This window comes from Phoenix dactylifera, chromosome 2 (genome assembly GCF_051530095.1).
Source record: "Phoenix dactylifera cultivar Ajwa chromosome 2, Ajwa_hap1_PhDact_Kaust_v1.1, whole genome shotgun sequence".
In the NCBI taxonomy this organism is placed as follows: domain Eukaryota; kingdom Viridiplantae; phylum Streptophyta; class Magnoliopsida; order Arecales; family Arecaceae; genus Phoenix; species Phoenix dactylifera.
Genome location: NC_143191.1, coordinates 50947067 through 51014851, shown reverse-complemented (window position 1 = coordinate 51014851; position 67785 = coordinate 50947067). Strand labels below are relative to the sequence as shown.

The 67785-nt window shown below is 37.7% G+C and overlaps 3 protein-coding genes, 1 non-coding gene and 1 pseudogene across 31 annotated transcripts; 3 read left to right on the top strand and 2 right to left on the bottom strand.

Moving 5' to 3' along the window:
• Positions 1 to 826: 826 nt before the first annotated feature.
• Positions 827 to 7800, bottom strand: LOC103724305 (Pentatricopeptide repeat (PPR) superfamily protein). 23 transcript variants are annotated; one of them, XM_089929153.1, is made up of 6 exons: positions 7559 to 7800; positions 3982 to 5356; positions 3065 to 3311; positions 2924 to 2948; positions 2717 to 2812; positions 827 to 1073 (listed from the first exon to the last, which is right to left on the bottom strand). In XM_089929153.1, exons 1-2 carry the CDS (start codon positions 7721 to 7723, stop codon positions 4205 to 4207), a joined length of 1317 nt encoding a protein of 438 aa, XP_089785279.1. In that variant the 5' UTR covers positions 7724 to 7800; the 3' UTR covers positions 827 to 1073; positions 2717 to 2812; positions 2924 to 2948; positions 3065 to 3311; positions 3982 to 4204. The 23 variants fall into 23 exon arrangements, 22 of the variants coding, with proteins under 22 accessions (XP_089785279.1, XP_089785277.1, XP_089785276.1 ...); XM_089929151.1 differs by having other exon boundaries at positions 2522 to 2948; positions 3065 to 3131; positions 3226 to 3311; XM_089929150.1 differs by having other exon boundaries at positions 827 to 1174; positions 2924 to 3311.
• Positions 7801 to 9782: 1982 nt separating this feature from the next.
• On the bottom strand, positions 9783 to 9915 carry LOC148714892 (small nucleolar RNA Z247). The gene has a single exon (XR_015975963.1). It is a non-coding gene; the product is annotated as a small nucleolar RNA Z247 (small nucleolar RNA).
• Positions 9916 to 15850: 5935 nt separating this feature from the next.
• Positions 15851 to 26309, top strand: LOC103724300 (auxin response factor 23-like). Of its 4 annotated transcripts, none has more exons than XM_088716821.2 (15): positions 16142 to 16322; positions 16407 to 16504; positions 16991 to 17103; positions 17245 to 17340; positions 17499 to 17555; positions 17676 to 17834; positions 18119 to 18203; positions 21719 to 21809; positions 22241 to 22405; positions 22729 to 22845; positions 22996 to 23071; positions 23947 to 24112; positions 24482 to 25269; positions 25374 to 25564; positions 25957 to 26309. In XM_088716821.2, exons 2-15 carry the CDS (start codon positions 16429 to 16431, stop codon positions 26099 to 26101), a joined length of 2325 nt encoding a protein of 774 aa, XP_088572947.1. In that variant the 5' UTR covers positions 16142 to 16322; positions 16407 to 16428; the 3' UTR covers positions 26102 to 26309. The 4 variants fall into 4 exon arrangements, with proteins under 4 accessions (XP_008813739.3, XP_008813740.3, XP_088572947.1 ...); XM_088716822.2 differs by having other exon boundaries at positions 16145 to 16322; positions 17682 to 17834; XM_008815517.6 differs by having other exon boundaries at positions 15851 to 16504.
• Positions 26310 to 31289: 4980 nt separating this feature from the next.
• On the top strand, positions 31290 to 43785 carry LOC103724303 (bifunctional 3-dehydroquinate dehydratase/shikimate dehydrogenase, chloroplastic-like; annotated as a pseudogene). Its single transcript, XR_016399541.1, has 11 exons — positions 31290 to 31538; positions 35175 to 35277; positions 37370 to 37588; positions 38702 to 39048; positions 40201 to 40264; positions 40395 to 40503; positions 40615 to 40755; positions 41319 to 41467; positions 42132 to 42294; positions 42376 to 42431; positions 42831 to 43785. The product of XR_016399541.1 is annotated as a bifunctional 3-dehydroquinate dehydratase/shikimate dehydrogenase, chloroplastic-like (transcript).
• A 7890-nt stretch (positions 43786 to 51675) lies between these two features.
• On the top strand, positions 51676 to 62048 carry LOC103724301 (bifunctional 3-dehydroquinate dehydratase/shikimate dehydrogenase, chloroplastic). Of its 2 annotated transcripts, none has more exons than XM_008815520.6 (11): positions 51676 to 52047; positions 53967 to 54072; positions 56150 to 56368; positions 57491 to 57837; positions 59072 to 59135; positions 59266 to 59374; positions 59485 to 59625; positions 60163 to 60311; positions 60988 to 61150; positions 61233 to 61288; positions 61666 to 62048. In XM_008815520.6, exons 1-10 carry the CDS (start codon positions 51845 to 51847, stop codon positions 61271 to 61273), a joined length of 1542 nt encoding a protein of 513 aa, XP_008813742.1. In that variant the 5' UTR covers positions 51676 to 51844; the 3' UTR covers positions 61274 to 61288; positions 61666 to 62048. The 2 variants fall into 2 exon arrangements, with proteins under 2 accessions (XP_008813742.1, XP_008813741.1); XM_008815519.6 differs by having other exon boundaries at positions 51743 to 52047; positions 57482 to 57837.
• The last annotated feature ends 5737 nt before the right edge of the window (positions 62049 to 67785 follow it).

The window sequence follows — 67785 nt, the reverse complement described above, 5'->3', positions numbered from 1 at the left end:
ACCTTAATAAGTCATTGAACTCCGACTAAATCACAGAGCATTTTATTGGTTATAATATTAAAACTAGCCACAATTTTATCTCAAATTGTACCATGAGATCACAAGTTCAACCAGTGGGGCTATTTACTTCTTCTTTTTTCCTCTAGTGGAACCCAGAGCCTGCCTTTCCCACAAAAAAAGGTGAAATGTTAAGTCGTCAAAAAATTAGAAGGGAAGAGATCTCCACTAATGGAAAAATAAATCAAAGCCTTCGTGGACTTATTAGCTGCATCCAATTCCGCTTATGCTTGCGCACTCAAAATTTTGGAAAGAACGATGTCAAAGCCAAGGTGAAACGTTCACTTCACGGCCCGGCCAAAAAAAAGAAAGAGCTTCGCTCGGTTGGCCCTCGTCAAGTCCGCATGGCCCTTATGGGCTGGGCCACACACGTGCAGCTAACCGGGAGGAAGCTCTTCTCATTTTCAGTTCCATGTTTGATCAGTTTGGACTCACCTTATCAATGTAATATGATGCGGACTGGAGCATTATATCATCTTGTAAGGTCAGCTACTTCATGCCCATAGAAGACCATCATATACGATTTCCAGATTTGATATGGGGCTTTCCACGACATCTAGATTTGGTACTTGGTTATCTTCTGAGAAGCCTATGTATGGCTCCAACAAATCAGACAATCTTTCACATGAAATTCCATAGTCCTTCAGAGTACAGGATGAGGCGGCAGCGGCGGCAGCCTCTCTCTCCAAAACAGCAAGAAAAAATTGTCTTCGAATTCTTGCACCGAGTACTTGTCTCCACAAGCTATCCAAGTCTCAAACATTGAGAATTTAAGAATGTAAAAGGTGCAAATACTAAAACAAAACCTTCTAATATGTCACATGGTGGCACTCACAGTCAACAAGATGACCGAGATGTCGGATATTCCTTATTTGAGTTCCATTAAACTTCAAAACTTGTAGCGATCAATAGTTTACTCGTATTACAATAGATCATACGATAATTGATCAGTAGTGCAGCAAATGTGTTTGCTTGTTGCTTGCCGATATCTTCATATTCAATATTCACCTCATTGGCTGAGACCTCGAACATAGGAGGAAAGAAGAATAATCAAAAATCATGTAGTGATGACTGGAATTAGACCTAAAAATTTTTTAGCAAGCAAGAAACACCATCCCTGCAAAGAAGATAAAAGATTTCAGACTGTACTATTAGGCGATTATAAGCACGTACATTTTGGTAAGGATGACTAGATATGAGATCCAGCATATGCTTAAAAAATAGAAAAGAACATGAAAGTGAATACACGCATACTAAGACAAGCCTAGATCCTCTGGCCATCACCATTTGGCCTTCTCCGTGTGCACACCATGATAGTCCTGCATGGTAAGGGGACTTTGTAGTAACCTACTTTAGGCCCAGCAGGGTCCCTTCCGCACCCTGTAGCCTCACCCTACAGGTCAGCTACAACAGGGGCACAAGGGAGAAAGACCACATGATGGTGACTAACATTGTTGTTAATTATCTTACAATTCACAATCCAAATAATAAAAATGGCCCTAAACATTCTGGATCCCATCCACAGATCAGGATCAGTATAGAATTACAAGATTTAGATCCATATCACAGACTACACATTATGATCTAACTTGATTACATCAATTACATACTAAATCATAGGCACATCCATTTTCTATATGCAAAATTGTGGCTGTTAGATTACCTCCCAACAGTAATTCTCAGGTAGTAAAATGAGCAAGCCTGTTATTGAAGTTCATAGAGTTCAAAACAAAATGCAATTCTTTTTTTACATTTTTATGGCCATATATTAAAGTATGGTCTTTTCTTTCCTAAAATCTATCTAAAGCAGTAATTAAATTGAAAGATAGTTTATGAATTCCTTCAATAACCAACAAAGATAGTTTATGAATTCCTTCAATAACCAACAAAATATTTGTTTCATTAGACATGCTATATATGGCCTATGTTGGTGAAAATTAAGACGATTTTTATATATAGCTTTCTATTTGCTATTCATCTACTTTAAAGTTGACTTGTATCTCAATTTTCCCATCTTTTATATTTAAAAAGTTTTAAAAGAAATCATTAAAACAAAACTTATGAATTATGACCGTTCCACAATCAATCCGACCCATTCTACAATTTACGACTTGCTCCTAATCTTAACAATATGGTGACTACAGAGTATCTGCACTTTACTAAGAAGGGATCCCCTAGTCTTTGCAGTCCAATTAAAGTATGTTCATTTTTCGCATCCTCTCAATCTGACTCAGGTACCGGCGCTCTGGCCAGAGTACTGATAGTGCTGTGGCTGCTGCAGCAGTGGTGCTATGATACATAAGCAAGTGAAGCTTGAGGCAGGCAGGGATTGTTTAAGTCCTTCGATTACAGAGAATTAGGTTGGCTTAAGGTGGAAACCTGTTCAGCAGGATGACATACTGTATTTTCTGTTTCTCAATTATAATAATCACTAGGTTTAATATAAATGAACAAGAAATCTAACCATCAATAAGATCATCAAGGTTCTGTTTTTCTTGGAAAAATATCTATAAATGGAAAAAAGCTGAGACATCCTCCATGACATAGAACTTTCCTTTCCAACTCTTGCTCCAGCTTCCATTCAGGTTTTCTAAGGTACTCCAACATCAACATGCTATGCACCAACAGAAGATTGTCATCTGAAAAAGCATTAGCTAACCTGTGATAAAATTACCATCTCTTCTCCTTTTAACCTGGCTAAAGAGTAGCGTGCCTTAACCAGTAGTTTTAGCTGACCGACCATGGAAAAACACCTCTGGTCGCAGGACATGGTCGTATAAAAGGTGCTTGATCAAAATCATTAATTTTCAAATGTCAGAAGCATAACAAACAGAACATGAGAAAATAAATTTACATTCTAACTTACCCCGATCGAATCTTCATGCTCCTCACTATAAAATATAGCACGCATTAAATGATTCTTTGTGTATCGAGGTTTACAAGCAGATCACCACATAAAAACAATTATTTACTAGCAACCAAGGATTTTGGTAATTCAACTACTTACTCTATTAATGGTCCTGACAGTGGAGGGCACACAAGACCTGCAATTATCAGATAGGAAGGCTGCCCCCCTTCAATGCGATATGGCAATTTATAAGGAAAAAACAGATGTCAATAACAGATGTCAGTTTGGAGGTACGGCAAAGTAAGACTCCAGCTACTTACTTGATGCGCGTGTGGTTGCAAAACAGATAACTTTCATGTAGAATCCTTCTTGGATGATGCCAAGCTCCGCAACGTCACCAGAAAACCTGATGATCCAAAATATTAATATGCTTAAGAGCCTGAGCAACCCACACCTGAACGCATATACAAGGATTCCAGATTTTCAAATCAAGAAGTCCAGAAACACACATTTTATCATAGAGTTGTATGGTGCCCAACTGAAGCATTTAAAATAAGGGTTTAAATATCAGCAGCATGCCTTGCTTCTGGAACTGTATGGTACTAGGTCAGGACATACTAAAACAGCTAGTAACAAAAAAAAGAAAAAAAAGAAAAAACTGTCTCCATGTCTGTCCCAATCTATCCCGACTGTCATGGTGCATCCCGAATGTCAGGACACAACTAGGAAGTTCAGGACATCCTGCCCCAACAGAACAGGTATCCCGCCAGTGTCCCTGGTCCCAGTTTCACCATCCTATTCCAGAGGATTTGAATCTTTGGTTTAAACCACTCTAGAGTATATTCTGTACAATTATCTTAAATTATATTAAAATAAACCTATTTTACTTCCACAAGCAATGCACATGCTCTGTATGCTTGTATTAAGAAAAATAGAAATTCTTCATTAGGTCTGCACATTTCACCAACAATTAATATTAAAAAAGATATAGTACAACCAAAATGAGTGTAGCAACTGAAAATGGCTATGTAAAAGTACCCCTTATTATGATGGTACATGTGTGGAATGAGAAATACCTATCGTTACAGGAGTTCAAGAAAGCTCTTCATGCTCTGTCACTGAGAATGCAAAACACAAAGGCCACTTCCCCGGTCAGATCATGGAGTCTTAGAAACCTAGGTGTTCGTTGTAATGCACACAATATCAAATTAGCCATCACAAGAATCATGCATGTTCCTTTTTTCAGCATTATTGTTCTTTTCTCTCCCCATGCTAAAGTCTGTGAAGACATGCAAATAATCAGTAATTCCAAAAGATTTGGTTGCTCCTATATTGTTTTCTCAGGTATATCGATACTAGCTTTGAATAAGTCCACCCCCTCTGCCTTGTGGACTCTAGCAGGGTCTCTGAGCTTGACTGGAAATCCCCCTTCCCAATGGCCTCAAACACCAGCGGATCAGTTAACATCACTGGAGCACTCTCAGCATTCATTTTGTCTAAAGCGAAAGATAGGTTCCTTCCAAACCTTCTCTCCAAGTAGGCATCAACAAGGCAACCATAAGTCACAAGATCCGGGATGACACCCTCATGCATCATGTGTTCAATGCTTAGATGGAGATCCCAGAACATGCACATCCTTGAATATGCCAAAGATCGTATATTGAAGGTAGTGAGATCAGGTGAGAAGCCAGCACCCACCATGCTTATAAATTCTCGCTGCAGGCTTTTCATTTTGAAATTGGCAGCATAAGACAACAAGAGTAGATTCCAGAGAAGATTGCCCACGTTACGCCTGCCAAGACCCACATCCCTCAAAAACTCACCTAATTTGTAGAACTTCCTCCCGCTTATATAAGCAGATGCCATCGCCCGTATCGCTTCTTTCTCTATAAGAATTCTTGATTTCTTCATGCGCCCATATGCGGCTTCCATCTCTTCTATCGAACCAAACAAACTATAGTACTTGACAAAAGCATTCCCGGTCATGGAATCAACCTTAAAACCTCTCAAAACCATTTCTTTTACCATGTCCTCCATCAATTCAAGTTGTCCGACTTTCCCAAAGCAAGAGACTGCTGATGAATAAACCTCGCAGGAGAAGCCAAAATCTTGCCGGGAGGCAATCTCATGGACAATTGTTGATATCTCATCAAACTGCCCCATCATAGCGTAGGCATCCATTAGACCTGAAAGAACCTCAATGCTGGGCAGGAATGAGCTATTTATGATCTCACTCCACAAGGCCTTAGCTTGTTGAAAGAGGCCATTATTTGCATAACAAAGCACCAAAGCTGAAAGGGTGGCACAGCCAGGCATGAAACCTTTGGACTTCAAATCAATGAGGAGTTTCAGAGCAACTTCAGGCATCTTATCTTGGCTCAGTGCTTGTATTAACGCCGCAACCCCCTCATCATCAGTCCTTTTCTCTTTCCTTCTCCAATTTTGGACCATCTGCTCACAATCATAAGGGGAAAAGACAAATTCATTAAGTCTTGAAGTACTAAGATTATGTTAACACTTCAAGATTAGTTTTTGACAGAAGAATTGCTCAAGGAGTGAAACAAAAAAACAAAAAAAATCTTTTCCCTCTTTATTTTGTGTTCTGGTGTGTATTGGGATCAGCACCAAGTTATTTAGCTAATGCGGAGCTATTTAGCCAAAGAGCATAATTGTCATCTATAATAGAACTTGATGGGTCTAACTAGACCTTGGTAATTGGCATCCGAGGCTCCGATTTGGAGCCTAAAAAAGAGATTGCATGGTGGGTCCATGGGTCTCCTACCTATGTGAGGAACCGTGCAAACATGTGTTTAGTCCCACATCAGTTATTCACCAAGGAAGATCTTGGGTACTTATATAGGACTAAGGAACCCAAAAAAATACCTTCCGGTTAGACTTTTTAAGTGAGGTCCTGAGTTGTTACAAATGGCATCAAAGTGAATCCGGCTCACAGCCGATATGGACTAGAGGATACTACAGCATGGGCTTATTGAGCATAATCACATGCCGGTTATGGTGCTTGTGATTAGATTTGAATAAATTTTGACCCTTAGCCTGACAAGGACATCAAGCCTTAAAAAGAAAAGTTTGTGAGGACCCGTGCAGGAGTGTGTTTAGTCTCACATCGGTTATTCGCCGGAGAGATCTTGGGCACTTATACAGGACTAAGAAACCCAAAAAAATACCTTCTAACTAGTCTTTTTGGGTGAAATCCTGAGTTGCTACAACCTACCATCCCACTTACGATTCTAGAAGGTCAAAAGTATTCTAAAATGCAAAGAGAAGATTGACGAAGAGAAGAAGGAATAGGAGAAGGATAGAGGAGAGAAGCATGCCTTCTAATTTGCAGCTTACCATTAGAGGGAAACCGTAAAATGAAATCTGGAATGGATGGACAAGGGAGAAGAATTGAAGGGAGAGGGGAATAGAAGAGGGGACCTATGATTAGGGTTAGGGTTTCCATGGGCGGTGATTGCCGGGAAAGAGATAGGGCAAAGAATGGGTGAGTTTGAATCTGATGCTTGCTATATGCATCATGTAGGATAATGGGTTTGAATCATGCCGGAGGGAAATTGTTGTCCCTCGGTAGCTTTGGACTCATGACAAGGGAGGCCAAAATTTCACTTTGGACCATGACTAACCGAAAGATGAACTGAATAGAACCCCTTTTGGCTTTATTCATATCAAAATTTCTCTTTTTTTGAGAGAGAGAAGGGATATATCAAAAATTTTCCAACACTAAAATGAAGCTGTTTGTCAAAAAAAACGAATTTATTACAAGAAAAAAAGAAATAACAAAGTTACGAGTCACTATTAGTCACCCATTCTTCTTAATTAGGTTGAAACTATTTAGTTAAATGATCAAACAATTTTATTATATATTTTCTGGTTCAGAACTGGCAAAAAATTCATTGTTATTGTTGAATATTTAAGCAGACAATATAAGAGGGTGAAATTTCTTCACTCTCCAATTGGAAGTAAAACCTAACTTGCCAATCTCACAGCTTAAGATGATGCCAACAAGAAGCAATCCTCTACAATTCCCCTAGACATCAGATAAGTCTAGTTGCCAGGGTAGAAGAATAAGTATTGATACATGAAATAACATCCATCTATAAAGCATAAAGTACGAACCCAAGAACCTTAATTCATAAATGCATGCAACTATAAAATATAAGAGATCATTTTCATCACAGTAAGAAGTAAATTAAGAAAAGGAAACAAAATGTAGTGGTCCTCCGCAATACCATTAATTTCATGGAGAGTCCGATACTGAAGATGCTGTTGGATAAATCAGACATTCAAAGTAAACACTGTAAATTCATAAATGCAATACCTAAAAAACAATTGCAAATGCAGTTAAGAGTTTGTTAAAGAGTGTGAACCATGCCTCATGTTCCTTGAGATCGTACACCAGACCCTTGTCCTTCTTCTGCACTCCGGCTAACTTAAACACCGCCTCCCCTCTACCCCCATCGGGCGGAAGATACGCTCTCTCATCCTTCCCTCTCCCCGGATATCCCTTGTGAGAAACCCCCTTCAGACTACCCTCACAAAAGAACACAATACCACCAAGAATCTCAAGAAAAATCAAACCCTTCCAAGAAAACACCGATGCTAAGACATCTGTAAACGAGATTCAATCAAGAATACCTCATCGCTGTTTCCTCGGGGAGAAGCGTCGCTTCTAAGAGATTGCTTTCGGGACCGTGGAGGTCGTTGGCAGCAGGCGAACGTCGACCTCCGAGACGAGGAAGTGGAGTGGGAGACGGAGAGGGAGGGGGAAGAGGAAGAAGGCGCAGCTACAACTGTGGTCATAGCCACAGTCAGAGGAGGAGAGGAGAGGAGAGGAGAGGAGAGGGAATGCGGGAGGTTATAACCGGCGAAATAAATCAGGTGAGATTTTATCCTTCAACTTATCCACCCGTTATCCCTCTCTCGCTGCCCTGGTTATCGGTCACGTGCAATGCACTTGACTTTAAACCCGAGCTCGCGCACAGTTCATGGCCCAATTTGGCAAGTACCTTATGATCCTCCAAAAACACTTTTAGGTGGAATAGAGATATTTGGTAAAAAAATAAAAAAGTTGTTTTAGCTTTGACAGAAAATTAAAAATATTTACTTGAGAAAAGTTCTAAAATAAGTTCTTCAGAAAAGTACTTTTAGTACACATCGAAAAACTACTTTACATTTATAAATTTTTTTATTTTAGACCAAAATATCCATGATAAAATTATATAATTATAAAAAGTGTTCTTTTATATCATAATTACGAAGAAAGAAATCTACAGGAGCCCCAACAAACAAGAAACTTAATCAACCTTGTCTTTTTTCCTTGCCACCTGATCAATGTATTATTTCTTTACTTTATTTATTTATAACAAGGAAAGCATTGGAAAGAAAAAAAATCGTAACTCACTTTTGTAAGACTGATTGTATGCCTCTACATTTTTTTTCTAAATATTAATTCCTAAAAATATTATATTAATAAAATATAAATATATAATGATAATAATTATAATATTTTATATCAAAATTGTATTATACTATAAATATAATATTATATTGCATTATATCATAATACATTGATATATTATGTTATATAATATTGAATTATGTTCTATTATTATGCTATAGTATATAATATTATATTAACTATATTAGAATAATATTATATTACATTATAGCAATATTATGCTATATCATATATTTATGTATTAATATATATTATATTTTATTATGCTCTGTTGTATAATACTATGATGTCTTGATGGTTATTTTGTTATACCAAAAATACTTTCTCAGTTTGTTTGCCAAATATATATTAAAGTTCCACAACACTTTAAAAATGTAGTTACCAAATAACAAATAGCTTTTTATAAAAGTTCTACTTCAAAAACTCTACTTCTGAAAACTCTACCGCCAATATTTTTGACCGAAAAAGCTTACTTAAGGACGGACATGTGACAATTAGCAAACCCAGACGGGCTTATAATTAGAAGTTTGTTTATTTTTTGTTTATTTTTATTTAATTTCTTGTCTTCAATCCTTTTTGATCTTTTGATTTTTTTCTAAAAAAAATATTTTGGGATTCTGGTTTGTTTTTCGGGTATTAGTGTTTAATCTAGGATTGTTAGGGTTCCTGGTGATATCCTCGGACATGAATCTTATATGTTTTAGGGCTTCTTTATTTTTTATAACCCTAATTCAATTATCGTTTAGGATATCCACGTACAGGTTGGTGACGGTGATGAATTTGTTTGTACGTCACAGCTTCGTTGAGGGTTTCGTTCAAGAAATTGAGAAAAAAAATAAATAGTTTTTAGTATCTTCATGACATGAGGGCTCTCCCTTGACTGCAAGTTAGGGTTTCTGAGGTCGTTAAAAGCATGATCTGAATTCATGATTCTAGTGTGGTTTGATTTCTGAAGCAATCTACCGTCATCAACCATTAATACTGTATATGACTAATTTCTTACCAGGTTGGGCACTCCTTGTCATCTCAAATTTACTATGTATTGTTTATTACATCATTCATTTCCAGGGCATATCCTCCATGTCATTATCCTGTGTGCAAATAGATCCCTTATAACACGTTGGAAGAAAATGAGTGCAAATTTTGGTGAAATAAGATATAGGAAATAGAGATTGAAAACAGGGTCTTTTTTATTAAATTTAATGTTGTTTGAAGAGATATAAACGGAAGTGTTTTCTAGTTGGCATGATCATGTTGATTCCAGATTAATTTTGTTAGCCAGCAAAGAGATTGCTTGAGTTTGTAGCAACTTTTAGCGGTATGCCCGAATCAATCCCAAAATTAATAGAAGACCTATGGGTTGAGTAGATTGAAGCTTTCGATTAAAGGAGTTGCTGAGAGAATCAACGAGCTTGTCATGAATCTCGTAAAAGATGATAGAGTTTTCACATGCTCGAGTGGCAGTTGAAAGAGGCTTGAATTATAGATCAAGACCATTCAGGGCATGAATGATCAGATCATCTTCATCAATCGGCGAGTTGATAGTTGCCGGTTCACACTTGGTCTTGAAGAATTTGTCCTTGAGATGCAAACAAACGCCTAAGTTTGTGTCATGCTTCTTGAGACATTGTAGAGGAGGTGATGAGAAAGATGATAGACTTAGAAATTGAGGCAAATTGCATTGAAAAATAGGTTGAGTTGGTTGTTTCTTTGCCATGTCTTAAAATGTTTTTCGACGGACAAGGGTAGGAACCATCAACATAACCCATTAAATTATAACCGATCAGTATAGAATTGAATTGAGCACATCAAACCCGAAAATTTGAGGTAATAAGTTTTAGAGGAAGTTGAGTAGTAGCATTAATAACAATCAAATTGGACATATTTAATGGTGAGTCAACGGGGAGAAGTTGAGTGGTGGTGGGTGACATAATTAGATAGGAAAACGAAAACGAAGTTCGTTCTTGCAACCACTTTGGTACGAAGCTTTTTATAGTCAAAATGGGGGACCTATGCTTGAATTGAAGTAGTGCCTTTTGAATATAAATAGGGCGTCCTTGGTGGCGCATTCGGTTATGCATCTGTGGAGATATTAGACCCACCATATTAGGGCGAAATCAATTTTCATTTCAGTCCCATGCATCGTCTACAAAATAAGACTACCGATGAAAGGATTCAATACCCCGATGCTTGTTCACGCAAAGATGCCATGATAATTGATACATATAGATGAAATATTGACACTCATAATGAGAGAAAACAACCACACATGTTCATTTATTAATATGGGTATTTGTACCATACACAAGTCGACCAAATTAAAAAAAATAACAATTACAGCAAGAATTTGAAACCCTCTAAACTAATGCTGTTATTACAAATATTTCCAAGTTAATCATCCGAGCTTTAGGTGTTATCTCTTGTCGGAAAGATCTCAAAGAATCGCGGGCAGGTTTCAGGTGCGAGATTTTAGAAAGGTCGGTAAGTTAGTTGCATTTCTGCCTGTTTTGTTTGCACAATTTAATCAATATTTTTGCTTCTATCTTAAGCTACATTGCTTTTGACCTTCAGCAGAAAAACTATGCACTTGCTCAGATGCCAATATATATGACACAAATCCTTGTCACAAACAATTATTCTTGCAGAAGTAGTCTTGCGTTCCAGGATGGCCTTTTACATTTGGAGATTTCACTACAGTCATCACTCTTTTGCTCAAAACGCATATAATTGCAACCACCCTGCTGTTGTCACGGCGCTCTTCTTTTTCATCCTGCACAAGCTACTAGGATGTAACATGAATCATTATTTCCGAAAACAAAAAAAAAGAGAATCATTAGTGTCCAATATAGTTGGAATTTGATATTAATGAACCCCAAGAACATTGAGCACAGGGTTTTAGAATTATCCATCAAATACTTGAACTAGTGTTTTACTCCTTTCTAGCATAATCTTTTATCATACTAACTTGCAAAAAATACTTCAGGTCTGTCACTAAGAATGTATAAATATTTTTAATATTTGTTTTCCATCTTATGGAGGAAAAGAAAAAGAGGGAAAAACAAAAAAAAAAAGGGAGAAAAATGGCATGTTGAAGGGAAGCATGTTCTTTCCTAATTTGTAATAAATCTAAATGAAGCATTATGCAATGTTTATGAATGCAACTGATCTAATTCAAGCTAATTAACTGCGCTGTTCTAATATTTCAACAATTTAATTCCTAGGAAAAAAAAAAGAGAGAAGCCTTTCCTAAAACTACTGCAAACAATTATTATGACAACTACAACTTAACTAATGTCATAACTGGTGTCATTTGTATTGAAAAGGATGCCAATGAGGGGCAACGCAGCAAAGAAAGCAGTGTTTTCCCACCATTATTCTTGGACACAAAGGAGAATCATTGGGATTCCTATCAAAACAAAACTCTTTGATCACTTCATCAGAGATGCCTACTTCAAGCCACAAGGAATCATGTTGCTCGACCCACCTTTTACTCATAATCAGATGTCTTCACCCAAAGATCCCTGTGAAGAAACTACCTTCTCATTAACTTGCCATGTCCTGTGATAGTAGTGTGCTGCTAATTTGAAAGTTTTCTGATAACTTTGTCTCAAAAACAAATCAAAATTTTGAACTTGAGTTATCCCATTACATCAGTAGTCTCAATTTCGAAATCAGTGGGCCTCGCCTGCTGCCATGCATAGAGATAGAGTTATCTCAATGTGAAGCGTCACACTCGCAGCTAGTTCGGCCCATTCAAACCAAATTTGGCAGCCAAGATTGCTACCAGGATTTTTTAGGATTTATGTCCTCGTAGCTGGTCGTGTAAGTGTGCTTGACCGTGTGAGACAAGGCATGCATGTATCTGTGTGCATGAGTGCAAATGGATCGAGTCGAATCATGAGTAACTTCGATCCAATCTTGATTGCTTGTTCAGATTCTAATTTTGAATCCAGATCCAACCTAATAATGAATCGGGTCGGATCCGTGTATAACTCGGACCTGACCCAAAAAATTCGAATCCGATTTGGGTCCGGATCGGATCCAGCTTGGATCAACCTATGCATAGCTTCAGAACTTATTTGCACCCCTACGGGCTGCAGCTCGCGAGCTCAAATATTTTTACAGATTCAAATCAAGTCGGATTAGGTCGGGTCTGAATTCAGCAAACCCAGATCCGATTCGAAAAATAGAACAGATTTAATTTTAGAATCCGACTCGGCTCCACGATTCTCCAAAATAAGTTGGATTGGGTCTAAGCGGGTCGGATCGGGTCAGGTCGGGTTACGAGTCAATCCGACCCACCTATGATGTTATTTGTGAGAGAGAAGAAAATAATTTATAAAAAAATTAATACATAATATATATATATATATATATATATATATATATATTATTATGAGGAGGAGAAAAAAAATTATTAAGAAAATCATAGTAAGATTGTATCATTAGATCTAACCGGATAACATAACTATATTTGGATTTGATAAAAAAATTAGAATATATGTAATTTTTTGTTTTTTTGGTAGACTCCCACGCTAATCTCGTGAGCATAGCCAGACAGACCCAAAGAAAAGTGGGGACATATTGATACGCATTTAGTCACTATGTACTGAACCGATCTAAAATAGTTATATAAGATTGAAAAATTTAAATAATATTTTTTAGCTACGGTTCTTTAGATAAGATTCTAATTGTTATAAATGATATCAAATGAAACTTAGGGAGTAAAGAAAATACGTAAATATCGTACGATGATTTTATTATTATTGTTTTTGAAACAAGCAAACGAGCTTCTGCTGCTCTCATAGGCGTTCAGTTCGGACTTCGCGGGTTGAAGGCTAGTGCGCGCAAAATATCTTCGACTGTCGCGTCAGCCGGACCACAAGCGACAGCGACTCAACCGTAACGACTAGCGGCGGCCGAGGCTCTTCCGCCCATCAAACTCGTTCCCTTCAAGAAACCAGCCTGCATTTGTTACACCCAAAAAAAAAAAAACAGCCTGTATCACCCTCGAGAGACAAGTACTAGAGATGGGCGCATTATCATCAAGGAGACTCAGTCAATGTGACTGAGCAAATTCTGGAGGCAGGGCCAAAGGCTAAGTATCTACTACCATGCAATATCGAGAAAGTATTGTGGCTTCTAAACAGTACAGCAAATAGAGTTGCTGACTAGATTTTTTTTTTTTTTTTGCTATCCAATGTTCTGAAAAGATATTTTAAATTGGATACACTTCTAGTCCTCCGTCACTATATAGGTTTTTTTAAGTAATTTATCTAGTTGTACTTATGCAAGATTAGTGTGATTAACTAGTCACGTTAATTACAGAGATAAAACTAAGTTATCGGTTCGTTTGGCCTTAAGAGCTTCACTTCTTTTTAAGATGATTTTTTTTAGAGAAAAAATCCTATTAATAACACACACGTAACTAACTTGATCGAACCTGAGAAAGAAATAAAACAAACAGAAATAAGAGATAGTCCTGTAACCAACTCGACTTTAAAGGAAAGAGAAGCTAAGAATAGAATCTATCCTAAGGATAATTTGTTGTGACAAGCAGTATAAGCTGATGTCGAATTTAAGTGATTAAAGATTATGAACTGCACCTCTCATATTATAAAGGAACGGAGGGCCTAAACGGGCGATGATCCCCTTGTTCTCTTATGAGTAATTTTCTTGTAAGACTTTTATTATCCAATCGTACCTAAACTTCTGCACCGTATAGAGCCAATCACCGTACTATATCAAAATAAAAAATAAAAAATCCACCGCCGCCTCTCTCTCTCTCTCTCTCTCTCTCAACGTTCGATTCGGCCGTCATTCTCGGGTAAATCAAACCTGACGTCTCGTCGCTTTCGCTCTTACATTATCTTAAGCCATCACATGCAGCGCCCGCTCCACGGAAGATAATGCGTACTTTTGCCACGTGGCACAAGCCGATATGCCGATGATTCTGCCCAATCAGCAGCGAACTGCTCGAGCATCCCAATGGGCGCCCCACAAAATTTGTTTCGGCTATTTAAAATCTTCAGTCGTGGGACCCGCGGATCCACGGCGATGTTTCCGCTGGTGCCAGCCGTCGATCTCCTCGCCTGGGCTCTTGATTCTCTCTCTAAAATTGTCCACTTCCCTTCCAGGCTACAGCATTAACGCTGGAGCAGGACATTTACATATATAACAAGTTTCTTTCCTTCTTGGCCGATGTATCCATACATATCCCTTTCCATCACTCACAAATATATCTTATGATACATGAAGCATGGAGATGAATAAAGAATACAAACACACCGAGATCACAAGTTTCTTGAAAATGAAATATAAAATAGATAGAATATATTAAAAATATATATATTTATATTTATATTTTTGTGTCCGTATTTACTTTTATACATATATATACAAAAAGCGTTGATAAAATATAAAAAGTTGTCCAAATAACATAGTCAATATTTTATACGGTAGCATTAACTTTTAGAACTCTATTAAACATTAATTCATAACTTGTGACTCTCTATCTCGTTTTCAATGTATCTAGAAAATATATAATATATATTTGGGAAGTACCCATAATATTCTTTAAATTTTAAAAGATATGATGCATGATATAATATTGAATGTATCTGAAAAATATCTGGCAAGTATCGATATTCAATACAAATATAATTCGACACAATTTGGCATTTGAGGTATCAAGACTTTGCAACCAATATAGTGCTGATAAATCAGTTGCAATTTTTTTAATTAATTTTTTATAATTGAAAGTAGTTTTAATCATCAAGATTCAAATCACCAATGTAAATATTAACAACCATACTTAATATATTCATAAGATGATTTCTATCCCTTTATTGTCGCGGTCGGTCACCTATATACATTAATTAATGCATGTATACATGCATACATCAACAAATATAAAATGTATGTATACATGCATACATTAACAAATATAAAATGTATGGATGCATATATAATTGACAGGCAGACTCAAACACCACACTCAAAAAAAACCAGCTTAATAATTAACTCCAACATTGCCATTATTTAAAAGTTACATGGTTTATAGTATTAGCTATAAAGGCATAACATAACGTGTTTCATTCAATTGATGCACTAATTGCCATTAAGATTTAATAACATGATTACTGACTGCCATTTAGAGTGCTAAACAGAAGGAAAAACAAAAGATGGATCTCACCTTTAAAAAAAAAAAAAGAAAAAAAGGGAATTAGATCCAATGTCCCAACTTAGCCCGGACCACGTCCAAATCAGCTGGGCCCCATCCGGTCCGGCTGCACCCCAGCCTCTCAACAGCATCTGCCCAAACGGCGAGAGACAATCTCCTGCACCCGGATCTCCTTCCTAAAGTTGGCTCCAAAACACTGTGAAACCGGCGACCAAATGTGGGTCCCGCGCGCGCATCGCTCCCGTTCTCCTCAGCGTTTAACGCTCCTGACGACTCCTTGCTTCCTAAAACCAGAGAATATACCATCGAGTGGAGAGAGAAAGACTGAAAAAGACAAAAAAAAAAAGGAAAAAAAAAAACCGCAATGAGCCGGGGTTTGGACGATGATCCCGGCGAGGTTGGCCGGCATTGAAGCAGACCATGGCCCAGACGAAGGAGACCCAAAATGGCACCCAAGAGGAAGTCGACTGCCACGTTGCATCGGGGGATTCCTGTCACCTTGTGTCACATGACGTGGGGCTTTCTGGGTCCTGTAACATAAATTCAAAGCCAAAGACTCTTCCTCTCTCCCATTGCTTTCTGAAGTTCAGAAGCCTGAGAACTTTTCATCTCTCTTGCCGCCTTGCCTGTCACTGTGTGCTGTTTGGGTGGGTGCGGGCGGCAATACCGACACCACCAGCGGAGACAATCGTTGTGTCACTTGCGGTATTCGTGGGGGCCAAAGAAAGCAAGAGAGGATGCGGTGCTAAATATAGAAGGCGGGGTAGAGTGAGAGATTTTAGTGGTATTTATTTGCTCTTGCTAGCTAACAAAGGGTTGTTTGCTCTTGTTGTGAACTCCAGAGAGAAAGAGGAGAGGAGGAGGATGGGGTCTTCTGGGATGGCTGTGGGCATGGGAGGGAGTAGCTGCTGCTCTGGTGCAAATGACCAAGGAAGAGGAGGTTTGCCTTTCCTCTCAACTTTCTTTCTTTTTCCTTTTTTTTTTTCTCTTAAGTTCTTTTTTTTGATCTGACTTTTGATATTAAAAGAGGTCCTGGTTAGCATATGAATGATTTGTTTAATGCTTCTGTTGTGGGTGATGGATGCTGCACTTTTGGGTTTCACTTCTGTCCCCTGTTTCTTTTCTTTTGTGTTTTTATAATAGATTTTGTTTCTCCACTCTTATGTGGTTTTGTTCATGGACTAAATATCTTAAAATATTTTTCTATAACTTTCTCCTCATGGAACTAGTTATTGATCATTAAAGCTTTTAGTTTATGGTCCTTTTTTAATGTGTTTGTGAGTTTGGCAGAATGTGATTTTTCTGTTCTTTTTGGTTAATTTCCTGGTAAAGACCACAGTTATGGAATCTCTTCTAAATAACTACGGATGTTGTTCGAGCGATTCTTTGATGTTTGGTTGTTGTTCATGTATTGTTGTGTTCTTAGACGGGGATGGCCACATTGATACCGAGCTATGGCGCGCTTGTGCCGGTCCCCTCGTTACCGTTCCTCTTGTCGGGGAGAAGGTCTTCTACTTTCCTCAGGGTCACATGGAGCAGGTGTTCCAGTCTTCACATCTCTCCAAATTGATTTTACTGCAGTTAACACTTATAATCTTTTGGGAGATCTTTAAGCTATGAGTTAGAAGATATGTTCCCATGTTTGGCTATCACTCTGCTTTGAGTTTTGCTCCTCTTCAGGTTGAGGCTCACACAAATCAAGAGGACAACCGGCAATTGCCAATCTACGGTTTGCCTTACAAAATACTTTGCCGAGTTGTAAATGTCCAGTTAAAGGTCTTTCGCTTTCGATCGATGCACTCGCAAGTTTCTAATTCTTTCATTATTATAAGATTCAATCTTCAGTTGTGGGTGACATGGTTTTCCTGTCCATTCTATTGGTTTTACTTATTTTTCTTCTCTGGTGTATTTGGTTTTCCAACATAATTCTGCAGGCAGAACGAGACACCGACGAAGTCTTTGTGCATGCGACGCTGCTTCCAGAACACAAGGTTGGATGCTAATCTGTTGCAACTTTGCGAAATAGCTTCTTGTATTGGTAGTCAAGTAAACATTCTGGGGTTGTTGGATAATATGAGAACTGCTGAATCTGACAACTTGTGTGTCCGAAGCAACAGGATGAGGGTGTTTCCAGGAATAAAGCTGTGCGAACCTCAATTGCAAAGCCATGCGTGCGTTCCTTCTGTAAGATTCTCACTGCCTCTGATACTAGCACACATGGAGGTTTTTCTGTTCCAAAGCGACATGCTGATGAGTGTCTCCCCCCACTGGTTAGTTTTCTAGTTGAGTTGTCAGAGTATGAGTGCCAGTTGAGTCCTTGCGAACTTCAGATATTTGTCAAGTTGCGTAGAACCTTTGTGGAAAAATACTTATTCATGGATCCCACATTAGAAGTTGCCATCCAAAGAATTATCGTTCATTGCTCTTACATGCTCTACTGTTGTAGAATGCTATGTCCTTTGATGGACTGATGATATATTTCAGTTGAACCAGATCCAGTGCTTTTGATTGGGTATTTTATTCTAATATTTGATTTTTGTACTTGTTTTTATAGGACATGACCCAGCAACCCCCAGTGCAAGAGCTTGTTGCAAAGGATTTGCATGGTGTAGAATGGAGCTTTCGCCATATCTTTCGTGGTAAGTACATGGAAAAGCAATTTCATGGTTAACATTTATGTTAACATCAACATATGCATGACATTAAAGTTATGGCAGTAGGATTTGGGGAAGGGGGGGACGTATCTGCCATATTTTCCTCTATCCACATCTATAAAACTACTTGTTGATCCATATGCATGAACAAGAGTACACAAATCATAACAGCAGATATGTACATGCCTATTTATTTGTTCTACGATTGCAACAAGCTTATAAGCTTGATCAGAGCTCTGTAATCATGTCTAGTTTTACATCCCAATAAGTTTATTCATAATTGGTGTGAACAGATTTTATTGTTATCTTTCATTAAAAAAATTTACATGCTATGGTTAATACATCCTTCTTTAAACCTAAGGTCGTAAACTGTATGTCGGGAGTGTGCCACACTATGAGTGGTTTTACCATAAATTATCTAGCAAATCCTTTTCCAAGAAAGTAAGAAGGCAAAATAGGTAGTGTTGTGATGATATGAGTTTGACTTGAGGAGTGGCACTTAGAATGACTCGAGATGCTGTTTGAGCATGCATGGATAGTAGGACTGATGAGGATTACAAAGCCAGGTAAGCAAAAATACAAATTATTAGCTAAGTTTGATGTTATTGTTTTGCGACATGTAAGATCCGATGTCGATTAAGCTGGAGAGTAGGTAGGAGCTACATGTGATCGATAAACATAAAGCAACATGTTGCTGCAAATGAGACCTCATATATCATATATGCCCTTAGTATTAGAGCTCAATCTCTAAAGAAATTCTTACACAGTAAACATATGATTGAGAGAACCTCTAGAACTGTAACCATGAAAAGATGCATATTGACTAGATTGGCGGTTTAAGCTTGCAGTGATCACAACTTGTTGAATTCACAGTGAAGTTGGTTTTGGTGGTTATGTCAACTGGTACAAAGATCATCTTGAAGGCCAGATTGGCATTGGACTGCAATGTCATAGGCATATAATGCTGGAAATCTGCAGATGAATCATGCAAATGGGAGACAAGACACCATAGGATGTCAAAGTTGTGATGATTGTGCATGAGCCAGATGGCAAGTATCACATGACGATACAAGTCTTTGGAGGGACAAAGTATGAGAGTCTTGTACATAGGGCAAACTATTGTTGCAGTCGCAAGGATCCTCTGGCAGTCAAGACTAACATTATGAAATAAAGATGAAAACTTGGTTCAAAGCTGAAGGCCAATGTCCCATGTGAGATGGCCAAGTATTTAGATTGAAGAAAGAAATAGAACTACAAAGAGGACATTGATGACAATCCAATGAGGAAGAGAACCTTACGAGTCACATGAACCTATTTGGAATTATAAGAATAAATTAATGTGCATACTTGCATAAAGAAGCATGTTTTTTTTAGGAAAGAGTGCAAATCCAAGGGTACAAATTGGGTAGAAAATATCCACTGTTAGCAAGATATAACTGAGGAGCAAAAAATTCTAGTGACAAGGAATGCAGAATTAATTGACCCCAAAAAATGGATACTTTGCATAGTGCGATCAACATTAAAATTGCTCGTGACAAATAAAAATTGTCCAACAGCATGGTAAGAAGGGGCAAAGGAGAAAAATATGGAAGATGGTCACTGTGGAATGAAGTGATATGGAGATTAAAGAAGATATGGATCCCCTAAAGCAACTTTAGGGCCCACATGATTGCTTCTGTGGACCATGATAAAAAAAAAACCATCAAGGACTATGGCATATCCAACCCATATAAGCCAAAGGATCCAACTATGAGATGAGGAATGTGAAGCAATCAAAAAAAAAATATGAACAGGTAATATGAAAATATAACTGTTCCAAGAAAAATAAATTAAAAAAACAAGTTGTTAATGAGCATATAATCAGTTAAGCATTGTGGGAACAAAAAGCCATGCTTGTTGAATAAGTGAAAATGAGCACAAACAAGGTCAAGATGTTAGTGACATGGTCAACAGTATCTATGACCTGAGAATCAAATTGAAAAGATCAGGTGCCAAAAGTGATCATAGCGTACGATTTTAAGAGATAAAAATGTCCAAAGAATAAAAAATAAATGGCTGCAAGTGGTGTAAAGGAATGAAAAATGAGTATTCTTCATGATATGGTGTGAATAAAAAAGATCAATGAGGCAAGACTAAACTGAATCAAATAAGATTGGGTACAGATCTACTGTAAAATCAATAATATTATCTTAAATGTGAAATATCATACTGAATACTATTAAATAATTTTTCTTCAGAAAAAAAAGGATAAAAGATAGACCTGAACCCATAAGGCAGTCCAATGATGATGTATGAGTAAAAGGGCAACTTCGTACTTATTTATGGTTGAGACAAAATCTGATTATTTGGCTATAGGGAGGGCAGTTTGTTGAGAACATGAATTAGAAAATCTTTAGAGGTTCTTTGGTCAAATATGATTCTGGCATGCTCCCCTGTTGTTGGCTTGATAAGTCAATAAATGGAGATGCTCTGGCAATTGTGTCTGATATTTGTTCTGTCATATAGCAGAAAATGTGCTGATTCTATTACGTGGTGGAGACTCATAAAGGATGGACCAATCTTGCAAACAACCTATGGTTCTTTTTTTGGGAGTTTCCAGGAGCATGATACCCAGGTTCTATGATCATAAAATTTGAGCAGCATGTATTGAATTGTATAGACTGTCATTGTCATGTCCCAATGAGTCATGCCATGAAAAAGAAGTCAAGCTAGTGTGATTGTGTAGTTATGCAATGTACATGTATTTTTGAGCAAACTATGAACAAAAGTGCGGATGAACATGCTACCATGCAACTTATATATCTGGATTCTTGATGTTTGGACTGTTATATTTGTTTTATTTTGTTTTCACTTTGTTTTGTTTTGTTTTTGTTTGTTTATACAAAGGAAGGGGGAGACCCACTGAGTTGTAATTCCCAGACCCAAATTTTTGGAGATGCACAGTCCAAGAATCAATCCCAAAACGTCTGGTTGCTAAGCAGAGGGTGTGACCGCTGGGGCAAGTCCGGTTCACAACAAACTTAGATTTCTCCAAACTTGCATGTCTGCATTATAACTATCTCCATAGTGATGTGGATAAAGATGTCAATAAGATGCATTAGGCACCATGGCAAAGACCGACTTTTCATTAAATATTTAATTAAAATAGTCATTGTTGATTGTGCATTTGCATCCTGCTTCTCTATTGCTTTTTATTCAGATGGTTCTATTAGGCATGCACATGGGATAATGGGATTGTGTGTTTTAATTTTCTTGTAAAGCATCTGCCTTTTAAACTGTGATTCTGTTGCCTTATTTTCTCCTTAGAGGATATCACAGGAGAACATTGGACTGACTGGAGCTTGTAGGCCTAAATAGTTGCTCTTCTATTGTTATATTCATCATGAATGCAAGTTTCCTTCCTCTATTGCATGTGTAATTGTATGTTTAGTTCATTCTAATTTACAAAATTGGATATGACAGCTTCTCCTAATATCTTTTTTGTTCTTAACAAATTCTAGGTCAGCCGAAGCGGCACTTGCTGACAACCGGTTGGAGTACATTTGTGAATGCGAAAAAGCTTGTTGCAGGGGATGCTTTTATTTTCCTCAGGTCCTCTCTGTCACCCTCCTCTCCCATGAGAGAGAGAGAGATGCACATGCACGTACATGCATGTTTCTATATTTTCATATTGATTCCTCCAAATAAGACAGGAATTAAGGGCCCCATGCAAGGTTTCAGGTATCGTTACAGTACCTGGACTGGCATCCTACTGGTATAAGCCATAACGAGTATCAGTACAGTACATCTGTTTGTACTAACACTTGGTAGTACCATCTCCCAAGCAGTCTGGTCCATAAGCCTTGATGCCCAGGATTGTTTGCTTTGATGTCCAAGAATTTGCCTTTTGACATGTCATATGTGTGATGTATTTTGGCGATTGTTTCGCCCATAGCTCAAAGTGGGCAAGGATGAAACCAACCAAGAAATCATGTTTATCATCCTGACAAAATCATTCACAAAGTATCTATTCCTTTCTGCAGAAGTGAAAACGGGGAACTTCGTGTTGGAGTTCGTCGGGCAATGAGGCAACATAACAGTGCATCTGCATCGGTCATATCTGGTCAAAGCATGCAGCTTGGTCTGCTTGCATCTGCATCGCATGCAATCACCACTGGGACTATGTTCAGTGTTTATTATTGGCCTAGGTAAATGAATAGTCAGTGATACTCTTTTTACGTGTTACTGTTTGCATCAGTTTCTTGTTTTCATGAGCTACTCAATATATCCATGTTAACAAATTTATCATCAACGTTTTGGGCTTTTTGGCTTTTGCGTAATCTGCTCTATGTTACTACACATATCTTGCACATGTATTGTTATCTGAGCTTAAATTCCTCTGGTTCTAGAGATAGAATGTAGTTCGTGTCTTCTCTGAATTTTAAATTCTTTTTTTTCATCTAGTGCTTTATCATTTGCTTCTGGTTATTTGATTTATGTCCAATATGTCAATTTATAAATTGTTCCTTAGGCGTAGTCCAGAGTTCGTAATTCCTTACAATCAGTATGTGGAATCTACAAAGAACAACTATTCAATTGGAAGGAAAGTCCGAATGAAGTTTGAAGGAGAAGAAGATCAAGAAGAAAGGTGATTGCTCATAGTAGATAGACATGATGAGTATTTTCTTTTTCTTTCCCTTTTTTCCTATAAACATACATGATAGCCAACTTTTTATTTTTACCACCATCTGTCCTATTTCTGTTGATCACATAGTGATCACATATTTTTGCAATCCAGAATTACAGGTACAATAATCAGTATAGAAGACACAGATCCAGCAACTTGGCCTGGTTCAGAGTGGAGGTGTTTCAAGGTAAGAAAAATTACATGAGCATTTTTTTCTGTTACTTTAGAAGGTATTTTAATGCTTGTAAGGCTGAAAAATGCTTCTGAGACACTTTGTCTTTCCGAAGATTGTTGTTTGCTCAGAGGGGTGCATCAGCTGGTGTATTGGCACTTTCGTTGAATTTTTTTATGTGGTGCGCCTATTAACTTGTCATTAATCAGACTGGAAACCTACATCATTTCTTATCAAATTAGATGCTTTTGATGTTCTTTTTTAATATGCATATACTTGCCAGCTGCACTACTCATGCCTTTAGCTTCATATGGGATGCATCTGCTTTTGTCAGCTTCCTTTTAGGCATTTGATTGATTCTCTCTTTTAGTGATGTGGTTGGACTAGTCCAGGGAAAATTAATCTCTGGCCCCATGGTTGACAGCCATTTAATGATCCGGGCCATGGCATGTTTTGATCAACTGTTTTTCAATCTATGGTTCAATTTTATGCATGCTTGAGCTTTGTTTTACGATACATTCAATGTGCACTTTTTATTGTTTTCAAACACAGGGCCCCTGAAAATTAGATTGCGATCAAAATAAGGAACTGGGTACTCAATTTTGTCAAAGGGCCTGATCATTATATGGCTAGAAGTTATGTTGCCCAACAATTAAATACAGCCCTTTTATTATGTTTGAAAAAAGAGCCTTCCAAAATAATCTGTTTTTTCCAGTAGATTTTAGAAATAAATGCCAATAAAATTGGCTTTGAGGATTGAAAAGAGTTTTCGCATCCCTTGAAGTCACTTATTACTCTTATATTACGGTTGTCAAAAATCTGTGAATTTTTGAACATATAATTTCTTTAGCTGAACACAACATCTGTTAACTTTGTTATCTCAATGTTAGGTCCACTGGGATGACACATCCACTATTATACGCCCACAGAGAGTGTCCCCATGGAATGTTACTCCATTTGTAGCTGCAGCAGCACAACCTCCATTTGTACCGCGATCCAAGAGGCGTGCTACTCATCTGCCATCTCCTCCTGATCCGTCTGCCCTCATTAGGGATGGTCAGTTAGTCATCTATCCTCTGAATTTTACATATTTCTGGAAAGACTACTACTATTCTTCTCTATTATGTCTTGAGAATGGTACAATCTATTGGAGCTTCATTCACCTTTGGGCTTCATTCCATCTTAGAATCGTGTGAAAGGTGTTGGAAATGCAAAAATCTCCTTAACAGTTCATAAAGGACTGAGTTTTTAAATTTTCTATACAGTAAAAGGTCTTTTTGTTATTTCCTCGAAAAAATTTTGGTGATGACTTTCATATTCCATTGATTTGTTTTATCAGTGCACAGCCTAGTAGTGCTTATGCTTCATCCACTTTCTGACTGCAATTCAATCAGCTGAATTGCTTGCACTGATTCTATCCTCCAGGCCCCCTAAAAGTCTCCAATGAACCTGCTCCTAGATTATGCGGGGTCTTGCAAGGTCAAGAAAACTTGGTACCAGCACTAGGATACATTGGTGACTATCTTGAACAGGGGACTGCTCACAAGATTCTGTCTTCTCAACGAATACCTCCATCCAGTCCTAATGCTGGAAGAAGCAATGAATCGATCAATTCTCACAGAGAGATGGGATTAGAGGACTGGACATGCTCTCTGAGGCCTCAGCCTTGTTTTCATGAAACCTATGCAAACGGTGGTATCTCAGAGACTTCATGGCTTGATAGCTATTGGCAACGAATGCTTCCCACTTCAATTGACCTGGGGGCATCGCGAGCCAAACCCAATAGGTTTCAGGATATGGAGGTTTTTAAGTCCAGGGATACAGTAGAGAATCCAACAACTGAACCAATAGCAATGTCCAGTAGCCTTTGCAAAGAACATATGAGTCCAAATGGGTTCAAGGAAGTGGAAAAGAGCATGTACCTGGAAACAGGAGAGCCTTCAGGAGTAAAACCAGTTTCCATGATTAAGATCTTTGGTGTCGAACTGTTTGAGAACCATGTTGGTCCCATCATGTCTCATGTTGCCTATTCTGATGGGCTTCCAATCTCATACAATGCACTTCCTGCAACTGTACCACACATGGCTTTAAGTGAACCTGACATGTTTTCTGAGCCTTCAAAGAGTACAAAGCCATCTGAATGTAGTGTTTCTGATGGCTTCCTGGCACAATCATCCACAAATCAACCTGTTACTGCTCGAAGTTGCACCAAGGTAATTGTTTGGTTGATAACTAAGTGTTGATAGAAATGATGCCTCTAATATTATGGCGATGTGTTAGTTGCTGTTACTAATAGTTGATCTGTTTTGCTTTTCAGGTTCACAAGCTGGGAACTGCTCTTGGGAGATCTGTTGACCTATCAAGATTTGATGGGTATGAGAGCCTAATTGTTGAGCTTGACCATATGTTTGAATTCAAGGGTGGTTTGGCAGACCGCGGCAGTGGTTGGCAGGTCATTTACACCGACAATGAGGGGGACATCATGATGATCGGAGATTATCCTTGGCCGTTAAGTATCTTACTGTTTTCTCTCTCTTACATAATGGCTTATATATTTTAAAATTTATGGTGTTAGTGTCTTATTTTGTCCGAGTCTTCCAATTCATCATTCAAAACATGAAAAATTGCCAACTGATACCAATCTCTAGGTTAAAAAAACAAAGAGAGATACCCAATCCTTGGATCATTACATCAGAAATGCTAATAGGAATTGATGATGGATGATGATGAGTCCATTTTTAGTTTTTGCAGGACCAATTTTTTTCTTTATTCTCCTAGTATAGCGCATTCTTGAAAAAAAGTCTGTTTTAGTACCAACTACACTGAGCTTTTTAAGAAATGGTGGTTTATTTTTTTTGTAATTTTTTTCTAAAATCTGATTACATTTTCTTGGAAAGCAGGAAATTTTGCTCCATGGTGCGTAAGATATACATTTATCCCAAAGAGGAGGTCAAGAAGTTGAAGCCATGCCTACTTAACACTAGACACCTAGAAGAATTGGCTGCAGGCAAGAAGACAGCCTGTGCATATAATGTTTCAGGTTGAAATGAAAGCATCTGTATCAGATATGTTATTTTGTATGTATGAAACCAACTGCTGTTTTATCGTTTTCATGAATTGTTTTGATTGTTGTGGTCATCTGCTGAGACAGATGGGGAAATTCAAATTGCAAACTGGACATACTGAACCTTTTCAGGTGAAGAGTGGTTCATCAACCTCAAAAAAAGGCCCTTTCCTGCTGAGGAATCTGTTATTTAGTTTCTCATTGTGGTTTAGTTTGCCAAGATTTGGTCATCATGGTGTATCTAGTGTGTATATTACGAGAAGCTATCTTCAGTTCTGTGGTACAAGATACTGCATTGCTGAAAATACCATTCATCATTTAGCATGTAGAGTGGGTAGAATGAAACTTCCAGTATGTCGGGCAAATACAACAATGATGTCAATCCTAAAGCCTATGTATTCTCCATGGTTTAATTATGCTTTATAAATGGTGATCAGCATGGAGGGTGATCTGAAATTATGGAGCTTTATCCTCAGATTTGCTATCAAAAGTTTCTCAAACATGGTGGTTGGTTTGTTGGTAAGCATGCAGTATCGGTGTAGCTTAGGATGCTTTTATCAATTTCTTAAACATGGATTGCACTGCGGACTACTGATTGTCAACTCTTTTGTTCTCTTTTTATTTTATAACCAGTGCTAGCTTCATGGCATCCTTTGATATAGAGAATGTTTCTTTGTTCGCATGTAGTCCTTGTTAGTGTTGCCAACTTTGTAGATGATTGCAAATGCCATGCTGAATTTTTTTTGTTTTCGATATTGGAACGAAGTAACGAATGCTTCAAATTTTGCATGAGTTTTGCATTAAACAGATTCTCGACGTCGCTACAATTTGAAGTATTGCACTATCAATATGAGAAACCTGGGCATTGTGTCCAGAATTACCCAATCAGGCTATAAGAAATTGCAATTGAGATGGTGGCCATACTGAACTTGGAGAAAGGCGCCGAGTCTTCATATGAGATGTGGCAGCCAAAACAAGTGTCATCTTGAGCTATGGGTGGATGAATGCTTGCCAACCAGGTGTGATGTATGTGATATTTCAAAGGGCTGTATCATCTGTTCATTGGTAGCGAGGTTTATTTATTTGTTTGAGTTGATGATGCACTTTGCTTTTTGGAGCATGTACTCTGATTAATCTTTGGAAAACTGTCTTAAGATAGGTATAATTTTGCTGAAGAAAGGTACGTGTTTTAGGTCAAACATCCAGCCTAGTCTGTTGTAACTGGAGGAAATTTTGCCTAGTGGATTTTAGAAGGTAGACACTATGAGCAGTTAGCTTTCCTCTACAAGGAATGGAAGTGTGGATGAATCGACATCAAATAAAATGTAGGAATTCGGTTTTTCTTATCATATCAGCAATAACATGCATGATCAGAGCATCCCTTTCACAAAAACTTACCCCCTCCCCCTCCAGCCACTTCAGCACCTCGTGATCTTTGAGAAGATCATTACGAGCCCTCTCCTAGAATGTTTTTGTAGATTCCTAAAATTCCATGGTGGATCAAGACTAGAATGAATCCGGGGTGCCTGACCTAATTTACTTAGATGTGTTCCCACGATGATCACCGATGTTGAAAATCTCTCCTAGGTTTTTACACTATAATGAGAGGAAATCCATGATGCGGTGAAAATAGAGCCTGGCTAGAGTGCCTCTATCCTTTAAATTGATTGATTCCCAATTTTTACTCTCACTGTCTCGAAGACAAAAGACATAGGCTGACGCATTGGCTAACTGGCTGATCGACCACTTGGTTAGCTTCACAACATATGCATGACCATTAGTAATTCTGGATAGGAGCATGCGGATCTTTGAGGTTGATAGAGTGTGGTAGACATTGCGATGTTGATTATGCTATGAAATAATTGTCGAAGAATCGCCTACAATCCATAGTAGGGAAGGTACTATCTGCTTCGAGATATCTCTCGTTATCGCATACAATAAAGGCAATGCTTGCCTTACCATCAGCTTTAATAGCGCCACCAAATTTAATCTTCCGTGGGGTTAACCTTCGAATAAATGTAGGAGATGACACAAAATTTGACGATGAAGTTGACTTGATTACCCCAGTTACAATCCTTAGATTAATTAGGTCATTGGTTTAAAGGAATTTTTTGTTAAAATTTTCTTTAGATTTAAAATCAACTATCCTAGTGTAGTAGATTGTAAGAATTTATACTCCCTTATGATACCATCTGGATACCATCTATTGAGTGATCAATACAGGATATGCAACACGATTTAGTTAAACTACAGCTATAATACGTGCCACCAACAAGCATTTTGGTGCAATAAACATGCTAGGACCACAGCCAGAATCCAAGGCACAGTAGGCAGTTGGGCACCTACCACCCAAACCTCCATGTTCACGCAAAATAGTACACCGGCTATTTTTTTTCACTTTTTGTTTTTTAGAATAATCATGCAAAAAAAACTATTTAAGGTTTCAATTTTGTCTACAACTTTAATTTAGTACGATCTGGTCATCAAAATTTTCAATTTATTCAACTCGAACTCTAGCTACAAAATTCGTCCGGCTACCGTGACATAATTATCATCTGATCTAAAATGAGATATCATTCTCTTCTACCATATAAGCTGGTCACTCGATGATAATTCCTTCATGCCAGCTAAACGAAATTTATAGTCATAGTCCGAATTCGACGAATTGAATAGTTCGATATCTTCATTATACTAAATTAAAATTAAGAAGAAAATTAAAATTTTTAGAGATTTTGAGGTTTTTATGTGATTACCTCGTACCTTTTCAGCACGAGTTTGGTCGGAGATTTAAATGGCTACCCAACTTGGACAACGGGTTTTGGCAAGACACTTAATTCTGGATAGGAGCATGCGGATCTTTGAGGTTGATGGAATGTGGTAGGCATTGCGATGTTGATTACGCCATGAAATAATTGTCGAGGAATCACCTACAATCCATAGTAGGGAAGGTGTTATCTGCTTCGAGATGTCTCTTGTTATCGCATACAATAAAGGCAATGCTTGCCTTACCATCGACTTTAATAGCGCCACCAAATTTAATCTTCCATGGGGTTAACCTTCGAATAAATGTAGGAGATGACACAATTTGAAGATGAAGTTGACTTGATTACCCCAGTTACAATCCTTAGATTAATTAGGTCATTGGTTTGAAGGAATTTTTGTTAAAATTTTCTTTAGATTTAAAATCAACTATCCTAGTGTAGTAGATTGTCAGAATTTATACTCCCTTATGATACCATCTGGATACCATCTACTGAGTGATCAAAACAGGATATGTAACACGATTTAGTTAGACTACAACTATAATACGTGCCACCAACAAGCATTTTGGTGCAATAAATATGCTAGGACCACAACTAGAATCCAAGGCACAGTGGGCAGTTGGGCATCTACCACCCAAACCTCCATGTTCACGCAAAATAGTACACCGGCTATTTTTTTTCACTTTTTGTTTTTTAGAATAATCATGCAAAAAAATAAACTATTTGAGGTTTCAAGTTTGTCTAGAACTTTAATTTAGTACGATCAGAACGTCAAAATTTTCAATTTATTCAACTCGAACTCTAGCTATAAATTTCGTCTGGCTACCATGACCCAATTATCATCTGATCTTACATGAGATATCATTCTTTTCTGCCATATAAGCTGGTCACTCGATGATAATTCCTTCATGCCAACTAAACGAAATTTATAGTCACATCTTCATTATACTAATTAAAATTAAGAAGAAAATTAAAAAATTTAGAGATTATGAGGTTTTTATATGATTACCTCGTACCTTTTCAGCACGAGTTTGGTCGGAGATTTAAATGGCTACCCAACTTGGACAACGGGTTTTGGCGAGACACTTAATTCTGGATAGGAGCATGCGGATCTTTGAGGTTGATGGAATGTGGTAGGCACTGCAATGTTGATTATGCCATAAAATAATTGTCGAGGAATCGCCTACAATCCATAGTAGGGAAGGTGTTATCTGCTTCGAGATGTCTCTCGTTATCGCATACAATAAAGGCAATGCTTGCCTTACCATCGGCTTTAATAGCGCCACCAAATTTAATCTGAATTCTTCGTATTGGAGTTCTTTGCGGAGAAGCTCTTCCTTTCCGGAGCAACTTTTCCGATATTTTCTTCTTTCTAAAGAACAAGCGATTTGAGACTATTATATGTAGGAGATGACACAATTTGAAGATGAAGTTGACTTGATTACCCTAGTTACAATCCTTAGATTAATTAGGTCATTGGTTCGAAGGAATTTTTGTTAAAATTTTCTGTAGATTTAAAATCAACTATCCTAGTGTAGTAGATTATAAGAATTTATACTCCCTTATAATACCATCTGGATACCATCTACTGAGTGATCAATATAAGATATGCAACATGATTTAGTTAGATTACAGCTATAATACGTACCACCAACAAACATTTTGGTGCAATAAACATGCTAGGACCACAGTCAGAATCCAAGGCACAGTGGGCAGTTGGGCACCTACCACCCAAACCTCCATGTTCACGCAAAATAGTACACGGCTATTTTTTTCACCTTTTATTTTCTAGAATAATCATGCAAAAAATAAACTATTTGAGGTTTCAATTTTGTCTAAAACTTTAATTTAGTACGACTAGATCATCAAAATTTTCAATTTATTCAACTCGAAATCTAGCTATAAATTTCGTCTGGCTACCGTGATGTAATTATCATCAGATCTTACATGAGATATCATTCTCTTCTGCCATATAAGCTGGTCACTCGATGATAATTCCGTCATGCCAGCTAAACGAAATTTATAGTCACATAACTTCATTATACTAAATTAAAATTAAGAAGAAAATTAAAAAAATTAGCGATTTTGACGTTTTTTTGTGATTACCTCGTACCTTTTCAGCACGCGTTTGGTCGGAGATTTAAATGGCTACCCAACTTGGCCAACGGGTTATGGCGGGACACTTAAATTTCGTTCCACCATCTTCTCCCGACACCCGCTCTGCCACCCTCTCCCTTCTGCGGGAGCGGAATATAAAGTGGGCTCCTTGCCATCTCACTGGGTTCAAATCTGGGTCCCGAAAACAAGGTGACCTAGTCATTTTCCACAACCGTCTCTCTATCCTAACGGACTCCCCAGTCCGCATGACCTTCACGGCTCCGGTAGATATGCTCCCCTGGGCCTACTACTCCCCGATCCCATTCCTTTGCTCCTTCCTTCCTCTGAGAGGGAGAGAGAGCTGGCGAAGGGTCGATGCTGCTGTGCGTGCCGCTGGTGGCGAAGACGGTGGAGAAGATGGCGGTGGATATGGCGGCGGCGAAGGCCGCCGGCGCCGACCTCGTCGAGATCCGCCTCGACCACCTCTCCGCCTACCGTCCCCGCGAGGACCTAGAATTCTTGCTCAAGGCCGCCCGCTGCCTGCTCTCGTCACCTACCGGTACGTTTTGTGCCAATGATTTCACCCCGCCCTTCAGCGCGAAATAGTTATTGGGTTTGACAGGTCTCTTCTTTGATGCTCCATTTTTTTGCGATTTGTTCATTAGTCTTTTGTTATTGTGGAATTAGAACGGTTGGTGAACAAGGAAGAATTTTTTCAACGGTTTTCTTTTAAACCATCCTTTAGATTCTGTCGCTAGTCTCTTCTTTATGTGGAGTTAGAATGGTTAGTGGGGAAAGGAAAGATTTTGATCAATTGGCTAATCAATTCGTCTTGAGAAAGCAGCAGCTGCGAGTGATCTCGTAATCCACTTGCTGCATCCGAGTGTTTTTGGAGAGCACATTCAGTTTTTTGTTAACAGTGGATCCACTACATTATGCCTTTCAGTAATATAAGTATATAACCCTCTATTTTCCAAACAAAAAAAAAAATCTTAATCTCTTCCATGGTTCATTGTAACTGGATCCTGTGACAGCCTAGATGACCTTTGATTCTTTCGATGTTAGAAGGCAGGCATGTGCAATTGACTTCTTTGCTTGAAAGATAGCAGATACGAAGAGGATGTATTTTATCTACTCATTCTATCTGAAATGTCATCTTGGAGTCTGCTTACTTGCCTTTCTTCCCATTAGCAATTACCAAGGAATCGTACTAATTTCCTCCATTTTGGTTATTTAGACCTCCCTATTTTCTTTTTCAACTTTCTCATATTTGTCATTGCTGCAAGCTTTAAATAACAAGCAAAAATAATGATTCTGCTGTTTCCCTTTGCATTGATAATGTGTCTGATGGGTGTGAATGGGTGGCATATATAAAATTGTTGCGTCCACGACTGAAGCAGAAGTTTAGGTACTCTTTCTTCTTGCAGTGGAGGAATTTTTGCTATTGTTTATCGCTTTATTTTAGGGGGAGTAGGTCATGTTATAGACACTTGATGAACTGTGATCTCTTGCAAGAGCAGAAATATATTTTATGAAAATCTATGCTCCATGAGCGACTTAAGGTCTGAAGAAAGTGTTGCCCAAGGTGACAATCCAAGAGGGGGGGGGTGAATTGGTTTCTTCTAAATTTTGATGCTTTAAACGTTTTCTTAATTAAGTGCGGTGGATGCTTTCTTAAGCTATTTGAGTGAGTTAAACTAACGCAAGAGTAGAAGATGATGCAAGAGTAAATGAAAACACAAGCACAACACAAACACAACAATATATAGTGGTTCGGTGCTCTCCTTAGCACCTACGTCCACTCCCCAAGCGTCCCCTTGGGAATTCACTATAATCTCGCGGATTACAGTTGGATTGTTTTCCGGGCTCACAATCCAAAAACCTTTGTTGGTTTTACGGGCTCACCAACGAACCTATACACTTTGGTTTTCCGGGTTCACCAAAAACCTTTGTTGGTTTTGCGGGCTCACCAACTAACCTTTACACTTTGGTTTTCCGGGTTCACCAAAAACCTTTGTTGGTTTTGCGGGCTCACCAACGAACCTTTACAAAGTGTTTAATTAACAAAAGGAAGGATTCAAACTCCTAAATGAGCATATGAAACAATATAAGCTACAAGGAAGAGTTAGAAAGTATTTATCGCTTTGAAGTCGCTTTGCTCTTCTTTGTCAAGGATGCTTCACTCTTTAAAGGGGATGGAGCTCTTGATGCCTCTTTGAATCTGCTCAATCCCTTTCTTTGATTCTTGAATGAAGCTCTTGATGAAGAAGATTAGGGCACTTTTGTATTCTTGGGTACTCTTTGATATTCAACTCAAAAGTTGTTCTCTCTGATGAATAGTGCCCCTTTAAATAGCTTCCCACCTTCTTTGGTCAAGCCCCAATGGTTAGAATTCAAAAACTAGCCGTTACTGACCTTGGGAAGGACAAAAAGTACATCTGCAGAACTAGCCGTTACTGTTCAGCCCGTGTTTGGGTCGGCTCAACCTGTCCTTGGGTCGACCCAACTTTGCCTTGGGTCGACTCAAACATTCCTTGGGTCGACCCTCTCAGAGAACACAGAAACCTCAATTTCAGCCTTTCTTCCCATGGGTCGACCCAACCATTCTTTGGGTCGACTCAAAGTTCACTTGGGTCGACTCAAATTCTTCTTGGGTCGACCCTCTCAGTAATTCCAGAGAACTGTTTTCTGTCTGTCTTTCTGTCTTGCCCTTTGGGTCGACCCTCTCAGAGTTTGGGTCGACTCAAGCTTGGGTCGACTCAACCACTGTGTGGGTCGACCCTCTCAGTGAATCCAGAGAGCATTCTTCCTTTGCGTTTTGAGGTTCTTTGGAGGTTGGGTCGACTCATGCTTACCTTGGGTCGACCCAACTCACTGTTCATTTGTGCTGTTTCTGCAGGAGTGTGCCAGATGATTCCTAGATGTGCCGGGGTCGACCCAATCAACCTATGGGTCGACTCAATCCACACTTTGCTGCATTCTCAAGGTTAGATTCATCCAAATGAACAAGACCATATAGATATTTTCAATTAAACAAATGTACTGAGAGTAATGAACTTATAAATGAAGTATCAATTTAACTTATAGCATGCTCTAGATAATTACTTGTTAATCATCAAAATAACACTATCATCCTCAGAAAGTATAGCAGCATTTTGATATGTGATGCTTGTTTTATGGTTCAAGTATGGTTGGCGGAACCGTCCTAAACCACTCAGTTTGGGGCATCTCGAGCCGTACCAGCGACGGACTGAGATAGTTCCGGTAACGAAAATGAGACCGGCGATGGAGGGGGAGAAGGAGAAGAAAGAAGAGAAAGAGAGAGAGAGTGGGGGAGGGAGGGAGAGGGAGAGGAAGAAAGAGAGAGAAAGGTGGAGGCCAGGGAGCCGCTGTGTGGAGGAGGCAGAGGCCAGGGAGCCGCGAAAGAGGGGCTCCGCCTCTGGTCCCCTGTTTCATTCGAAATAGGGGCCCGGAGGTAGAGTTCCTCCTCCGCCTCCTCCGCATGGCAGCTCTCTGGCCCTCCGCTGGTTCTCTGCCGGCCTACCTCGGCCTCCCTCTTCTCTCTCTGTTTTCCTCTCTCTCTCATTCTTCCTCTTCCCAGCCTCTTCTACTATGTCGGTATGGGCACGACACGGCGTGGATCCATACCGACCTATGTTGTCGGGCAACCGGTCCGGACCCGGTACTGGCACAGTAGACACTGGGTTCAAGATTGTAAATACCGTGGGGTGGGGGCCTCCTTTTTTGTGAACAGGACACCTAGCATATCGACACTCCAGACAGTGGATGTCCTGTCCGATCCTGGTCCACTTGCCGACTTGTCCCCTATCCTGGCACTCGGATGGTGGGACACCCTGCAGTCCCATAGTATTTAAAACCTTGGTATGGTTCCCTAGGAGGTATAGAGACTGACTATTAATATAGAATCTAGTTGCAAGTTGACCATACCAAAATCACTATGGAATGGACCATTAGTAGCAATATCATGTTGATTATTAGTCATCAATTTGATGTAGAGCAACATTTTGGTCTTATGTATCTTGAAATGACTGAAGACATCAATAACTGAAACTGAGGTTATTTCTTCAAAATATCTATCTCTTCACTCTTTCCCTTTTTTTGGTTTAATGATGTTACGTATTTGAGATTATGTAGTGCTTACATGTTTTACTTTTGACCTCTAATGTCTTAATAGGCCAAAGTGGGAAGGAGGTGAATATGAAGGTGATAACCGGCGGTTTGAGGCACTTCGCTTTGCAATGGATTTAGGAGCTGAATATGTTGATATTGAACTTAAGGTTGGTTTATGAAGGACTAGTTTAACATGTTCTGTGCAATTGCATCAAGTCCGTGATGATTATCCTTAATGCTAGCTGAGTGATCAGCTTTATTCATTGATTGTTCTGGTGGTCAAATATATGAAAAATGAATAAAAATACTATTTATTTTCTACGATCAAGTTTTTGTCTTTTGTTTGGGTGATATGTGTGGCAATCCAATCTAATATAGAACTTCAGTTGTTCTTTGCGGAAACACATCCGTTCATGCTTTTGCCATCTTTAAACATCCTTATCCTTCTTCTTTGGAACGTTAATTTCTATGATAATTAATAAACAATTCAGCTTCTTTATATTTCATTGTATACTTTGCGCTGCTTTAGTGATGAAATCAAGCACAAAGTTATGGTAACATGGTCAATTATGTGATATTTCTTTTTTAAAGCATGGGAAGAATGTATTCTAAACCTCGGAGGGGATTTGTTTTGAGGCATAGGATATGAAAATGTGGAACTGCATAAGGCTTGTGGTATGCCTAAAGCCCTGTGGCATGTTGTTTCTAGGGTTGCAGACTATCAGTGGTTCTCAAGGCTGCATAGGTACAGTGGTGGACCTTGAATAGAAAGATTTAGCATTTATTGGAGTATTTTAGGGATGGCGTCCAGCAACAGACATCTTGATAGAAAGGAATTGGTCACAATACTAGGGAGAAGATAGAGAGAGAGAGCAGGTCTTCCAATGGATTCTAGGATTAGTAAGTGGAAATCGGAATAGCCTTTAGGGTTCTATGAATAGTGAAAAGGCTTGTGAAGGGAAATTTGAAAACATATCTTCACAGATTTTCTAGTAAGTCTCACTCTATATTGATATCTAAATTTTCTAGTAAATATAATGAACTGGAAAAAGGCAAAAGTGGTTATCTAGGTTAATAACTGATGATAAGGCTTCTAGAATTCTTAACAGATCAAACTAGTGCAAAAAAGGTTGAGAAAAAGTCCAAACATTATTAGATGTGATCTTAGTTATTAATCAAAAAAAGTAAACAACAAAGAAAAAATAATAGTAGAAAGAGAAGGAGAGGAATGGTATAGTAAGGAGCAACTAATCAAAGGAAAGAAGATAAGGAATAAGAAAGAGGATAAAAGAAGGGGAGGTTGCAATCAGACAGTCAACAATCAAAGTTGATACCAAGTCATGAGGTCCTTGGGGGTGATTGCAAAATGGGCAAGGCCCAAAGGGACCTTCTATTGGTCGCCTTAAGGAGAAATATGTCTGAGAATTGAAGTTGGATGACTTCAAATAATCTGCTGCATTATTCATCATCAAGATGATGCAGGAGATGGTTCAAGCAATTTTGGCTTCAATTTTATCAATGATAATCATATTCTGTCTCCTATCCGAAAACTGTGTGCAAATCTAATGTATCCTTTGGAATCAAGTGGCATTTTCAGCATCAGCTCATAATTGGTCAGTTTAATTCAATCACCATTAGATAAATTTGTAGGTGAAGGCAAGTGATACCCAACACGACACAATTATTAATATCAATGCTTTCAATAGTCAGTATATTGGTGATTGTCGAGCTCCACAATGTGTCCATGACTTCAATGGTCTTCCAACTTCAAGAAGACAAGTACCCAAACTCAAAACAACATGAAACTTAAGGAACAGCTGTTGTAGTGAACATACTCTCTTCTTATCTGGTATGAAGCAGAAGAATGAACATGATTTTGGACCCAAGTTGTTATATTGAGTATAGACCTTAGACTCTATTTACAAAAAAATCCATGTACAACCCAAAGTGTGCTTATAATAACAAGATACTGAAGACGTATATCCTTTATGTGGACTAGAATACTCTAGCAGGGTACGTTTCTTGCTATTTAATATCAACAGCTACTGAAAGAAAAACAATCTTCAAGTTTAAGATTAGTAACAGACGTGATTTATCAGGAAGAATTCTGTAGTTGCTAGAAGTGATATTTAGCAATTAAAACATTGAAACCAACTGCTTTAGTCTCAGTTTATGCATAGATTGGTTTCTCTGGATTTTTTTTAAGCCATCGATTTGTTTCCTTTTATTGACATGTTCCTGGACACTTCTCAATTGCAGGTGGCTGAGGAATTTGTGAGACTCATATCTGGAAAAAAACCAGAGGACTTTAAACTCATTGTTTCTTCTCATAACTATCAGAGCACTCCATCCAGTGAGGAGCTTGGTAGCCTTGTGGCAAGAATACAAGCCGTTGGAGCTGACATTGTGAAGATTGCAACAACTGCTGTGGACATTGTTGATGTGACACGAATGTTTCAAGTGATCGTCCTTTGTCAAGTGAGTGATTAATATTGTCTGGTTACTTTGAGAGGTTGAAGTTTAATAGGTATTTGCAGTTATATATGTTTTAGAGCATTTTTCTGAATGTAATTTTCAAAGTTTCAAATAGCGATGACTCTGTCCACCTTTACTTTGATGATCAATTCGTCACTCCATCAGAGACATATTTTGTGTTATTTGTATTATGTGTATGTATAGCTGTTTTATTTTCTTTCTAATTAATGTATACATGGGAGTGCGTGCGAGTGTGTGTGTGTGTGTCTGTGAGAGAGAGATACAGAGAGAGAGAGAGAGAGAGAGAGAGAACCTTTTCAACTAACAATGATGTGTAGATCAACATACACTTTTTTGAGTTACAAGATATTAATCTTTTACTGCATGTTAGATAAAAAGTTGATTTCAGGAATTGTTCGTTTCCTTTATATGCATGCGGGTGCACATTGCATTCCTTCCCATTTGTGCCTGTAGTGGCCAACAACAAAATGGGACCTCTTAACTTGTGAGTTAATGGTTAAGGAGTAAGCTATTATAGTTCTTGCATGTGAAATTTGTATTCAGATGAGTCTTATTGTTTAATGAGGTCTTAGCTCTTGGATGGTCGAAGATGACACAGGCATTGTTGGATTAGAAGTACAGTTTAGGTGATTTTTTTTATTTCAACCTAAGTGACTTTATCAATCTATATATAATGAAATTATGTAGTAAATGGCATGGGAAAAAACTTTTATAGTTATAACTTATTTTAGGTAAAGGTGGACCTTTTAATCATGCAAAGTAGACTTAAACCAATGAGACTTGTAGAGATATTAATTTTGTTCCCCAGACAGGGACTAATCAACTCTTAGATTAATATCACCAGTATGGGTAATTTAGTAGAAAAATAACACCTCATGATAATAATGGAAAGTCACAAGTTGCGATTTAGAAGCTTCTGCTAGAACCTCATCTTGTTTTCTTTATTTTTTTCTAAATCAGAACTTTTTCCTACTTGAACTAACTATTGTAAGTTACTTGTTGCTAGCTACATGATCCAGAAATTCTTTTTATTGCTAATAGCATCAAACTTATTTTTGAGTTATACTGCATTTGACTAATGGATAGGAAAAGCAGGTCTCAATGATAGGATTTGTTATGGGTGAGCGGGGTGTGGTCTCTCGGTTGCTTTGCCCCAAGTTTGGTGGATATCTTACTTTTGGCACACTTGATGCGGGAAAAGAATCGGCTCCTGGGCAGCCAACTATATCAGACTTGAGGAATGTCTACAATATCAGAAAGATCAGAGCAGACACAAAAGTTTATGGGATTGTTGGAAAGCCGGTAGGCCACAGTACAAGTCCTATTCTACATAATGCAGCATTTAACTCTGTTGGTTTCAATGCCGTTTATGTACCGCTTTTGGTGGATGACCTTGCCAATTTTCTCGGTGCCTACTGTTCTCCAGACTTTGCCAGGTTCAGGTACATCTTGTTCTTAAAGAAAGCTTAGGAGACGGTTGATGTGTTTTAGTGATGTTTAGTCTTACCAATGTATTTTATTTTATAGCTACTTTAATCTGTAATTTTTAAGAAATCCTTAAAATTCACCCTGAGGAGCATCAAACGTCAAGGGGTTCTCTGATGTCGATCACAGTACTAAGTTGATTGTCTTCATAATATGGAGATATTTTTCTGTTTATCTTAAACTACACATGTTGGAAAACCTATATCATGTTCTCTAACCAGTAGGAGGTGAACAGTTTTTAACCAATTTGGCAACACTTCATTAGTATTCTCATGATTCCAGGCTTCTGATCTGGTGGACTGTGGACATACATTTATCTTGTAACATATTCTAGCATTATGCGTACCCTAGTAAAACTAGTCACTTCCTTTATCTAAGTAGCCAGCGCCTCTAAGGCAAATCCCTTGGCTATGTACTGCTTTTGTCACTAGTTGCATCCTGAAGCTCTGCCTGACTCTCCTTTCGATAGTTTATGGTAGTAGAGCAATAGTTTAGTGTTTTTTGGTAACCTACAAATCAAATGCCACTGAAGCAAGGATTTAGACATTGCCACTTCAGTATAGTACTGCCGGTGCAATATCTTTCCGACAGGAAAACAGGACTGATACAGGAATAGGACACTGGTTATCTCTTGAAGAGGTAAAATACTGCATCTTGTAGATGGACCTAAATTTCTCAAGAAAGAAGATGGATCTCCCTTTCTCGAATGGATTCACAGATTGCAAACATTCCATGCAAATACACATTAGATGGCAGGCACCAACCAAAGGAGGGATAGGAGTAAGTAGATTATCTGGTTAGTCATGTGTTTGGTAATACACAGATGAACATGTGATCCATTGATTATTGGATGTTTATGGCATTATGGAAATGTTGGTATGCCATCTTGTAAGAAATTATTCTTTTCGATAGTATTTCTACAAATATTGCAGCCTACATGTTCCTTATCTGCCCCATTTACTGTGCTTCTGAATTTTATAGGTTCATTGTTTTTCTTGAGACAACAAAATGGTAGTCTTTTTGAAAACCTTAGTTATGAATCTTATGATGATTATCTGGACAACTTTCTCTGAACTGTTAGACATCCCTTTTTTTGTCCTGGGTTGCAGTTGTGGAATTCCCCACAAGGAGGCTGCAGTTACATGTTGTGATGAGATCGATCCCATTGCTAAGGTAAATGTTAAAATCAACACATTCTTTCAGTCAGTTCTATAGGGCTTTTTTAGCCACCACAAGCTTTAAAAGTGCTATAATATTAAAAATTCAAGATCTATATCATTATGTCTTCTCTGTATCTTTGCAGTCTATTGGAGCTGTGAATACAATCATTAGGAGGCCAGCTGATGGAAAATTAATCGGTTACAACACTGATTATATTGCTGCAATTTCTGCTATTGAAGATGGGATAAGAGGTGTATTGCATATTCTATAGCTTTTGGTTTAAAGATTTATCTAAATGAAATAGATTGCTTGTATTTTGAGATCTCTAGTTCCATTCAAGTGTTTGGTGTAATTTTCAACAGGTACATGGGCAAAGGATGCAGCTGTTTCCCCCCTTGCTGGAAAACTTTTTGTTGTCATAGGTGCTGGTGGCGCTGGCAAAGCTCTTGCTTATGGTGCTAAGGAGAAGGGAGCAAGAGTTGTGATTGCAAACCGTACTTATGGTAACTCTCAATCTCATAACTTCTTGATCTTTCCAAACTTTCTAGGCAGTGTATTGTCTAGATATGAAAAGAACCGGAAATAAGTGCATATTTTACAAAACAGTAAGAGAATCATATCTGCCCCAGCATTTAGAATTTGCAGATGGACTCACGTCTTGCAATTCAGTCCACGTGATTCACTGTTCATGTGCTGTGAATTACATAACTTATTGGATCCATGATATTATCTTTGATGTTAGCAAGTTGCCCGGGTATCATATTCTTCAGTTTTTCTTTCCCCTGTAAAAGAAAATTATAAAGTTCTAAGGACTTCAATGAGAAATACATCTCAATCTGTATGAAAAAAAAGGGACAAGTGAAGGGATCATCTTTGCTGAGTTTAGCAATCTTTCATTTGAAGACATGTTATGGACTAGATATATCTCAATCTATATTTCTACATATTGCTTTTACTTTCCTTTCACCATTCCATGGTATTTGCCAATAATTCTGTTTTATTTTTATGAAAAATGTTTCTATAGATCACTGTGCATCTTGTAATTTTGTACTTTTCTGACTGCCAGAACGAGCTAGAGAGCTTGCCAATTTAATAGGTGGACTTGCTCTTACACTTGCTGAATTGAAAAGTTTCCATCCTGAGGGGGGGATGATTCTCGCAAACACAACATCTATAGGAATGCATCCAAATGTTAATGATACCCCTCTGTCTAAGGTTTGTGACACTCTTGTGATATTTATGATATCGTACAATTAGCATTGTGTTATGACTAAGAAGCCTTGGTTTCCAAGTTTCTGCAACTAACAGTGTTGGTTAAACTCTTGGGAAAAATTTAAACCTCAAAATGATGGGGTTCTACCCCAACATATGCAGTAATCTTGCCACCAGGACCTGGGTCCACTGGTTGGCGTCCATCTCTTCAGTACATGCACTGAGGCGAGGTACACAGAAGGTGGATTTAGTCTATTTCTCAATAAAAAAATGTACTCATGCTAATTAAACCTTATTTAGTACTTGACTAAAAAGTAACACCCTAAATGAGTTTTTTATGTTGAAAGTATGCCTTCATTTTTCTACTTTTATTTGATCAAATCAGCTTAGTAAATTCTCATTACGATGCACTGCTCTTGATTTTCTGTTGACGTCGTAAATGAATATATAGCATTTTAGGACATTCTGATGCCGTTCACTTTATATGGAGCTGGAAACAGTCTCTCTATATGTTGCTATTCGACCATAATCTGTCAGACAGCATATATGACCTTCAACTATATCAAACTCTGTATAATATTTTCCCACTGTTTGCTGCAGGACTCTAATTTTTGGTATTTGGTGCACTGAACCTTACTGATTGACATAAAATGTAAAAAAAATGCAGCAAGCTCTGAGGTTTTATGCTGTGGTGTTTGATGCGGTCTACACGCCAAAAGTGACCAGACTTTTGCGAGAAGCCAAAGAATCTGGAGCCGCTGTTGTTAGTGGAGTGGAGATGTTCATAAGGCAAGCAATGAGACAATTTGAGTTGTTCACAGAATTGGCTGGTAAGTTGTGCCACAACTGTGTTATGGCCTGCATTGTCTGTTGTCTTTAAATAACTTTGCCCGCATATTGTTCCTGTGCAGCCCCTGAAAGCCTGATGCGCAATATTGTTTCAAGTTTCTGAGAAATATGTAAAACGGTCTGTTCCCATATATCTTGAGCTTTATTAATCTGCACTCTGTGATTTTGATCAGATTTGCCCAAAACAATATGCTAATTGCAAATAAGTGAATAACAATAACCCTTCAAGAGACCAAAATAATAGTAAGCACTTCTTTCCAATCACCCATTTTATATCTAATACTGACCTTTCCTCTAATGAACACAAATGCAAGCATGCATTCTAGTTCTCCACTCTCCAAAGTTCATATTGGCTTTCTAATCTGATCAGGAAGCAAATTTCTTTTGATAACGAGTCTCGAAATGTGTATAAATTGTATTCTGAAACTCATTAGAGAGAAGGCTCCTGATAAATTAGCAAAGCATGCCAGCTCCTGATAAATTCTCTAACAAATGTTGCTTTCCTTGGATGATGCAGAATTATTCCCCGTTTTATGGAGTTTCGGGGCTTTGATGAACAATGAAGTCCAAATAATTATTTTCTTCTGGGGAAACCCTCGTGCAATAACAAGCAGATTTGTTGGCGGACCAGAACGCTATCAACAGATATTCTTCTTACTCTGCTTGCTGTTTCTATTTTTGTAAAATTAGCTGCAGTACTTTGGAATGGATAGGTGCGTTAGCTACTTCAAAATTAAGAGTGATCTGTGATTCCAAAGGCTGAGCAGAAAGCTATCATAGCTTGGCATACTGTTCATAATCTTCTTCTGGCATTAGAAATGGGCATGCCCTGTTGTATCAAGTTAGTGTCAGTGCAACCATCAAGCTAAATAGCTAATTAAAGCTGCACTTTCTGTATCTTCCCACTCTGGTGATGCTGATGAGGTCCTCTGCCTCTTTGGCAAGCTCCCCATCCCCAGCAATTTCCTCCTACACCGTACAATTAAACTCGCATTCTCTGCACCCATGCCTCATTGATTTAGCTTCTTATATCGTCGAATCCATGGTTCGATGCAGCCGACCCCTCAGTATGGTCCCTTGATTGACCATGATTGCTGAACTTAGCCTGGCAGGGAGGAATGGGAAGCATGGGGTGCTATTGATCAAATGCTTGAAGACTGGTTGCTGCCAACTGTTGAAGCTTATACTTGTAGCATTCACAGGTGCTGCTAAGGAGCAATCCAAGAGGCTAGGAGACTGATGGGCACAATGGAAAGTCTCCAGTGCCCCATGGATGTGGTATTTTGTTGATCAAGGCACTCTGTAAACTTGGAGAATTTAATGAAGTGAAGGTCTTCAGGGAGAATGCATTGAAGGGCTGGAGTGCAAACAAATTTACCTATACTATCTTTATGAATAGCTTTTGTAAAACCAGGTCAATGAAGCATTCTAACAATTTGAAGTTATATAGCAAAGATGGTCGTGTCTTTGAATATCCTTTTCGCTTACTCAAATGTTTGGAAAGGCTAAAATCTTGTTGGAGAGGAGTGCTGAATTGGAATGGGACATTGATGTCTTCTTCTTCAATACTTTGATGAATAGCTTTCATGAGATTGTTGAATAGATCGATGTTCTGAAATGGTCGAATTGTAGTCCCTGCAAACCAAACATTAGATTTGTAACTCTAAATCCAGTAGTTCCACCCCAAAAAATATGCAATAAGCTTTGTAGATAACGAAACAGACTCTTATAAAATGTTAATCTACAAATAAGATTCAAAATATTAGAGATTTCAAACACTAGCCCTGCTCTGAATACTCCCATCAATATTGGAGATGGAAGCACTAATTTTGGTTAAGTCATTTTTTCTTAAAAAATCTTTTATACTATGCAAGGTATGTGATTTGGCATCAAAAAAGATCTTGAAATTAATATTATTAATTTATCATCAAAAAAAGAAATTAATGTCATTGATTGGACTAAAAGTAGAAAGGAAAAACTTTAATGATATTAATGGCTAACTATTTTTTAAAATTAAAATGAGAAAACTTAAAGAAAATATATAATTACATCTATAATAATGATACTCACATAAGAACTAAAGTTAAATATATATTACATACAATATTTAATTTTTTAATAAAAATGTAAGACTTTAGTTAGGGTGAATGAAAGAAAATTTTGAGTGAAAAATTTAACTAGGTATATCAAATATTTAATAAAGCAATGGTTCTATGTATATAATTACCAGACTTCTCTCGATTATGATTGGTAAACACTTAGCAATAAACAAAAAGGCATGCATAAAGCTTGCATATTCAAATCAATTTAGTAAATCACCATTAAGGAAAGATAAAATACATGCAAATAGAAAAATTAGATATAATACAAAGTAAAAGAATCAGTACATATTTAGTCATGACAAATCAATAATTTAGTTTTTATGGATAATATTGAAATTCTTATTTAGGATACACAAGAAAAAGTAAATATTAAAATATTTTCACATGCATGTATATACTCACAGATTGATACAACCAAAATATTTGAGAGGTTACTTTGCCATCCCATTATATCTAAGAAATATAGGGATTCCAACAATTGCTTTTTTGCTAACGGCCACCATACAAACTGCTTAAAAGCTATTAAATAATCAGATTAAGAACAATGATAAAACTAATGCTTTAGCCAAGAAAAACATTTTTGAAAGACAGATGAAAGTCAATTGGGTACGATGAAAAGCTAAAAGAAAAAGGAAAAGAAAAAGAAAAGAAGGGAGATTGGAGAAAAGATGTTAGATTTTCAACAAAAGGGTAGAAAATATAATATTGATAATAATATATGAAATATGCTTCTACAAGAAGAATTTTCTTTAAAAAAAATTACTTTTTAGTAAAAGTTAAAAAACTAGCTTCTGGTTCTTCTTTTATGAAAACTTTTGGGAGGCAGAATCAATACCATATGTACTTGAGCCCATAGAAGTGTATAATTTGTTCTCTTTTCTTTTTATAAATCTTTGGAGCCGCCAAAGATGAATTACTGTCCTCTTTAATTTATGATTGATCAAGAAAGACTCGGTTCCCAATTATAAGCCATTTGAATATTGTGAAGTAGCTAGTGGTTTAATAATGATAATATAGGATATATGTCTCATGGGACTCACTCAATCACCAAGTTGTTCCAAAATACATGGATCACCGGTCATCGAATCTCTCTAGTTAAATCCTAAACTAGATAGGATCTCGGCTCGTAGATGATTCATTAATGACCATCAAAAAAATATTATTCGAATAACACATTCTATCTCTGCTATTATAATAAATCTTCTAGCATAGGGCACGAACCCAATTTTGATTCTATTTTTTAAAAATATTACAAAATTACTATACTACTATTTTCCTTTAATAGAATGATTTGTAGGCGATGAGCAATATATAATCAGGGGTAGCCCTCCAAATACTCTTAATCTTCTAAACCTCGATAAAGATAAGATTTGACATAAGTTAATCTAATTATTAAGAATTTTACAAGCTTCTAGCACTATCGACCAGTTTGCATGATATTTTTCTCTCGCATGCATTCCATATGCCTATTACCTCTTACAAGAACTCTCAAACTTCTAGACTCTTCTCTTGAGCGCTATTACTCTCTCCTTTTTATGGATGTGCAAATATCGTGAAGTACAATTTTTAGCCATTATTATTAAAAAATTGGAGAAAGTACTTTCGAATACAATCCTAATCGTCCATGCAACATCACATGCATCGAAACGTGCCAAATGTCAGTCATGCATTGTTTTCTCTCTTTCATTTCTAATTTTACATTCCCCAAAACTTACCCTTTCTTTTTATTTCCCGCTGGGTATGCGTGGGCCACCGAATTTTACCCCGGACGGATGCTTCCCTTCTCCGCCTCTCTCTCTCTCTTTCTCCTAGGGTGCAAATAGGTCGGGTCAGATCAGGCATGAGTAATCCCGACCTAACCTGGTTTCTTGTTCGAATTCTAATTTTAGACCCAGATCCAACCCAATAGAAATTGGTCGGGTCCACAGCTACAATTTTTGACCCAATGGGTCATTCGGATCCAGTTCGAGCCCGGGTCTGGGTCGGATCTGTTTGTTCAGGTCCGGTTCATCAAAGAACTATCAAAGTTTGATGAATTTACCAAATCAATTGATTTTTGTAGCATCCTAGCATCACTTAGGCCCTGTTTGGGGGAACTTTTGGAGGGCCAAAAAGCACTTTCTGGCCCTCCAAAAGTACTTTTAGGTAAAAAAGTGTGTTTGGTAAAATTTCCGCCGGCCCTCCTACTTTTTTTTTTTTTTGGGAGGCAGCCACCACGCCGGCCACCCGTGGCCGCGCTCCCCAGCCGCCGCTGCGGCCTATCGCCCCGGCCGTTGCGACCCACCACACGGCAAAAAAAAAGGAAGGGGAGGAAGGGGCCGCCATGGCCGCTGCCTCCCCGGCCGGCCTGCCGTCTCGGCCCCCTCCCGAGGCCCCCCCTCCCCCGCGGTCGCCGCGGCACGCCGTCCCGGCCCCCTCCCGAGCCCCCCCTCCCCCACGGTCGCCGCGGCACGCCGTCCCGGCCCCCTCCCGAGCCCCCCTCCCCCCGCGGTCGTCGGGGCCCGCCATCCCGGCCCCCTCCCGAGCCCCCCCTCCCCCCGCGGCCGTCGGGGCCTGCCGTCCCGCCCCCCTCCCGAGCCCCCCTCCTCCCGCGGCCGCCGCGGCCCGCCATCCCAGCCCCCTTCCCGCGGCCGCCGCAGCCCGGCCCCCCTTCCGGTGCCGCCGGCTTCGCGGGAGAAGAAGAAAGGAGAAGAAGGAAAGAGAGGAAGGAAGGAGAAGAAGAGAAGAAAAAAGAAAAGAAAAAAAGAAGAAGAAAAGAAAAGAAAAAAAAGAGAAAAAAAAAAGGAAAGAAAAAGAAAAAAAAGAAAATAAATAAATAAATAAATATGTATATAAATGAATGAATAAATAAATAAATAAAATAATAAATAAATATATTTCAATGAAATAAAATAATAAATAAATTGTCGGCAACATAAATAAATAAATAAAAATATTTGTAATTATTTAACCAATTTTTTCACCTAGCTAGAAAATTTGTTAGAGAAATAAATGGTCATCAAAAGAGTAAAAAATTAATTTATACTAATAATTATAATATTTTATACATTTATTATTGTATTATACTATAAATATAATATAATATAATATTATGTTATGTTAAATAATTTAATATTATATTAAATTATTATCCTATAGTATACAATGTTATAGTACTATATTATAATAATATTATGTTACATTACATTAATATTATACTATATCATATATTTATGTATTAATATATATTATATTTTATTATGCACTATTGTATAATACTAGTAATGTCCTTTATGATCATTTTGTCATACAAAAGTACTTTCTCAGTTTGTTTACCAAACAAATGTTAAAGTGCCACAGCACTTTAGAAATATAGTTACCAAACAGCAAACAGCTTTTTATAAAAGCTCTACTTCCAACAGCTCTACTTCTAACAGCTCTACTTCCAACAGCTCTACTGCCAACAGCTCCTCCAAACAGGGCCTTAATCCATTAAAGCTTGTTCAACCAAAGTTAAAAGGGCACTGTCCAAGAGAAAAATAATACACTTGAGAGAAATAATCCATCAGTTATATTTTTTTGTAAAGTGGATTTTTGGTAAATTAGCTAAATAAAAACCAGAAAATGCATGTAATCACATAAAGCAACGGTCTTGAGGAAACAAATCTAACCATTGTGAGTTAATTTAACCAAGAAAGAACTTTCTTGGAAGTCAAGTAAGACAAGTTATAACCTAACAATGCATCAAACAAGTACTTAAACTATAGGTTAAGAGAAAAAAGGCTATAGTGAAATAAAAAAAAGTGGGCATGGGGAGAAAGGGAGGGGGAGGGCAGCGAGGAGAAGGATTTGTGGGCGGAGGAGGACCAAGATTCGCGTGGTACACGATGCCTCCATCGGGAAGGAAAAGACGGTGAAGGACGATAGAGAGAGAACGAAATAGTGGAGGGAGAAAAGGGGCGGTGCGGAAGACAAGAGGCAAGGGGAGGTGAGAGACAAATAGAGTGGGGGAGGGGGGAGCGTCACCTGGGGCGTCGGCTTCAGCAAAGAAGACAACCAGCAGTGGGGAGGACGACAGCAGGTGGGGTTCGATGAGGAGGGGATGAAAGAAGGATCGAAGACGGGGATGTTCTTTTCTTCCTCTGAAAAAATGTAGACTTTGTATTAAGTCGGCAATTCGAAATGGTAGAAAGTGGAGACCAAAGACTTAGGCCCTGTTTGGGGGAGCTGTTGGCAGTAGAGCTGTTAAAAGTAGAGCTGTTGGAAGTAGAGCTGTCTGAAGTAGAGCCGTTATAAAAAGCTGTTTGCTGTTTGGTAACTACATTCGTAAAGTGCTGTGGTACTTTGTTTTGTATTTGGTAAACAAACTGAGAAAGTACTTTTGTATAACAAAATTACCATAAAGGACATTGCATAGTATTATACAACAGAACATAATAAAACATAACATAAATTAATACATAAATATACGATATAGTATAATATTATTGTAATATAAAATAATATTATGTTAATATAGCATAATAGTAATATAATTATTAGAGTAAATTAATACTTGGTAATATAACATAATATTAAATTATTTAACATAACATATTAATGTATTATGATATAATGTAATATATATTATATTTATAGTATAATACAATAATAAAAGTATAAAATATTATAATTATTAGTATAAATTAATTTCTCATAATATAACATAATATTAAATTATTTAAAATAACATATTAATGTATTATAATGTAATGTAATATAATACAATATTTATAGTATAATACAATAATAAAGATATAAAATATTATAATTATTATTATAAATTAATTTTTCATAATATAATATAATATTAAATTATTTAAAATAACATATTAATGTATTATAATGTAATGTAATATAATATAATATTTATAGTATAATACAATAATAAAAGTATAAAATATTATAATTATTAGTATAAATTAATTTTTCATAATATAACATGATATTAAATTATTTAACATAACATATTAATATATTATGATATAATATAATATGATATTATATTTATAGTATAATACAAAAATAAAGATATAAAATATTATAATTATTAGTATAAATTAATTTTTATAATATAACATAATATTAAATTATTTAACATAACATATTAATGTATTATGATATAATATAACATGATATTATATTTATAGTATAATACAAAAATAAAGGTATAAAATATTATAATTATTAGTATAAAATAATTTCCCATAATAATTTCTCATAAAATAATTTTTCGCGGTTCAGGGACTCTTCTTCGTGGTCCACGCTCGAGGAGGACCTCAGCATGGGCCGCGAGGTTGATGATAAAAAAAAAAAACAATAGATTGATTTTGGAAGGTATGAAAAAGGATTAAAAATTTTTTTTTCTAAAATGTGGTTCAAGAGATGCATATAAAAATTGAAAAGAAAAATACCTTTTCTTATAGAAGAGAGTCTGACGGCTTGGGTTCTTGGCTCCAGCAGATTTTTAGGTTTATACAGGGATAAACTATGTAATTATGTTATTTTAATATGGATTTTTTTGTCAAAAATACAGCTTTCCAAAAAAGCTGAAACAGCTTCCTTCCAAAAGCTCCAAATTGGAGCTTCCTCCCAAAAGCTGTTTTCAGCTTCCCGCAAAAGCTGAAACAGCTTTTTGAAAAATTTACCAAACACAGTTTTTCATCTAAAAGTACTTTTGGAGGGCCAGAAAGTGCTTTCTGGCCCTCCAAAAGCTCCCCCAAACAGGGCCTTAAAAAGAGTTAAAACTTAACTCTTAACTCTTAAAGAGTCAGTGAGTCACAGAGCTTTGGGTCGGGCCTTAACATTAAGCACCCAGCTAACCTATTTGGCTTGCACCATGCGGCCCGCGGGCCCAAATAATTTTGCAGATTCGAGTTAGTCAGGCTAGATTGTAGGGTTGAAAATTAAAAATTATTCAAATTTTAAATGGATCGGATCGAATCGGGCCAGAATTCAGAAAACCTAGAGCCAACCTCAAAAATAGAACGGATCCAATTATAGAACCCAATCCGTCCTCACGGAACCTTTAAAATAGGTTAGATAAGATTTAATTGGGTCGGGGTGGGTCATGGGTCAACCCGACCCATTTGTACCCCTACTTACTCCCATTCCCCCTCCTGCAGCCTCCACCAGTGCCAGGGAGTAAGTCCCCCCTCTCTCTCTCTCTCAAACTTTCTCTAGTTCTAAGTTTCTAAAAGTCCCCCTCCTCCTCGTCCTCTCTTCTGCCACCCACTTAGGTTTCTGGGTGGTGGCATTGTCGTCTGCGGTGGAGCTCTTTCTCTGGCCTGTCGAAGTACCCTTCTACTTTGTGTTTAGGTTTTTTTCTTTTGTGTTATTGGTTTTTCATTCGTCCCCTTTTCTCTCTATTTCATCTCGCTTGGGGCTAAGGGTGGTTACGTGATTCGCTTGCTCTATTATTGCCTTTGGGCATTTCTTTGAGGGATTCCTTGTTTCTAGAATTGGTTGGTATTCGCGATTTCCTTCTTAGGGTTTTAGGCTTATCCACTCAGTCAATGGGATGTAGGATTTTGTTTGCAATTTTCTTTTGATCCTTTTTGAGATTACCTAGTCTTTTATGGGGATGTTTATTATGAGGTAACTACTCAAGATCAAGATTAATATGGTTGGAGACAACAAGATCATCTTATTTGATTGCACCATAGTGATCCTATATGGCAATAATCTTAAATCATCTCTACTCGTCAAATGACCATCTAATGAGATATCCATCTTTAATGTCAGAAATCTAAGATCACTCCAATGAGAAGATCTTGGGCTAAAATTTCAAAAAAAAAAACTTTTAGGACAATAAAAAAATTGGTATATTAATATACCATTAGTATATTATATTAATTATATATATTATATACTATATTATAATATATTATTATTATTTGATGACGATTTTAAACTATAGTAGAAATATATTATTATATTTTAGATTTATATAATAAAATTATTTAATAGATTATTTCTATTGATTTTATTTTTTAATCAAAATAAATATTAGTCAACTCCCCTTGGGGTTATGCTTATGCTCCATGAATTACACTATTTTAAGGGAGAGGTTTTGCTGCGATTATTTTAGTCAACAGCGTAGGTGACGGTCGGGACATTACCTTTCCATTATTGGTTTACCAAAGGTCCAAAATGTCCATGTACTTAGGACCAAAAAAAATGTCCATGTTCATCCAAAATGTCATTTTCCACATCCGTCATGCCGATCCACCGGCCAACGGCAGGAGTCCACTCTCACACGGACTCCCCAGTCCACATCCGTCCGATGTCGATCCAACGGATCCGATCTTCACGGCTCTACCCTCGGCCACCTACCCCCGAGCCATCCCGGTCCGCTTCCTTTTATTCCTTGCTTCCTCTGTGAGAGAGAGAGGGAGAGAGGGAGAGGGAGATGGCGATGGAGGGGTCGACGCTGCTGTGCGTGCCGCTGGTGGCGAAGACGGTGGAGCAGATGGCGGCGGATATGGCGGCGGCGAAGGCCGCCGGCGCCGACGTCGTCGAGATCCGCCTCGACCACCTCTCCGCCTTCCGTCCCCGGGTGGACCTCGAGTTCTTGCTCAAAGGCCGCCCGCTGCCTGCTCTCGTCACCTACCGGTGCGTTTTATGCCAATGATTTCTCCCCTCTATTCACCCCCAACACCCAATCTTTTCATCTGATTCAGTGCGAAATAGTTCTTGGGTTTGATACGTCTCTTCTTAGATGCTCCATTTTTTGCGAGTTATTCATTAGTCTTTTGTTATTTTGGAATTAGAAGAGTTGGTGAACAAGGAAGAATTTTTTTAACGTTTTTCTTTTAAAACCATCCTTTAGATTCTGTCACTAGTCTCTTCTTTATGTGGAGTTCGAAGGGAAAGGAAAGATTTTGGGCAATTGGTTAATCAATTCGTGTTGAGAAAGCAGCAGCTGCAAGTGATCTAGGAATCCCCTTGCTGCATCCGAGTGTTTTTGAAGAGCCCATTCGTTTTTTTTGTTAACAGTAGATCCACTACATTATGCCTTTCAGTTATGTTACCCTCTTTTCTCCAAAAAAAAAAAAATCTTAATCTTCTCCATGTCTATGTATCATTGTAACTGAATCCTGTGACAGCCTAGATGCCCTTTGATTCTTTAGATGTTAGAATGCAGGTATGTGCAATTGTCTTCTTTGCTTGAAAGATAGAAGATATGAAGAGGACATATTTTATCTGCTTATTCTATCTGAAATGTCATCTTTGAGTTTGGTTGCTTGCTTCTTTGCCCATTAGCAATTACGAAGGAATCGTACTAATTTCCACTATTTTGGTTATTTAGACCTCCCTATTTTCATCCTCAACTTTCTTATATTAGTCAACGATGCAAGATTTAAATAACAAGGAAAAATAATGATTCTATGGTTTCCTTTGCATTGATAATGTATCTGATGGGTGAGAATGGGAGTGGTTTTTATAAATTTGTTGTGTCCACAACTGAAGATTAGGTACTCTTTCTTCTTGCAGTGGGGGAATTTTTGCTGTTGTTTATCACTTTATTTAAGGGGAGTAGGTAATGTTATAGACGCTTGATGAACTGTGATCTCTTGTGAGAGCAGAAATGTAGTTTATAAAAATCTATGCTCCATGAGTCACTTACCCTCTGTTTGGTGCCAAGGATGCTTTTTTTTTTGGGGGGGGGGGGGGGGGACGGACAGGGGAGGAAGGATGGATGAGGAAAGGATGAATGGGTCTTTCATCCATCCTCCCGTGTGTTTGGCGAAATATGGAAGGATAGATGGGAATGATTCCCACCATTGTTTGGTATAGGATGAATGAACGGGAGAGTAGATGATATTTGGTAAAACATTTTTTCTCCCAATTTGGGAGGATGCAAATTGGTGGGCAGGATGGACGAGCAATCCCTCCATTTCATCCATCATTACTAAGATTTTTTAAACTAAACGGTAGATGGAGGCTATCCATCCTTTCAACCTCATCCATCCTCTCTCTCATGAGCTCAACCAAACCCATGGTTAAGGTATGAAGAAAGTATAGCAGCATTTTGATATGTGATGCTTGTTTTATGGTTCAAGGTTTCAAATACCTTGGGGTGGCACGTCCCCCTTTTTCGTGGAACAGGACACCTAGCATATCGACACTCTAGACAGTGGATGTCCCGTCCTATCCTGGTCCACTTGCCGACTTGTCCCGTATCCTGGCACTTGGATGGTGGGACACCTTGCCGTCCCATAATATTTAAAAGCTTGGTATGGTTCCCATAGAATCTGGTTGCAAGTTGACCGTACCAACATCACCATGGAATGGACAATTAGTAGCAATATCATGCTTATTATTAGTCATCAATTTGATGTAAAGCAACATTTTGGTCTTATGCATCTTGAAATGACTGAAGAAATCAATAACTGAAGCTGAGGCTTTTTCTTCAAAATATCTCTATCTTCACTCTTTCATGTTCTTTTCTTTTTTTGTTTAATGATGTTAGGTATTTTGGATTATGTCGTGCTTACATGTTTTACTTTTGACCTCTAATGTCTTAATAGACCAAAGTGGGAGGGAGGTGAATACGAAGGTGATGACAACCAGCGGTTTGAGGCACTTCGCTTTGCAATGGATTTAGGAGCTGAATATGTTGATATTGAACTTAAGGTTGGTTTATGAAGGACTGCTATAACATGTTCTGTGCAATTGCATCAAGTCGGCGATGATTATCCTTAATGCTAGCTGAATGATCAGCTTTATTCATTGATTGTTTTGGTGGTCAAATATATGAAAAGTGAATAAAAATACTGTTTATTTTCTACAATCAAGATTTTGTCTTTTGTTTGGGTGATATGTGTGGCAATCCAATCTAATTTAGAACTTCAGTTGTTCTTTGCGGAAACACATCCTTTCATGCTTTTGCCATCTTTAAACATCCTTATCCTTCTTCTTTGGAATATTAATTTCTATGATAATTAATAAAAAAATCATCTTCTTTATATTTCATTGTATACTTTGCATTGCTTTAGTGATGAAATCAAGCACAAACTTAGGGTAACATGGTCAATTATGTGATATTTCTTTTTTAAAGCATGGGAAGAATGTATTCTAAACCTCGGCGGGGGATGTGTTTTGAGGCATGGGATATGAACATGAGGAACTGCATAAGGCTTGTGGTATGCGTAATGCCCTGTGGCATGTTGTTTCTAGGGAGGCAGGGTATCAGTGGTTCTCAGGGCTGCGTAGGTACAGTGGTGGACCTTAAATAGAAAGATTTAGCAATTAAAGGAGTATTTGAGGGATGGCATCCAGCAACAGACATCTTGATAGAAAGGAATTGGTCACGATACTAGGGAGAAGATAGAGAGGTAGCAGGTATTCCAATGAATTCTAGGATTAGTAAGTGGAAATAGGAATAGCCTTTAGGGTTCTATGAATAGTGAAAAGGCTTGTGAAGGGAAATTTGAAAACATATCTTCACAGATTTTCTAGTAAGTGTCGCTCTATATTGATATCTAAATTTTCTAGTGAAAATAATGAACCGGAACAAGGCAAATGGGGTTATCTGGGTTAATAATTGATGCTAAGGCTTCTAGAATTCTGAACGGATCAAATTAGTGCAAAAAAGGTTGAGAATAAGTCCAAACATTATTAGATGTGATCTTAGTTATTAATCAAAAAAGTAAACAACAAAGAAAACAGAATAGTAGAAGGAGAAGGAGAGGAATGGTATAGTAAGGAGCAAATAATCAGAGGAAAGAAGATAAGGAAAAGAAAAAGGATAAGAGAATGGGAGGTTGCAATCACACAGTCGACAATAAAAGTTGATACAAGTCCTTGGGGGTGATTGCAAAATGGGAATGGTCCGAAGGGACCTTTTATTGGTCGCCTTAAGGAGAAATATGTCTGAGATTGAAGTTGGATGACTTCAAATAATCTGCTGCATTATTCATCATCAAGATGATGCAGCACATGATTCAAGCAATCTTGGCTTCAATTTTATCAATGATAATCATATTCTGTCTCCTATCCGAAAACTGTGTACAAATCTAATGTATCCTTTGGAATCAAGGGACATTTTCATCATCAGCTAATAATTGGTCATTTTAATTCAATCACCATTAGACAAAGTTGTAGGTGAAGGCAAGTGATACCTAACACGACACAATTATTAAAATCAATGCTTTCAATAGTCAGTATACTGGTGATTGTTGAGCTCCACAATGTCTCCAAGACTTCAATGGTATTCCTACTTCAAGAAGACAAGTACCTGTACTCAAACAACATGAAACCTGAGGAGCAGCTGTTATAGTGAACATACTCTCTTCTTAGCTGGTATGAAGCAGAAGAAGGAACATGATTTTGGACCCAAGTTGTTATATTGATATAGACTTTAGACTCTATTTACAAAAAAAACCATGTACAACCCAAAGTGTGCTTATAATAACAAGTTACTGAAGACATATATGCTTTATGTAGAATAGAATACTCTAGCAGGGTACATTTCTTGCTATTTATTTTCAACAGCTACTGAAAGAAAAACAATCTTCTAGTTTAAGACTAGTAACAGACATGATTTATCAGGAAGAATTCTGTAGTTGCTAGAAGTGATATTTACCAATTAAACCATTGAAACCAACTGATTTGGTCTCAGTTTATGCATAGATTGGTTTCTCTGGATTTTTTTTAAGCCATCGATTTGTTTGCTTTTCTTGACATGTTCTTGGACACTTCTCAATTGCAGGTGGCTGAGGAGTTTGTGAGACTCATATCTGGAAAAAAACCAGAGAACTTTAAGCTCATTGTTTCTTCTCATAACTATCAGAGCACTCCATCCAGTGAGGAGCTTGGTAGCCTTGTGGCAAGAATACAAGCCGTTGGAGCTGACATTGTGAAGATTGCAACAACTGCTGTGGACATTGTTGATGTGACACGAATGTTTCAAGTGATCGTCCATTGTCAAGTGAGTGATTAATATTATCTGGTTACTTTGAGAAGTTGAAGTTTAATAGGTATTTGCAGTTATATATGTTTTAGAGCATTTTTCTTTTCAAATAGCGATGACTCTGTCCACCTTTACTTTTGATGATCAATTCATCACTCCATCAAAGACATATTTTGTGTTGTTTGTATTATGTGTATGTATAGCTGTTTTATTTTCTTTCTAGTTAATGTGTTTGTGGGAGTGCGTGCGTGCGTGTGTGTGTGTGTGTGTGTGTGTGTGTGTCTGTGAGAGAGATACACACACAGAGAGAGAGAGAGAGAGAGAGAGAGAGAGAGAGAACCTTTTCAACTAACAATGATGTGTGGATCAACATACACTTTTTTGAGTTACAAGATATTAATCTTGTACACTATGTTAGATAAAAAGTTGATTTCAGGAATTTTTCGTTTCCTTTATATGCATGCAGGTGCACATTGCATTCCTTCTCATTTGTGCCTGTAGTGGCCAACCACAAAATGGGACCTCTTAACTTGTGAGTTAATGGTTAAGGAGTAAGCTATTATAGTTCTTTCATGTGAAATTTGTATTCAGACGAGTCTTATTGTTTAATGAGGTCTTAGCTCTTGGATGATCGAAGATGGCACAGGCATTGTTGGATTAGAAGTACAGTTTAGGTGATTTTTTTTAATTTCAACCTAAGTGACTTTATCAATGTATATATAATGAAATGTAGTAAATGGCATGGGAAAAAAACCAATATAGTTATAACTTATTTTAGGTAAAGGTGGACCTTTTAATTATGCGAAGTAGACTTGAAACAATGAGACTCATAGAGATATTAATTTTGTTCCCCAGACAGGGACTAATCAACTCTTAGATTAATATCACCAGTATGGGTAATTGAATAGAAAAATAAGACCTCATGATAATAATGGAAAGTCATAAGTTACGATTTAGAAGCTTCTGCTAGAACCTCATCTTGTTTTCTTTATTTTTTTCTAAATCAGAACTTTTTCCTACTTGAACTAACTATTGTAAGTTACTTGTTACTAGCTACAGATCCAGAAATTTTTTTTATTGCTATAGCATCAAACCTATTTTTGAGTTATACTGCATTTGACTAATGGATAGGAAAAGCAGGTCCCAATGATAGGATTGGTTATGGGTGAGCGGGGTGTGATCTCTCGGTTGCTTTGCCCCAAGTTCGGTGGATATCTTACTTTTGGCACACTTGATGCGGGAAAAGAATCGGCTCCTGGGCAGCCAACTATATCAGACTTGAGGAATGTCTACAATATCAGAAAGATCAGAGCAGACACAAAAGTTTATGGGATTGTTGGAAAGCCAGTAGGCCACAGTAAAAGTCCTATTCTACATAATGCCGCATTTAAGTCTGTTGGTTTCAATGCAGTTTATGTACCACTTTTGGTGGATGACCTTGCCAATTTTCTCAGTGCCTACTGTTCTCCAGACTTTGCCGGGTTCAGGTACGTCTTGTTCTTAAAGAAAGCTTAGTAGACAGTGGATGTGTGTTAGTGATGTTTAGTCTTACCAATGTATTTTATTTATAGCTACTTCAATACTGTATTTTTTAAGAAATCCTTAAAGTTCACCCTGAGGAGCATCAAATGTTAGGGGGTTCTCTGATGTTGATCACAGTACTAGAGTTGATTGTCTTCATAATATGGAGATATTTTTCTGTTTATCTTAAACTACACATGTTGGTGAACCTATATCATGTTCTCTAACCAGGAGGTGTACAGTTCTGAACCAATTTGGCAACACTTCATTAGTATTCTCATGATTCCAGGCTTCTGATCTGGTGGACCTACATTTGTCTTGTAATGTATTCTAGCATTATGTGTACCATTGTAAAACAAGTCACTCCCTTTATCTAAGTAGCCCGAGCATCTTAGGCAAATCCTGTTTTCTATGTACTGCTGCTTTTGTCACTAGTTTTATGCATCTTGAAGCTCTGCCTGACTCTCCTTTAGTTTAGGGTTTTTTGGTAACCTATAAATCAAATGTCACCAAAGCAAGGATTTAGACATCACCACTTCAGTATAGTACTTCCGATACAATACCTTTCCGACAGGAAAACAGGACTGGTACGGGAATAGGACACTGGTCATCTCTTGAACTGGTAAAATACTGCATCTTGTTGATGGACCTAAATTTCTCAAAAAAGAAGATGGATCTCCCTCTCTTAAATGGTTCCATGCAAGTACACATAAGATAGCAGGCGCCAACCAAAGGAGGGATAGGAATATGTTAACTGTGTGAACTTCTACTGTCACCTATTCATTTCATGTGGAATAATGCCCCTCAATTGTAATTGGAGAATTTAAAAAAAAGGGTAAATTTCTACCTTACCTTAATATTTTCTATAGGGCACTCACTGAAAATAAATAGATTATCAGGTTAGTCATGTGTATGGTCCACCCAGATTAACATATGATCCATTGATTATTGGATGGTTATGGCATTATGGAAATGTTGGTATGCCATTTTGTAAGAAATTATTCTTTTCGATAGTCATTCTGCAAATATTAGTCTACATGTTCTTTATCTGCCCCATTTACTGTACTTCTGAATTTTATAGGTTCATTGTTTTTCTTGAGACAACGAAATGGTAGTCTTTTTGAAAACCTTAGTTATGATGATCATCTGGACAACTCTCTCTAAACTGTTAGACATTCCTTTTTTTGACCTGGGTTGCAGTTGTACAATTCCCCACAAGGAGGCTGCGGTTACATGTTGTGATGAGATTGATCCCATTGCAAAGGTAAATGATAAAATCAGAACATTCTTTCAGTCAGTTCTATAGGGCTTTTTTAGCCATCACAAGATTTAAAAGTGTTATAATATTAAAAATTCAAGATCTATATCATTATGTCTTCTCTGTATCTTTACAGTCTATAGGAGCCGTAAATACAATCGTTAGGAGGCCAGCTGATGGAAAATTAGTCGGTCACAACACTGACTATATTGGTGCAATTTCTGCCATTGAAGATGGGATAAGAGGTGCATTGCATATTCAATAGCTTTTGGTTTAAAGATTTATCTAAATGAAATAGATGCTTGTATTTTGAGTTCTGTAGTTCCATTCAAGTGTTTGGTATAACTTTCAACAGGTTCACGGGCAAAGGATGCAGCTGTTTCGCCCCTTGCTGGAAAACTTTTTGTTGTCATAGGTGCTGGTGGCGCTGGCAAGGCTCTTGCTTATGGTGCTAAGGAGAAGGGAGCAAGAGTTGTGATTGCAAACCGTACTTATGGTAACTCTCAATCTCATAACTTCGTGATCTTTCCAAACTTTCTTGGCAGTGTATTGTTTAGATATGAAAAGAACTTGAAATAAGTGCATAATTTATAAAATAGTAAGTATTATGTCTACTCCGACATTTAGAGTTTGCAGATGGACTCATGTCTTGCTATTCAGTCCATGTGATTCACTGTTTACGTGCTGTGAATTACATAACTTGTTTGATCCATGATATTATCTTTGTTGCTAACAAGTTGCCTGGGTAGCATATTCTTCAGTTTTTCTTTCCCCTGTAAAAGAAAATTTTAAAGTTCTGAGTACTTTAATTAGAAATTTCTGTATGAAATTAAGGAGCAAATGATGGGATCGTCTTTGCTGAGTTTAGCAATCTTTCATTTGAAGACATGTTTTGCAATTTATATTCTGCATATGGCTTTTAGTTTCTTTTCGCTATCCCATGGTATTTGCCAATAATTATGTTTTATTTTTTTGAAAAATGTTTCTATAGATCACTGTGCAGCTTGTAATTTTGTACTTTTCTGACTGCCAGAACGAGCTAGAGAGCTTGCCAACTTAATAGGTGGACTTGCTCTTACACTTGCTGAATTGGAAAGTTTCCATCCCGAGGGGGGGATGATTCTCGCAAACACAACATCTATAGGAATGCATCCAAATGTTAAGGATACCCCTCTGTCTAAGGTTTGTGACACTCTTGTGATATTTATGATAGCGCACAATTAGCATTGTGTCATGACTAAGAAGTCTTGGTTTCCAAGTTTCTGCAACTAACAGTGTTGGTTTAACTCTTGGGAAAAATTTAAACTTCAAAATGATTGGGTTCTACCCTAACATATACAGTAATCTTGCCACCAGGACCTGGGTCCACTGGTTGGTGCCCATCTCTACAGCACATGCACTGGGGCGAGGTACACAGAAGGTGGATGTCAAGTCTATTTCTCAAAAAAAAAAAAGAGAAAAAAATACTCATGCTAATTAAATCTTATTTAGTACTTAGCTAAAAACTAACACCCTAAATGAGTTTCTTTATGTTGAAAGTATGCCTTCTTTTTTCTACTTTTATATTACCTAATCGGCTTAGTAAATCCTCATTATGATGCACTGCTCTTGATTTTTTTCTTTACTTTGGAAACGAATATGTAGCATTTTAGGGCAGTCTGATGCCTTTCACTTTATATGGAGCTGGAAATGGTCTCTCTATATGTTGCTATTTGACCATGATCTGTCAGACAGCACATATAAAGTTCAACTATATCACTCTGTATGATATATTACCGCTGTTTACTGCATGGCTCTAATTTTTGGTATTTGGTGCACTGAACCTTACTGATTGACATAAAATGTAAAAAAATTGCAGCAAGCTCTGAAGTATTATGCTGTGGTGTTTGATGCGGTCTACACGCCAAAAGTGACCAGACTTTTGCGAGAAGCCAAAGAAGCTGGAGCTGCTGTTGTTAGTGGAGAGGAGATGTTCATAAGGCAAGCAATGGGACAATTTGAGTTGTTCACAGGTCTGGCAGGTAAGTTGTTGCCACCACTGTGTTATGGCCTGCATTGTCTGTTGCCTTGAAATGACTTTGCCTGCATGTTGTTCCTGTGCAGCCCCTGAGAGCCTGATGCGAAATATCATTTCAAGTTTATGAGAAATACATAAAACGGTCTGTTCTCATATATCTTGATCTTTATTAATTTGCACTCTGTGATTTTGATCAGATTTGCCCAAAACAATATGGTAATTGCAAATAACAATAACCCTTCAAGAGACCAAAATAATAGCAATAACTTTCTTTCAAATCACCTATTTTATATCTAATACTGACCTTTTCTCTAATGAACACAAATGCAAGCATGCACTCTAGTTCTCCACTCTCTAAAGTTCATATTAGCTTTCTAACCTGATCATGAAGCAAAATTTATTTTGATAACAAGTCTCAAAATGTGTATATCACAACACGTCTGGATTGATTAAAATTAGCAAAGCATGCCGCCACCTGATAAATTCGCTAACAAATTTTGCTTTCCTTGGATGATGCAGAATTATTCCCGTTTTATGGAGTTTTCCGGGCTTTGATGCACAATGAGTTCTACATAATTATTTTCTTCTTGCGAAACCCTCATGCAATAAGAGGCTGATTTGAATGCCCGAGGCAGTTTTCTTTTGGCGGACCAGAACTCTGTCAATGGACGACTTGCACTTCCAATTTTCTTTTTTCACAAGTCTTCTCACTCTGCTTGCTGTTTCTATTTATGTTAAACTAGCTGCAGTACTTTGGAATGGAGAAGTGTGTTAGATACTTTCAAAATTTGCATTCTCCTTTATTGAAGAGTGATTTGTAATTCGAAAGGCTGAGCAGAAAGTTATCATAGCTTGGCTAATCTTCTTCTGACATTAGAAATGGGTATGCCCTGTTTTATTGAGCTGGTTTCGGTGCAACCATAAAACTAAATAGCTAATTAAAGCTGCACATTCTGTATCTTCCCACTCCGGTGGTGCCGACGAGGTCCTCTACCTCTTTGGCAAGCTCCCCGTCCCCGGCAACATTTGCTCCAGAACTCATCAAATCCCCCATTGCCGTCTGGCATCATCGGAGCTGCGAACAATCTCCTCCTATGCCGTTCCAATTAAACTCGCATTCTCTGCACCCATGCTTCATTGGTTTAGCTTCTGATATCGTCCGATCCATGGTTTGATGCAGAGCTTTTGTGATGCAGAGGAGTGCTGAATTGGAATGGGACATTGATGTCTTCCTCTACAACACTTTGATGAGTAGCTTTTGTAAGATCGGTGAGCCGATCGGTGTTTTAAAATGGTTGTGTTACAGGTAAATAATACTGGAAAGCTGCTTGTTGTAGTCCCTGCAAACCAAATATTAGATTTGTAACTCTAAATCCAATAGATCCACCCTCATGTAACCCCAGAAATGTGTAATAGGAGTTGTAGATAACCAAACAGGCCCTAGTAAAATGTTAATCTAAAAATAAGATTCAAAATACTGAAGATTTTAAGTAGCAGCACTACTTTGAATACTCCCATCAAGATTGGAGATGGAAGCTCTAGTTTTGGTTAAGTCATTTTTCTTAAAAACTCTATTTAAGTACATTGTGCAGTATAAATAATGAATATCCATCTCAAAGTATATTGTGCATGGTAGGCATAACCCAAATGTAAACTTAGGTTCCCCTTTGCAATGGACATGAACAAAATTCATGGCTATATAGTTGAGCTCTTGTTAAGACTTTTAGTTTAGGCTGGAAAGTTGGAGGGCGTCGTCTCTCTCTATGATAGGCAGATTGACGTTGCTCAGGTCAGTGCTGTGCTCTGTACCTGTTTATCTTATGGCTAATACTGTGGTGCCGAGGATAGTGCTGACGGAGATCGAGCGACTGCTTCGGAGTTTTTTTATGGGGCTTGCATAGAGGGGGCACAGGGTGCACTTGGTGACCTGGGAGAATGTCTGCATGCCTTTCAGCAAGGACGATCTTGGGGTACAGCCTCTCTAGGAGAGGCGTGAGGCACTCATTGCCCACCATGCGATGCGGTTTATGCTTGGGCCATAAGGGTTTTGGAGTCAGGTTATGGTGGCTAGATACGGCCGAGTGGGTTCTGATGGGGTGGCTCGGAGTAGGCGAAGATGTTCCTTCATGTAGCGAGAGATTGGAAGATATCTGCCAACTGCCTTAGCAAATACCGAATGGTTGATTGGCGACGGAAGGAGCATTGATATGGCGGGGGACCCGTGGGTGGACGCTCTCCCCTTGAGACTTTTGCCGACTATGGTTAACGTCGAGGCGGAGAAGGGACTGTGGGTGTGTGACCTCCTCAACTCGGAGGGGTTGAGTGGAACGACGCCAGGCTGTGCCAGTTGTTCGAAGAGCATCTTGCTGAGCGTGTTCGGTCGCTCCTGATCTCGGGGTGTGCGGGATTGGACGTTCGAATTTGGAGCTCATCTTGTAGGACCAGCGTTAGAGTGGAGGATGTCTCCTGAGTTCTTCGGTGGGGGCATGAGCCGGGCTCGGAGTGTACTTGGATCTGACGATTCAGACTTCATCCGAGGGTTGAATTATTCTTATGGAAGGTGGTCTGGGAACGTCTTCCGACGAGATTGGTGTTGAGATGACGTGGCTTGAGGATTCCACCCCAATGTGAGGAGTGTGGTGTCAACGAGACGGTGGACCATGTGCTGTTCCAGTGCTCGTAGGCGAGGAGAACCTGACGGCTTACAGGGATTCCACAGGATGCTTGGAGTTAGAGGGACCACTTCGTAGAGGCCATCCGTCGGTAGTCGGGCTGCCCTTAGATGCATCGGGTGGATATTGGAGCGACTTGCACAGTGTACCAGATCTGGCTAGTAAGGAATGCTCGAACTTTTGGTGACTGCAGTTTGTCATCGAGGTTTGTGGTGGAGCATGCTCGGGCACAAGTGGTGGAGATCAGTCATGCTACCTCATCACATGGGCCTTTGACAGCTCGACACACTTGGGACTCGCATTCTGCTCAAGCAGCACCCCGTATGGTGTTTTTCACCTGGGAGCTCCTACCTCCAAGGTTCCTCAAGGTCAACTTTGATGGATCTATGTTGGATGGAGGTAGGAGGGGAGGTGCAGGTTTTGTCATCAGGGATCCGAATTCTAGGGTGGCGGCAGTTGGTGGTTGCCAACTCTTTACAATTTCGGTCCCGGTGCTGAGCTATGGGCTGCTTGGACGGATCTTTGTCATGCATGGCAAGTGTTACAGGCCAGTTTGATCATATTGGAGGGTGACTGTGCCACTATGATCAGATGGATTTAGGGGGGTCCAAGTGGTGATGGGGTGGCCTTCCAGACTAAGCATATATTTAGAGAGGCAAATGGGGCTGCAGATTAAGTGGCTGCCTATATAGCCAGCTATTTTGGAGGCCCTAAGTGGGCTGGAGAGGAAGAGTTGCCTCAGGCACTCCGTGAGTTTTTTATTTCTAATTTTATTGGGTGTATCCATACTCGTGTTGTATAAAATACCCGCTTTAGCCAAGAAAAAAGAAGACTTTCAGTTTTCTTTCTTTGTTTTCTTCTTATACTATGCAATGTATACCATTTGGCATCAATAAAGATCTTGAAATTAATGTTATTGATGGGACTATAGAGAGGAAGACCTTTAATGATAATAATGATTAACTATTTTTTCAAAAAAATAAAAATGGAGAAAAATTAATTATTGTTTTCCCAAATATAAATGATTCATCCTTCCATGTTTTAAGACCTTAATTTTGTCATGACATTAAATAATTTTTTTATAGGTGAATTGGTTTCAAATGCTGCCTTTGAACATTGGACTTACTCCTGATGAATTAGCAATTTGGAGTTTCCAATTTTTGGTGGATTTTGATGTGATCTTTCCTGATTATGCAAGTAGGAAAGAGGGAGAGAGAAATTTACAATTAAGTAAACAGGATTGAAATTCTTTAAATTTTAAATATCAGCAAGATGAGGATTAAATAGTCATTTTTAGCCCCTTCTCCAAATATTTTTTTTATCTATAATTTTTATTTATATGCTGATACTTTATATTTTTAATAAAACTTTTTTTAAAATTAGTTTCTCTTGTATGTGCTCATGGACGAGTAAAGTTTATCCCACAAACTTAATATTTTTATCATCTATACTATATTAACTCGGTGACAGTTTTGATTATTGAAGGGTATTTCTTTTTGACTTTGTCTCTAATGTTTTTATTGAAAATATTTTCCCACTATTTGTTATAATTTTTTTATTAATATTCTAAAACCTATCTAAATAATTTATTTATTTAAATTAATTCCACTAATCTAGGGAGGAAGAAACAAAATCCCAACTCTTTGAACAAGAAAAGAAAAATAATTGGATTCTTATCCCTGTTTTGGTGAGTTCTATACAACGTCTCTTTCTCTCTAATCCAAGTTCATATGGAATCTAATCCATTAGTTTGAGATGACACATAAAGAACGAATGCAAGAGATATCATATTACTTTTATAATTTATAATTTATCATTTTTCTTCAACATGCATTGCATGTGTTTTGTTACTAATATGGGTAAATATAGAAGTTGAACAGAGAAAATTTCTCCTTCTATTTATAATTTGATTCTCACTGTTATATATAAATGATTAAATGTATATTAGTTTCATTATAATAAATGAAAAAGGGGCTCAGATAAACAAAACAATTAATGAAACTCAAACCAATTAAATTTTATATGGCTCTTTCACATGGAAAATGAGGTATTAAAGATTAAGACCAGTTGCAAAGCCAAAATATAGGTGAGGAAGGCAATGATAATCATGTTTACAATTTTTTTTTTATATTATTATCAAAGGTAATATGTAAGTAGTATTACTGAAGGTGCAAGGAAACCAAACTAAGCTAATATCATCTCTAAAATAATATAGTACATATGAAATAGTTGTTTTGGCCTTTTATTTAATTTGAGCATCTTGTACAAACCACGATTCAGCTAGACATGATATATTTCTATATCTTTCTCATTGTAAATGTGCAACAAAGATAAAAATATAGATAATAAATAGAAGAATGCAAAAAAAAAGGTACAAATCTATGCTGCTGTAAATCAATATACCCCCTTTATTCAATTTGCAACTAATAGAAAATATTGCATAAGTTGTCTTCTTCTCCATTGCTTTCTTCTCTTTTCATTTTTTTGTTTTCCTATCTAACTTCAAGGGTTTATTTTAGATCTAAATCTTATTCCAGAAAATCCTATTTAGAAGCATGTGAGATATAAGATTTAGGAAGAAAATACGAGAAATGCAAACATACATCATGAGATCATAATTTCAATAATCGAGTCAGTGCTTATAATAAAAGCATTGGTAACTACCATTTGAAAAAATAAAAAACATTGATGGATGCTGAGTTAAACATAACAATCCTAATGTTATCTATAAAACAATTGTCCTAGTCTATGTGGACCCAAAAAAAATAATTCCAAGATTATTGACGTGTGATCTTATTTAAATTTTCAAAAAAATTAAAATTTTAGGAAGTGGGGGAAATCATAGGGCTCTCATTAAAATTTTAGAAAATGGAGGTGTAGAGGATTGTAGAACTCCTTACTAATATACTGAAAGATCATTTCTTACGAAAGCCATTACTCTACCTCAACCCCCTAGCTCTGCCCTTGAAGTAGACTTTTGTGTGCATTGTGTTTCTTTTCTTTCTTTTTTTGATAAGGCAGATGGATTTTTAAAAATAATATGGCAGAATATACACAAATTTAGTCCATTAATAGAATAATTCTTTATTTTCATCTAAGTATAACCCATTATATTTTAGGTAAATCAAAAAAAATAATTTTGACTATGGCAAATGTTGAGAATTGTATCCTAAATGACAATCGTCAGTATGTTGATGATTGAATATTGTAAATGAATTAACAAATCAATAAAGTATTTTTTGGCATTATTCATCATTTTACATCTTCAAATGAATTCTTATATGATGAAGTCCTTAGGGCTTATTAATGATAAAGAAGGATTTATCTTCGAGTCCTTAAACTAGTTCGCGACCAAATGATATGTTGTTACAAGGACGACAACATTATCAAGATTAGGTCATTGTGTGACATATACGTTGGTTGTCTTCTTAACCAAGGAGTGTGGAGACACTGGTATGCCACCACACAGGTGAAGTGTAGGAGTACATTTTACTAAACGTGACCAATTTCGAAACGCTCTACTGTCAAGAGATGTTCCGAGTGGATATGGATATAAGTTTGGCCCTCTGACCTGAGACCGCAACCTGTGACTAGCAAGCAACTCATTGTACTTTGGTACCGGACTACCTGAATTTCTAATTCAGTGACGAAAGATCACTGGATGCAGTCAAGTACTTGCGTAGTCAGTTATGAGTCGAAATGGAATTGACCCCTCCTGAAAATAGGAGATAATGTCTTGTGATTAATTTAACAAAACCTTAGCCAGGGTAATCCCAGTGAGGAGTCACGGGATATCTAAAGTTAATCACATAATGGATGTACTAATTATAGGATTGACAGTGAGCTCTAAGTTATCCTGGTATTAGGAGTCAAAGGGAATAAATTATACCGTAACCATAGTCCAGGATTCCAGAATATTTGCTTCGCATATATTCGGCCTATCCGGATGTCGGGTACCATTGCTAGA

Bases quoted from the DNA above. Each gene is read 5' to 3' on its own strand.
- LOC103724300 (XM_008815517.6), top strand. From the start codon at position 15,985: ATGGCCCAGACGAAGGAGACCCAAAATGGCACCCAAGAGGAAGTCGAC. The intron at 17,835-18,118 runs GTTAGTTTTCTA...TTGTTTTTATAG, and splicing joins ATGAGTGTCTCCCCCCACTG to GACATGACCCAGCAACCCCC. The intron at 23,072-23,946 runs GTAAGAAAAATT...TCTCAATGTTAG, and splicing joins CAGAGTGGAGGTGTTTCAAG to GTCCACTGGGATGACACATC.
- LOC103724305 (XM_089929141.1), bottom strand. From the start codon at position 7,723: ATGACCACAGTTGTAGCTGCGCCTTCTTCCTCTTCCCCCTCCCTCTCC. The intron at 5,357-7,558 runs GTATTCTTGATT...GATTGTGAGCAG, and splicing joins CCCGAGGAAACAGCGATGAG to ATGGTCCAAAATTGGAGAAG.
- LOC103724301 (XM_008815519.6), top strand. From the start codon at position 51,845: ATGGCGATGGAGGGGTCGACGCTGCTGTGCGTGCCGCTGGTGGCGAAG. The intron at 54,073-56,149 runs GTTGGTTTATGA...TCTCAATTGCAG, and splicing joins ATGTTGATATTGAACTTAAG to GTGGCTGAGGAGTTTGTGAG. The intron at 57,838-59,071 runs GTACGTCTTGTT...CCTGGGTTGCAG, and splicing joins CCAGACTTTGCCGGGTTCAG to TTGTACAATTCCCCACAAGG.